At 38.2% G+C, this 63,192-nt stretch overlaps 1 protein-coding gene and 1 pseudogene across 1 annotated transcript; both read right to left on the reverse strand.

Annotated features, from left to right (window-relative positions):
- Positions 1 to 763: 763 nt before the first annotated feature.
- On the reverse strand, positions 764 to 31,169 carry FCRL3 (Fc receptor like 3). Its single transcript, XM_007171821.2, has 14 exons — positions 31,094 to 31,169; positions 21,061 to 21,081; positions 19,745 to 19,987; positions 18,930 to 19,184; positions 18,409 to 18,693; positions 17,313 to 17,600; positions 16,726 to 17,001; positions 10,196 to 10,474; positions 9,349 to 9,468; positions 3,852 to 3,879; positions 2,855 to 2,967; positions 2,573 to 2,641; positions 1,050 to 1,081; positions 764 to 953 (listed from the first exon to the last, which is right to left on the reverse strand). The coding sequence occupies exons 1-14, from the start codon at positions 31,122 to 31,124 to the stop codon at positions 810 to 812; spliced, it is 2,184 nt and encodes a 727-aa protein (XP_007171883.2). The 5' UTR covers positions 31,125 to 31,169; the 3' UTR covers positions 764 to 809.
- A 3,492-nt stretch (positions 31,170 to 34,661) lies between these two features.
- Positions 34,662 to 37,598, reverse strand: LOC114236430 (Fc receptor-like protein 2; annotated as a pseudogene).
- Positions 37,599 to 63,192: the final 25,594 nt, after the last annotated feature.

Here is a 63,192-nt window from a genome sequence, read left to right on the forward strand (position 1 = left end):
AATATAGAGAGGGCTCTGGTGTCTCCTCTTCTTCTTAGAAAGACACCAGTCCAATTCAATTAGGGGCCACCCTTATGACCTCATTTAACCGTAATTATCTCCTTAAAGGTCCTATCTCCAAGTATAGTCAGATTGAATTTTAAGAGAATACAATTCAGTCCATTATACTATCTAATCAGACAGTTTGGAAGCTCTCTCCCATTAAATAGAATGTGTTATTTGAAAAAATCTTAATACTGATATATATTTCATGAAGAAATAGTATATATGTGGATAGAACATAGCTTTTTGTTGTTTCCAATTTGGTAGCTGGAACAAAGCATGTACAACAGAACATCAGCAATGCCACAATCAACCACACAAAAATGGAAACAAGATGTTTAAAACAAACTGTTTATGTAGAGATAGTACGTTAAAAGATTTTTTAAAAATTTTTTTTTACGTTAAAAGATTTTGATCCCACTTAGATCAACCGGTCACAATTGCATCCTTGTGATCCTGGCTAGACCGTTTCTCCCTTCTCATCAACAACCCTGGGAGCTGAAGACCCAACTGCCCTGCCTTCACATGTGTCTCTACTGTGAAAAGAATGCAGAATTTACTCAAATGCTGCTCACTATGTTCCTAGAGAACACACAGACTCAGGCACAGAGAAAGTTGGCAGAACTTCCACCCAGCCTGATGTCCCCAATAGCCCAGCCTCTTGGGATGCTGAGCCCTGGATGGAAAGAGGTAGCATGGCTGGAGATAACAGAGATAATGACATAGGCTGCTTCTCAGGGTCTCTGTGAGCCACTATGGGTACAGAGCTAGTGGTCTATGGCTGACAATGCACGTGGGACATTCTCATAGTTTTCTGCAGCGTCTTCAAGGTCCCTGTCTTGATTGATGGCCAGCCCTGCAGAATCATCTAGATGTGCCTTCTTCAACTCTGAATAGATGACGGCAGGCTCCTAGTGGAAAAAAAACAAAACAAAACACAAATAGTAAGTACCTAAATGTAGGTGAGGAAGAGCAGAGGGGAAAGCAAGCCAGAAAATATGACCCACCTTATCCTCCCAGTGTTTCTTTGGTGAATTTGCTGTTGGATGGGAAGAGGAAAGAAAAGTATTAAACTGTGGGTAATACATTGTAACTTACAACCTACTCACAGTGCATTCCAAGCCAATCTTTCCTCTGCTGACTCATTTCCTAACTCTCTCCTCTGCTGAATTCTTCCAAGCCCTCACAGACCAAGAATCTCATCCTCACACAAACAATAAAGCCTTTCCTCTGCCCATAAAATGCCCAGAATGACTTTCCTGAAAATATCTTTCTTTTTCCACTGCTCATCACAACCGCAGCTGAGCAACTCTGTTATTTCCACCTCCCTACCACTATTTAGGGCCTCTATGGCTACATTGATCATCTGGGAGAAGGAAGTAAATATGATTCACTTCACTTTGCACAGAGAAATTGGAGGAGGCAGCTCCAATAGGGACTTGGTATTCTAAGGCCAAACAGAAAATGCCCAGTAAGGCAAAGATATGCAGTGCTAACATTGAGAAAATTCAGTGTGTGTATTTCTCCTATTCTTCCAAGGGATTCTTTGGATCTCTTTCATTTAGTTATTCAGCCAACAAGCATTCAGTGAACAATGACCTTCTATTAAGCATTGGTAAGCTATAAAGAGGCAAAAATGACATAAACTCAGTCCATACAATTAAGAATCTTATCATTTTTAAGGAGAGGAATAGAGAAATAGACATGGAAACAAATGCAACAAGTATTATGAGCACCAAGATAAAAATACATATTAAACTATGCTGTTGCCACAAAGGGTAATCAGTTCCTCTCAGGTCAGGAGATAGGGAGGGCTGGTAGGAATTATTGAGTTTCACGATGGTAACTGAATTATTTCTTGAAATGTGAGCAAGGGTCACAGACAAACTAGAGGCAAGAACATTACAAGACAAATAAGAAGCACGAGCACCAAAGCACAAAACAACCCAGTTTGATCAAGGAAATGCTAAGAGTTCAATATGGCTAAAGTAAGGACATAAGGCAGAGCTTAGAGGAGGGACAAAATCACAGGGGGAGGCAAGGGTCATGCTTTAAAATGGAGAATCACTGAGGGCAGTTAACCTAGACAATGATGTGATCAACTCTGCATCTCAGAGGGATCACGCTGGAAACAGGTAGTTAGAAGGTTGGAAGGAGAATGAGATTAGAAATAAAGAGACCAGTTAAGAGAATTACAATCGTCTATACATTAGATAATTAGAGGCTTAATTTAGCAATTATGTTCATTCATTCATTAAAAAAATTTGAGGGGGCCTATCGTTTTCTAAGCATAACACTATATGCTACTGATATATTAGCAAAGAAATAAGGTGTCTGTCCTTAAAGAGTTTATGGGGTAATGGTGGCAGTGTAGACAGGTAAGAGGGAATGGATGTGATTATAGGATTGGTAATATAAGAGGAGCAGTTAATGCCTCTCATGTTGGATTCATATTGAGATGACTCTTTGATCAAAAATCCCTTGCTGGATTTGATAAAACACTGCCACCTTACCTCTACTTGTGTCTCACCTGAATTTTCTTTTTTATCTTGGATGCTCCAGATCTGGGAGTAAACCAGGTTGTTCTCACCAAGATCCACTGCAAAAGAATAGATCACAGTTGGCTGTAGTCAAGAGCTCACACTATAAACTCTTCTTCCCAGTCACCAAGTTTATAACCACCTTCTAACCTTGACATAGTGCCAGAAATGACATTTTTATATTGAATATGACTGAGCCATGGACTGTTGCTCAATCTCTCTTCCCTCCCTGGTTCATCCCTGGAGCCCTCTGTTCCTTAGGAAGTTCTCACCATTGCTGTACACTGGCTGCAGTTCCATTGGGTCTGGTGGTTCAGAGTAACTGGGCTCTTGGGGGTCTGTGTTGGAGGTTCTAGAAGGTTCCCTAAACTCCCTGGGACTGTAACTGTGACAGAAGGGGAGAGAGATAAAAACGAGAAAAATATTTGTGGATTATATAGAATCTCAGGAAAATCAATATCCAGGAAGAGCTCAGCATGGTTCATGTGAAAATATCATGGCTGCTGCTCTAAGAGTCTTCATGGCTCTTTTGAGAAAACGTCAGAAGTATGGCACAAGACAGAGCCAGGGCAGCATTACAGAGAAGGCCAGCTGAGGCAAGGTCAGAGGACAAAGGCTACATAGTTCAAGGTCCCTTTGATAGAGTAAACACTTGTGTTTGCCTATTTTTTATTACTTTCAAAAGTTTAAATGTTTCAACATCGATACACAGAGGCTTCTGCATTCCACAGAAGTTGACCTTTGTCTTTTTTTTTAGGTTCCTTTCCGTTTTCTACCTCATATTACAATGATCTACCTTTCCTGTAAAATACTATGAAGGCTCTTCAGGAAAAGTATTTTTTTCCAATTTCATTTCCTTCTGCAGTTAATATTGTGAGTTGAACATTGCCAGCATTCAATAATCGTTTCCTGAATGAGTGTATGAGTGGGGAAGTGAGCGATAAGGGAGTGAATAAATGTAACCTTATGAAAGATGATATCATTAAGAAATCAGTGGTCAATTCTCTACTGGCGCACACTTAAGGAAAGAGATAAATTAACCATGGATAGTAAATAACATTAATTCTGTGTATAAGTAGGTATAAGTGAGTATTATTCACAACTATGATTGAAACTGGCCTTCTTAATCACATTTTTTTATTTCATAAGAATTTGTAATTTTTAACAGGAAATGAGTAAAATATTTTTTTAATGTACACAACTCCATGTTTTATCTTGTGAGCATAAATAAAATGAAAATGCTGACAGCACAAGAAGCAGAGACCTCACCTAGGTGTTCCAGTGGTGGAAAGTCCTCCTGAAAAACGAAAAAAGGAACATTGATGATAAGTGATCTCTGTGGACAATGTGCTCTATGTTAGAATATCCTTTCCCAGAAATCAAATTCAGCCTAGATTTCAGCTATGGCAAATCTTTGAGAACATCCGGCTCCACCCCTTATGTCATGTTATAGATAAGGAAGGTGGGGTCTGGAGAGACATTTGCACAGAATCACACTTATTCTCAATCATTCAATCAGTAATAGCAGCATGAACTCTAAGTAGTTGTGACCACATAGCAGAAGAGAGACAACTTAATATTTAACTCTAGATCAAGTGCTTCCCGTACTCCCACTTCTCTCTTCTCACTGCAGCCCTATGAGGTAGAGACAAGGAAACTGAGGCCTAGAGGGGGGTTAAAATTAATACTTGTTATACAAGTATGACTCAATAGGACTACTAGAATAAGCTCAGACCTTTCTTTATCTGTGACCTTGCAAATCCATTTCAACAACATTGGGTGCATATTGTTTTCTCCATGCTCCTTCTTTCTTTCGCTTTCACCTGGCTAATGCCAATTCATCTTTTCTCCTCCAGAGCTTTCCCTGATGCCAACAGGCTGGATTAAGTGACCTATATCCTTGCACATAGAACCCTGCAATGTTAAAATTACTATATTGTATTTTAATTATCTATTTCTGTGTTTGCCTCTAACTCTCTCCTTAGTGAAAAGGTGTGTTTACTTGAGCGTGCAAAACTTGTCTTAATTATTTTTCTATTTCCAGTGCCTAGAAGGTTGAAAATATTTAGTAAAGATTTGTTAAACAACTGAACAAATTAAACTATGTACTATGAGGACTAAAAGAAAAACAAGTTGACAATTTTTTAATAGGTGACTACATGTAAACCTAATTTGGAAGCCTACTCCATCGGCCTTGAAAATATGCCAGCTTTCCATCAACACAAAAATATTGAAATCTTTCTGGCCTGCCCAGTACAGCCTCCTCCCAGTTTCCCATCTCTGCCCTTTGCCTACTTATCTGTGGCTCTATATCTGTCTCACTGGTCTTAGAGAACACAAGTTTTTTCCCAAAGTAAACATATTCAGCCTTACCTCTCATGGAAAATGACTGATTAATGCCTACACACCCCGTCTTTGGGAACCAGGTGTCCTGAGTTAAACTATAGGTGTGTAAGAGTGATCCTGGCCTGTATCTCTCTCCTCAGGGCCATTGTAACCATATCAATCAACAACTAATATTCTTACTTGTAAGCAGGTTAACTAAGTCCCAGGATGCATCTAAGAGTCAGATTATCTCTTCATCTGCATAAAGGAAAACAGACCCAAAAAGTGGCTATTTATAATATAAGCTAGTATTCACTAAAGATATATGGGCCAGGCACTGTGCTAAGCAGTTTACATAGATTGTCTCATAGCACCTAAAAGGTATATACTATTATTATGACCATTATACAGCTAAGGAGACTGGAGTTTGGAGAGTTACATTACTGGAATTTAATTCCAAGAAGTTATAGAGTCAATAAATAAATCATTCCCTTAGGTAACTTGGAGGAAACACTCAGGCTTAAGGAGCAGAGTCCTTCACTTTTAGATGAATTTGAAAGGGCTGAGATCTTCCCTGAGAAGACTGGTCAATAATGAGAAGGAAGACTTTGCTATGAGGGAAGTACAGTAGACAAGATTTTGAGATGTGAAAGGCAGAGGCCCTCTGATTGACACTGTCAGAATTCCTTAGTTGAGTTTGCTATTTAAAAACACATTTCCCTTAGATCTAGAGGACAGAATCTCCTGGGTTTCTGCCCTCATGGATCACACAAAATAATGATTGGTAATCTTTCCTTCCCTTGTGTTATTTGGTGTTGTACTGACTGAGTAACCTGTTTTTTGAATATTATCAACTACAATACTGAGGTTCTAATGTCTGCACTTCTAGTATGTTACTGATTAATAAACGACATCCAGATAGGCAATGAGATAGAAAAGTAATTTTTAAAGTAGGAGGTACAACCAGCCTTTTACAAGTCACCAAGATGTAATGGAGAGAATTTGGACTCAAGGGCTAGGGAGACCCCAGTTAAGCCCTAACTCTGACTCTTAGTAGATACACATGAATTTGGAAAGGTTGCTAACTTCCCCAAACCTTCATTTCTTCATCTTTAATGATATTGGTTGAATTGAATTGAAATGTACATACTGAAAAACTGAGAGAATTAGACACTATAAAATTGCATATAGGGGCTTCCCTGGTGGCGCAGTGGTTGGGAATCTGCCTGCCAATGCAGGGGTCACGGGTTCGAGCCCTGGTCTGGGAAGATCCCACATGCCGCAGAGCAACTGGGCCCGTGAGCCACAACTACTGAGCCTGCGTGTCTGGAGCCAGTGCTCCACAAGAGAGGCCACGATAGTGAGAGGCCCGCGCACCACGATGAAGAGTGGCCCCCGCTTACTGCAACTAGAGAAAGCCCTAGCACAGAAACCAAGACCCAACACAACCAAAAATAAATAAATAAATATTTTTAAAAAATTTGCATATAATAGACTCTAAATGAATGACAGATTTTATGATGAGTACTATCAGGGTTAGTGCTACACACATAATTGTATATGTAATATTATTTAAGAAACTATTAAGTAGCTTTAAATATCAGTGGTAAAATGATGATGCCATTTTTTTGTACAAAGAAGAGGAAGGATAGATGTTCATTGATTGACCTGAAATTGGAAGTCAGAAGACAGTGCTTAACCACTATCATTAAGGAAAGTATGTAAGGTCTTCATTAAATTGAGACCCAGTTATTTGTTTCTTTGCTTGATTTCAATATGAGCCCTGAAAAAGGAAAACAGAAGCATTTGGTCTGACAGAAAAAGAGAGTTCATGTTACACCACAGAGAAAGACAGAAAGTAAAGGATTAGTAATTCCAGATATAAAGTCTTGAAACCTTATAAGCACCCAAAGCACTGAATAAAATAGTCCATGCATTCAAAGATTTCTGATCCATGAAAAAACATTCAGAGAGAAAAATAAAAGAAATCACATAAGACAAAGACAAGGATGATGGCAGATTTCTTGTTAGAAATCATGCACACAGGAAGACAGTACAGCAACATCTTTAAAATATTGAAAGAAAAAAAAATTTTCAACCCAGAATTCTATGCCAGTAAAAATATATTTCACAAATGAATGCAAAACAGAGACTTTTACAGACATACAGAAGCTGAAATAATTCATCACCAGCAGACCCATACTACAAGAAATGCTAAAAGAAATCTTTTAGGTGGAAAGGAAATGATACCAGATCATTGGATATGGTACATATGGATATACAAAAAGGAATGAAGAACATTGGAAGTAGTAACTTTATGAGTAAATGTATAATATTTTAAAATTATATGTAAGCTTCTTTAAAAGATAATTGTTTACAAAATTAATAACTATGTAACAGGCAGGGGAGAAATGGAGTACACAATGGTAAGATTCTTATGCTATACATGAAGTGATATAATGTCACTTGTAAGTAGACTGTGATAAGTTAGATATGTATACCATACACTCTAAAACAACCACTAAAATAACAAAGCAATGAGTTATATAGATAATAAACCAAAAAAGGAAATAAAATGGAATCATAAAAAATACTCAAGTTGTCCAAAAGAGGGTAGAAAGAAAAGGAAACAGAAAACAAAGAACAGATGAGACAAATAGAAAACAAATAGCAAAATAATAGATTTAGGGACCTAACCCTATCAATAATCACATTAATGTAAATGGTCTAAATTTTTAAAATTAAAGGGTAGAGACTGCCATATTAGATAAAAAAATCCAAGTTAACTATATGCTATCTATAAAAATACACTTTAAATATAGATACACAAATAAGTTAAAAGTAAAAGGGTAGAAAAAAGAAATATCATGCTAACATTATTTATATTAATATATTAATATCAAAGAATATTTCAGAGTAAATGATGCTACAGGAATAAAAAGGTCATAAGGATAATGTGGTAATTTCTTCAAAAACACATAACAATGATAAATATTTGTGCACCTAATAATAGAGTTTCAAAATACATGAAGCACGTGTGATAGAATTGCAAGAAGAAATGGAAACATCTACAAATATAGTTGAAGATTTCAATACCCTTCTCTCAATAACTGATAGATCAAGTAAAAAGAAAATCAGTAAGGATACAGAAGACTTCAGCAACACTATCAATCAAGTTCACAAACAAACCCATACTACAAGAAATGTTAAAAAGAAGTCCTTCAAGCAGAGAGAGAATGATACCACATGGATGTATGTATATACAAAAAGGAATGAAGAATTCTGGAAGTGATAACTAAGTGGGTATTGCCTAGACATCAAGCCAGAAAAAGAAATGACAAGAAAATAAAACTACCAAATCAATATCCCTTATGAACATAGGTGCAAACGTTCTTAAACATTTTAGCAAATCAAATTCAAAAAGTATAAGCAAGTGAGGTTGACCCCAGAAATGCAAAGCCAGTTCAACATTCAAAATCCAAAATCTGTATCACTAGACTAGAAAATAAAATCATATGATCATCTCAATCAATGTAGAAAAAGCATTTGTCATTTTTTTCTGTAAAAACTGCCAGCAAATTACAATAAGTAGGGAGTTCTTCAGCCTAATAAACAGCAGCTACAAGAAATCCACAGCTAATATTATCATATGCAGTGGTGAAAGTCCAAATACTTTTCCCCCTTTAAGTTCAAGAACAAGACAAGTATGTCTATTCTCAACACTTCTATTCAACATTTTACAGGAGGTTCTAGCCAGTCCATTAAGGCAAGAAAAAGAAAAAAAGGAATCCAGATTGGAAAGGAAGGAGTAAAATTATCTTTATTCACAGATGACTTGATCATCTATGTAGAAAAATCTGATGGAATCTACAAAACTAATACTAGAACTAATAAGTGTGTTTAGTAAGGTTGCAGGATATGAGATCAATGTACAAAAATCAACGGAATTTCTGTATACTAGCAACAAACAATCAGAAATTGAAATTTTAATTTCATTCTCAGAATATCTATTAGTTTTATCTACTAATAAATATCACTGTCTTTATATGCTTTTCAAATATATCTCAGAGTTTATGGTTTGTACTTATACCTATTGTCTATTTTTGTTGTTGTTACAAGTGGAGGACTTTGTTTTTCCTTCTTTTTGTTTTCAGTAAGCTTTGAACTGGGGTTGGAACAGTAAATACTTAACTTTCTAATTTTTAAATGGAAGCAAAACTCTGTTCTCTGATTTAAATCTCAAATTAAACACATGGAGTAGTAACATCATTAAGAAATTTGTTCTACCTTTTTGTCACTGCCACAGAGTGGCAGTGATTAGAACTGAGGGCTTAGTACTTGGAAAGGAATAATTGACCTTTATAGGATGTACTACACAAGTCCAAGTTATTATAGCAATGGCAAAAGTCACAACATCAAAGAGTAAGATATAGTCACTCACCTGAATTCCTTTGGGTCCTGAAGTAACACACCAGAGCAGCAGTAGCAGCAAGGCCAAGGATGCTTAGCAGCCCTGCAGTGACCCCCTCCGTGATAAGCGTTATTTTGTTACTGGAAGGCCCTAAGTGAAGAGACCTATACCTGAGTTCAGGGCCAAATATTTTTTTATCTAGACAAAAAACATGTAGGTGGGGGCTAGCGATATATTAGGACAGGTTTTTGCTAGGTTCTGATTTCTCAATTTGAATCATTTACAGTATAATTTGTAATTTTCAAAATAATAGCACATGAGAGTGATTGCCAGAATCTAACGTTAAAATTTATTCCTTTTCCCTCCCCCACCCCCACCCCCATGAAATCAGTACCAGTCTCCAGAAGCCACAAGCCTTGGTTTCATGTTAATAACTCTTTGAGGGCTTCCCTGGTGGCGCAGTGGTTGAGAATCTGCCTGCTGGTGCAGGGGACACGGGTTCGAGCCCTGGTCTGGGAAGATCCCACATGCCACGGAGCAGCTGGGCCCGTGAGCCACAACTACTGAGCCTGCGCGTCTGGAGCCTGTGCCCCGCAACGGGAGGGGCCGCGATAGTGAAAGGCCCGCGCACCGCGATGAAGAGCGGTCCCCGCACCGCGATAAAGAGTGGCCCCCGCTTGCCGCAACTAGAGAAAGCCCTCGCACGAACCGAAGACCCAACACAGCCAAAAATAAATAAATAAATAAAGTAGCTATAAAAAAAAAAAAAAAAAAAAAAAAAAATAACTCTTTGACACTGGGAGAATTTCTACAGTCTATTGGAGAAATATTTTATTGATTATAAATGTAACCTATAGCCCAGGTACCACCAACCCACCTGTGATGGTGAGTGTCACCATCTCACTGCGCTGGACCCCCAGGCCATTGTCAGCCCCACAAAAGAAGTTCCCAGAATGCTCTGCCATCAGACTGAGGTTGAAGGATGCTCCTCCTCCAAAGGGGGCTGAGATGCTCCCCAGGGTGACATTCTTGTGATAAAACCAGTACAGGATAGGGGGAGAGCCTCTTTGGGCCTCACAGCGAAGCTCTAACACATCTCCCACCATAGCCTGGGCCCCAGCAGGGTGGAAGGTGAAGACAGGATGAGACACTGGAACTGAGGGAAGCAACATAGTTCATGAGCAGTTTTAATTAAGTATGTGTACAAGATAAGTTAATAAAGGAAATATTTAGTTTAGTTTAGTAGTAGGCACATAGACCTGGGATTCAGGAAAACCTGAGTTTAAATCCCATCTCTGCCCTTTATTAGCCCTGTGATCTTGATGTTTTAAAAACTTTTTACTAGCTCCAAGTCTCAGTTTATTCCTTTGTAAAATGGAGCTAAAAATAATTATATCACAAGCTATGGTAATAAGAATCATGTATGTAAAATGCTCGATAAATGTTAGCTACTATTACTGATAGAAATAGTAACTAAAAGCAAGGTTTGTTTCTCCATGTCATTGATTGACTCCTGAGACTTAGCTGTAAACCTAGACTTCCACACCTATCTGAAGTAGGACCTCATTACCTTTTACCCAGTTACCTTGCTTTATTTTTCTGCATAGCATTAGCACTAACATCTATCAATCTGTGCATCTATGTATCTCACTCTTATTTATCTATCTATCATCTATAATTGTTGTATATCTGATTCCTCCAATAGAATGTAAGTTTCATAAGAATGAGGACTTATCTGTTTGTTCAATTTTATATTTCCGGCTGCTGGAACTTTGCCTTGCCATGTAATAGTTCATCAATAATTCATGAATGGGGCTTCCCTGGTGGCGCAGTGGTTGAGAATCTGCCTGCTAATGCAGGGGACGCGGGTTCGAGCCCTGGTCTGGGAAGATCCCACATGCCGCGGAGCAACTGGGCCCGTGAGCCACAATTACTGAGCCTGCGCGTCTGGAGCCTGTGCTCCGCAACAAGAGAGGCCGCGATAGTGAGAGACCCGCGCACCGTGATGAAGAGTGGCCCCCGCTTGCCACAACTAGAGAAAGCCCTCGCACAGAAACGAAGACCCAACACAGACATAAAAAAAAAAAAAAAAAAGAATGACGAGAAGAATAGCAGCTGCCATTAAAAAAAAAAAAAAAATTCATGAATGAGTGGATGACCAAATTGATCCAGATTGGCCCCAAAATATCCAGATACAGCAATAACAACATGATTTCCATTTTACTTTGTGATTATAGAAATAGAACAGCCAGGAAAAACAGAAAATCATTATGTTTTAAATTAATATATGGAATTATTAATCAATAATTAATTAATGTGAAACGTGAACTGTGAGATTGCTGATTCTGCTAAGTTGTGAGGGAACCTGGATGAGCCGATCTGTGTGCAGTGCTTTAGATATAAGCTGTGTGCTTCATTGGCAAGAGAAGTTTGGTAAGGATCTTAAGCTTTGCTTTGCATCTGATATTGGCTAAAGGGGAGGGAGCACGGAGACAATCCGTTGAATGGGAATAATTCAACTCAAAAATGCGCCATCTGCTGGCTGCAAGACGGATGGCACCAGCTGCCTCACCTGGGTAGAAATACCAAGTCTTGTTTTTGGAAATGTAGGATTCCTGTTAAATTTAAACAGCTTGAGTTTTGCCCTTCTGTACATCCTTTGCAATATATAGTGACCTGCGCCAAATGCTAAGGGTCTCAGGGGTAAGGCTTTATACATTCTTTGCACATCTCAGTGTGCCTTTCCACACATGTCACCATCTCATATATTTTTATCCAATTTTTATTGCTGTAAAATACACATAACTTAACATTTTCCATCATAAACTTTTCAAGTGTACAGTTAAGTGGTATTAAATACTTTCATAACATTGTGAAACCAACACCACCATCCATCTCCATAACTTTTTACCTTGTAAAACTGAAACTCTATACCCGTTAAACAATAACTCCCTATACTCCATTTCCCCATCCCCTGACAAGCAGCAGGCTACTTTCTGTTTCTATGATTTTGACTAACCTAAACATCTTATATAAGTGGGATCATACAGTATTTGTCTTTTTTTGACTGGTTTGTTTCACTTAGCATAATGACCTCAAGATTCATCCAGGTTGTAGCATGTAGCAGAATTTTCTTTCTTTTTAAGTCTGAGTAATATTTCATATTATGTGCATACCACACTTTGCTTATCCATTTATCTGTTGATAATGGATATTGGGTTATCAACAGATAAATGGATTGGGTTGTTTCCACGTTTTAGCTATTATGAATAATGTTGCTCTGTACACACATGTACAAATATCTTTTTGAGAATATATTTTCAGTGTTGGGGGATGTACATCCAGAAGTGGAATTTCTGTATCATATGGTAGTTCTATTTTTAATTTTCCGTGGAGCCTCCATAGTGTTCTCAATAATGATTTCATCATTTTACATTCCTACCAACATTACACAAGGATTCCAATTTCTCCACATCTTAGCCAACACTTGTTATTTTCCATTATTTTTATAGTACCCATCCTAATGAGTATGAGGTGCTATTTGATTGTAGTTTTGGTTTGCATTTCCCTAATAATGAGTGATGTTGAGCATTTTTTTCATGTATCTAATAGCCATTTATATATCTTCTTTGGAGAAATGTCTATTGAAGTCCTTTACTCATTTTTTTTAATGAGTGCCCCATGATGCCAGCCCCTGCCCCTCAACCCACAGCAGCAGAGTCCACAAACCTTATGACACCAGAAAGGGTAGAGGTGCCAGCCTGACCCTGGTTCCCACCCTACCCCCTTGCTTTCCCTGCATTGGTGGAGCCTATGACTCAAGGGATCCCAGACAGGAGAGAACAGCCCACCATCCTAGGGCACCAGGTGGTGATAACAGCAACACTTCAGGAGCAAAGCAACAGTAACCCCGGAGGCACAGGAAGTGATAATAGATCCACACTTCTTATAGAGACAGGGGAGGATGGAAAGTGACTACTCTCAAACATAGCCAGAGACAGCTTAGGTAAGAGAAACCAAAAACTTATTCCATATCACCACCTACTGGAAAACAAAAGAAAGGCCTCTGATTTCTAACTGTCACTACATCAAGTGCACCAGCAGAGAAACCACACATCAAGTACCATGAAGAATCACAGTAACACTGTACCACAAAAAGAAACTGGCAATTCTCCACAAACCAAACTTACAGTCATGAAATATTGTGATCTAACTGAGAAAGAATTCAAAATAGTTGTCATGCAGAAACTCAACAAGCTACAAGAAAACTCAGAAAGTCAGATTAATGAGCTCAGAAATAAAATTAATGAACAGAAGAAATACTTTACCAGAGATATTAAAACTCTAAAAAAGAGCCAAACAGGAATTCTGGAATTGAAGAACTGAATAAATGTTGAGAAGGATGCCTTGGAAAGCACTAGAAATAGATCAGACTATATGAAAGAGAGAATTAGCAATCTCAAGATAGAAATCTAGACATGATACAAGTATAAGAGGAGAGATAAATAAGATAATTTAAAAATGAGGGAATTCTCCAAGAGCTATCTGACTCTTTTAGGAAAGACAACATTAGTATAAGGGGTGTCCCAGGAGAAAACAGGGAGAGGGGAACAGAGAGTATATTTAAATAAATAATAGCTGAGAACTTCCCAAACCTAGGAAAGAAACTGGATATACAAATCCGTGAAGCTAAGAGAACACTTAATTACTTCAATGCAAAAAGACCTTTTACAAGACATATTATGTTAAAATTGTCAAAAGTCAATCACAAAGAAAGAATTTTAAGGCAGCCTGGGGAAAAAAGGATGGTAACCTACAAAAGAATCCCCATGAGCCTATCATCAGGTTTCTCAACAGAAACTCTACAGGACAAGAGGGTATGGAATGACATTCTCAAAATACTGAAAGATAAAAAGTGTCACCCAAGAATACTTTTTCCAGCAAAGTTATTATTCGGATATGAAGGAGAAACAAAGACCTTTCCATATGAATGAAAGCTGAGGGAATACATCAACACTGGTTCTGCTTACAAGAAATGTTGAAAGAAGCTCTTCTACAAAAAACAAAAAGGCAAAAGTACACAAAACTTTGAGGAAAGTGATAAATAGACAGAATCAGAAAATTGCAGCTCTTTATCAGAATAGGTTTTAAACACTTTATTATAGTATAAAGGTAAAAGGGGGGGAAGCAGAAAAATAACTATAGCTACTTCAATTTGGTAAAAAACTCACAATACAAAAAGAGATAATTTGAGACAATAAAAACATAAAAGGGGAAGAGGAAAAGGATGGAACCCATATAGGTAAATGAAGATAAGATTCTATCAGCAGAAAACGGACTATTTTATCCAGGAGTGGTCTTATGCAAACCTCAGTGTAACCACAAAATATAAATCTAGAACAGAGACACAAAACATGAAAAAAGGGAAACTGAGAAAAATATCATAGAAAACCACAAAACCAAAATGGCAGGCAGAAACTTAAGGGGGGGGGGGGAAATGGAGATATAGAGCAACCTGAAAATGAAAGGTAAAATGGCAATACTAAATTCTCCTTTATCAATAATCACCTTAAATGTAAATGGGTTGAATTCACCAATCAAAAGACAAAGAGTGGCTAGATGGAGTAAAAAATAAGACCTAACTCTATGCTGCCTCCAAGAAACTCACATTACCTTTAAAGACAAACATAGGCTCACAGTGAAAGGATGGAAGATGATACTCCATGCATATGGCAGCCAAAAAAAAAAAAAGTGGGTATAGCCATGCTCATATCAGAAAAAAATAGACCTCAAGCCAAAAAAGATAACAAAGGACAAAAATGGACATTAATTATGATAAAGGGGACAATTCATTAAGAAGATGTAACGGTGATAAATATATATGCACATAACATAGGAGCACCAAAATATACAAAGCAATTATTAGCAGACCTAAAGGGAGAAGTTGACAGCAACACAATAATAGTAGGGAACTGTAACACCCCACTATTAATGGATAGATCATACAGAAAGAAAGTCAACAAGGAAACAGCAGCCTTAAAAGAAACATTAGACCAGATGGACTTGATAAATTTATACAGAACATTCTATCCAAATGCAGTACAATACACATACTTCTTAAGTGCTCATGAAACTTTCTTAAGAATAGACCATATGTTGGAACACAAAACAAGTCTCAGTGAATTTAAGAAGATTGAAATCATTTCAACCATCTTCCCTGATCACAATGGTATGAAACTAGAGATCAACCACAAGAAGAAAGCTGGAAAATTACAAATATGTGGAGACTAAACAACAAGCTGCTAAACAACTATTGGGTCAAACAAGAAATCAAAGGTGAATTGAAAAAATACCTGAAGACAAATGAAAATGAAAATATGACACACCAAAATTTAACTTTGCACATAAAGGAACTAGAAAAAGAAGAACAAATGAAGCCAAAAGTCAGTAGGAAGAAGGAAATGATAAAGATTCAAAGAGAAATGAAATATACACTAAAAAGAAAATAGAAAATATTGATAAAAACTAAGACCTGGTTCTTTTAAAAGATAGACAAAGTTACCAAACCTTTAGCTAGCTTCACTAAGAAAAATGAGAGAAAGCTCTGATAAAATCAGAAACGAAAGAGGAGCTATAACAATGAATGCCCAGAAATACAAAGGATTATACAAGAATATTGTGAACAGTTATATGCCAACAAATTGAGCAACCTAGAATAAATGGACAAATTCTTAGAATCACACAACCTTCCGAGACTGAATCATAAAAAAATAAAATCTGAATGACCAATCACTAGGAAAGAGACTGAAATAGAAATCAAAAACCTCCCAAGAATAAAAGTACAGGACCAGTTGACTTCACAGGTGAATTCTACCAAACAGTCAAAGGTGCTGTAAATCCTACCTTTCTCAAAATATTCAAAAAACCTGAAGAGAAGGGAATACTTCCTAACTTATTTTACAAGGCCAACATCACCCTGATACCAAAACCAAAGACAACACAAAAGAAGAAAATTACAGGCCAATGTCTCAGATAACATAGATGCAAAAATCCTCAACAGAATATTAACAAACCAAATACAACAGTACTTTAAAAGGATCATACACCATTATCACGTGGGATTTACTCCATGTATGCAAGAGTAGTTCAACATTTGCAAATCAATCAACATGATACATCACATCAATAAAATAAAAAATAAAAATCATATGATCATCTTGATAAATGCAGAAAAACCATTAGGAATGGCCTAAGTTCCTGAATGTATAGTCAGAAGAAAGAATCCCAGGACTCTCAGGTAGAGGAAGAAAAAGTGGGGAATCTGCTGGAATGTCACACCAGCAAATAGCCCAAAAGAGAAGACAAAGTCTGTTCTGGGCTGTAATTGCTGCAGGCATCGCTACTCACCTGTGACACTGAGAGTCACTCTGTCACTGAGCTGGACCCCCAGGCCATTGTCAGCCTCACAGGAGTAGTTTCCAGAATGTTCTGCAGTCAGAGAGAGGTTGAAGAACGCTCTTCCAGATGGAACTGAGCTGCTCCCCAGGCTGACATCCTCATGATAAAATCGGTACAGGATCGGGGGAGAGCCTCTCCGGGACTCACAGTGAAGCTCCATCACGTCCCCCACCACAGCCTGGGCCCCGGAAGCCCTGAGGGTGAGGACAGGGCGAGACACTGGAACTGAGAGAGATAGTAGACTGTCAGAGGGGGTCTCTGATGCTGTGACAGACTCATAACCCCACTCAAGAAACTTAAATATAGATATATCTCTTGAACCATGAAGAGTAATACTGGATAATTTTGTTTTCATCACTACAGTCCTCTCCACAAGTAAGATATCTTCAACTTTTGTCATCTTTGCCATTCCTTGGTTGGCTTCTAAATCTTCACAACTCTGTTCCTTTGCCTTCTTCCAAAGAGCCTCATGGCTGATAGAAAACCTAAACCCTGGCTTGTGAACCGAGGTTGAATAGAAGGAATCGGGAACTTACTTCTCAGTGTGACTCTAATCAGTTTACTGAGGATAGGACCGTGAATGTTGTCAGCTGCACAGTAGTATCTCCCAGCATCACGCTCCTTCACAGTGAGTATCTGCAGCTCTGCCGACAAGGAACGTTGGGTCTTTGTTCCCAAAATTCTCACTGTGCCCTCTCTGTGCCAGGAGAATGTGACAGTCCCTGTACCCTTGGCTACTGAGCAGATAAGGAGCAGATTTTCTCCTTCAATCAGCTGCCCCTCGGGGGGCTGGATCTCTAGATTTACATCAGACACAGGGACTCCTGGGAGGACACAAGATGACATATGAGGGTTCTCATGGCAGAAACTTCAGGGTCAAGGAGAAGGCCAGTTCTACCACAAACAAGCCAATAGCAGCAGGTACAATAAGCAGGGGTCCAAAGTGGGCAATAGGGAATTAATTGTGTATGTTATTATAAGGGCAGCAACACCCCTCCCACCACATACAACAGTTCCCATCCTTGGGGAATGTGGGGACTAGTCTTCTGACCTTCTTAAACCTAATGCTGACTGCAGTCACATTTTATTTACATTTATATCTAAGGAATCTTTGGTGCACCAATGGATCACAAAATAAGAGTGAACCCTGAGAATATTACTTCTGTCCTGAAATTCAAACCCCTTTCCTATCCTTCAAGACTCTTCTCCAGTCTCACCTCAATCTTCCCACATTCTTTTCTGATTATTCCAGTTCATGTTTATCTTCCAGTTTTATTCTAGAGTATGTTTAGGTCAACAAACGGAAGCAGCATAGGGACCTCTAAAGACTGCATGTGGTCTCTGTGCTTCTAGTTATCTGTTGACTCTTGAGAGAACATATCCTCTATGGCTCTGTAACCCCCCACAGGGTTGGGGACCCAGTAACTGATCAATAACTGTTATTAACTGAGTTAGATGGAAGAGAATGTTCTAGGGACATTAGGCCAGTGTTGAACCTGAAGAGAGAAGGATATCAGGACAGCTGAAATCTCCTCTCTGTTATGTTCACTGTCCTAGGGAGCAGGAAATGTCATTGCTCTGCTCTCCTCTCCCCGCCTCTGACTCTGGAAGTGCAGCCCCACAGACACTCACTCTGCACACGTATCTGGGATCTCAAGCTTCTTTTCCTGACAAGGTGAGTCACTGTCTCTGCCTGGCACCAGTAAGACCCTGAGTCTTCACTCCATATGGTAGGTAAATTGAGCTCTGGGGAGCTGCTCCAGCCTGATCCCAAGGCCTGGTCTTCTCTGAAGAAGCAGAATTGAAGCTGAATGTATGACCGCTGTGGAGGGAGCCAAGTCTCACATTTCAGGGTCACCGTTCTCCCCTCTATGGGCTGGGAGGGTCTGGCTGTCAGCACAGGATGGGGAAACAGCTCTAGAGAGAAGAACAAACACAGTTCCCAGGGTAGTGGGGCTCAGGGCTCCTGGAAAGATGCAAGTGTGCTTTCAGCACCGGCTATCAGAACACAGAGACCCAAGCAGGTTGAACCACTTCCCATCTCCCTCCCATGACTGGAGGCTTTTCATGAAATCCCCACTGATGAGCCCCTCCCTAAATCCTCACACAGTTTCCCTGCCAAGTCCTATTACCCACAGGAGGGCAGCCATTACCTTGAACTTGAATTGTTAGAGGTTTTGAAGTTTCTTTCTTTGTAATTCCCCAAAAATTTTTCTTAGAAGCAGTACAATAATATTTGTCATTGTCCCTGGAGACTGAATTTAGTGTGAACGTTGATTTAGAACTCTTACTAATTTTTTTTTCATTTTTGTATAAAACTGTTTCACTTGTTTCTTCTCTCCCTTGGCATCTCAGAGTAACATCATCTCCTTCAAAGACAGGGTGTGGAGCCTGGATGATCAGTCTGTCTGCAAAGAGTGGAGGAAGGCAATCAGTTTATTTCCTGATGTTCCTTTTTTTTTTTTTTTCACACACACACACACACTGTATTTTATTTTTACAAGAGATAGACTGACACCAATGATGCTTCTTTCTTCAAACTCTCATTTCTGCCCATGAAGAAAGAGCTGCAATCCTATACATACCTGCAAATGTCCTCCATCAACATTTCCACATGATCCCAAAACCCAGTTCTCCCTTGTCCTAGGATAATGAACTAATTTCCAGAAAATATCCTTAAGAAATCCCCATACATATTGTTAAAAGAGAAGTTTTATACCATATCTTTCTTCAGACCCAAGTCCCTTTTTCCTGGTGACTTCTGACTTACCAATACTTCTCTGGATGGAGAGGATGGACAAGGCAGCATCCTGTTGCTGCCCTATCTCCTTATTTTCCCCACTGGGGTCAATACATCAAATATCCTCATGCCTGTTTACAGCCCTGCCTAGGCTCTCTGCATTAGCCTAGCCCTTAGACATGCTGCCCAGTGGTTTAATTTCAGAGACTCCCTCCTTTCTTTCCTCACCAGATAAAAAATCCACATGTACGGGGTCGCTGGGAGAAGATCTTCGAGTCTTGCATTTGTAATATCCAGTCTTGTGTATTTGGATCTCTTCAAATTTATTATCCAACAAATGATCATTATAATACCAAGATATGTCTCCTTGGGCTGGAGAAAGGGAATCCCTGCATGTGAGAGTCACTCTGTCGGTTTTGAAGTTTGTGGACCATGGAGGATTGAGGAGAAGAAAAGCTTTTGGAGTTACTCCTGAATAGGAAATGGAAAGATGAAGGCAGGTAAAGGTGAATGAGAGGTGGGTGGAGCATAAGGAAGGGCCCAGCTGCAACTAGGAGTTTTTCTGGGCTAATTCCTATTAGGACCAGGGTTGGAAATGGAGCAGACACAACTTGGGAAACTGCCTGGGACAGAATCTGTTCTTTGTCATTTTTTGCCTTGTAGCAGTGGGCGGGTAGGTGTCATGCGGGATAGGTCTCAGGTTCCTGGTATGGACTCAGAAAAGTTCAGGAGACATGATTCGTAGTTGGGCAAACACCTTGAGGGCCTCTGAAGGTGGGCTGATTCTGAAATGCTCTTGTGCTATACATTCCTGTCAAGGTAAAAGTCAGCGTGGGATGTATATACCTCAGAAGCAGTTTCTAGATTCTGAAAAACCAGTACCTACTTGGTTATGAATATTTAATGAACAAGATTTGTTTCACTTACAATTCTTTTAAACTTTGCTTAATTTGAGAGTCTATGGGGAAGGCAACATTTTTCTACTCTCCGCCTAAGGTGACCATAATCAGTCATTGATACAGGATACAAAAAATTTGAACAAAGAGGCATGGACTGCTTGCATAATCATATTTGCATATATAATTGCAACTAACCAATGGGACCAGAAATTGAAACAGTGCAGTGACATGAGCTTCTTTTGGAGATGTATAAAGATTTGGCTATAGCATTTTCTGCAATGAATAGGAGATATTCCTATGTTCTTTGATAGTGCCACCAGCTAGGACATAAAGAGGGAGGGGTCTTAGGGAATAGAGGAGATCAGATCTGAGTTTCTCTCAATATCAGCCTCCTGCCTCTGCCTTTCCTTCTGCAAATATTTCCTTCCCCTCTACACGGTGGCATTCGGTAATAGGGAAAGAACTGAAGACTGGAGAAGTCAGAGGAGGGTCTGCTCACCCACTAATGCAACAGGTGTGACCTCAGGGTAGCAATACCACTGATGTTGGCACTTCACCACAGGCCTCATTTATGGATACAGGCAGTGCTGGCTGGGAGGACCAATGCCCAGAGACCAGGAGGAACAGAGAAAAGGGAAAACTGACCTGCTTGATCTCTTCCAGGAGCTGTGAGGGAGCCAAGATTTAAAGGTTAGCACAGAGCAATGTTTTTCAAACCTTTTCACTTACACAATCTGAGAAATGTTTCAACAACCCAGCCACAACCACTTCTTCGGTTTTTCCTTCCCATTTCTTTGCCCCCATCCTATGATACCCATAGTCCCCAAACAAAGAAACAAAGAAGAATAGCCTATAATTTATTGTATAAACATGAATGACTTGTATCCACAATCCTGACTCTTCTCTTTGCTATTTAATACTTAACAGCTTCATAGTTCCTTCCCCCCTCTCTTCCCTAGCCTGAGCTCAGCCATGCAGAGACAGAAAAGGGCTTGGAGAAACGGTTTCTCCTCCCCTCGTTACTTGGGTACGGTTCCTCTTACTTTTTCAATCTCTGGTTAAATACTGGCTTAAAGTCTCAGGAAAGGGGGTCATATTTCTCAGTAGATCTTCCCTTACTCACTTGAATTTTGAAAATAATTGTTTATGTGAGGGATTTAGAAGGGGTTTGGTGGAAAGAAACATCCAAGCTTCTTATGAGATGAAAAAGAAATGGTTGAAGAATCAAGGGTTTGCTCTGTTGGCTTTTGTTTTCCTGGGACCCAGCTCTGCTCATTCTTCATCTCTTGTGTAAAGAAAAAAAGTGTTGCCTGCCATTCCAGTTCTACAATGATCAAGCTACTAGCCATTGTAGTTGCCCATAGACAGTGTACTCTGAGGAATTCAGGATGAAGAAAGACAGGAAACATTCTGTGCTTTGGATATATTGGCCCTTAGATAGTTAAGATGCATATCTACGGGAAAGTTTCAAATGACCCCAGATTCTTGCATCATCCCATACAGAGAAAAACACTAAAATCGTTGAGATTTCTCCTCTTTGTGATTAGCGGTAATCTTTTGATGCTTGACTACATGTTTTTCCAGCAAAAAGTTTGTATATATCTTGGCTCCTCCCTTACCTCTTCAGAGCAGTTCCTCAGATCTACCTGAGAGGCTGTCTTCTGGGCTATAGTCTTCAGTAATTTCCCCAAATAAAACTTAACTCAGATTTCACATTGTGCAGTTTTCTTTCAGTCAATAGCTTTGGTGACCACAAAGGGACCCAGAACAGACTGCACTCCTTTGCCTGAGGATCAGGAGCTTTGGTACCAGCAAGGGCCTCTTGTGCCCATTTGCCTCTTCCACGAGTTTAGACAAATTTGGGTGAGTCTCTCCTGGTTCTTGGATCTCCCAATTATTATTATTATTTTTTTGGTTTAAGGCCCATGTTCATCATGTCCTTTATTATATCATCCATGCATATTAAGACTACAAATGACTTTCAGCTACTTAAACATATAATCATGATATAATATCCATGGCTTTATAGAGTCCCAGCATAATGTTTCATATATTCTTTTTTTTTTTAACACCTTTATTAGAGTATAATTGCTTTACAATGGTGTGTTAGTTTCTGCTTTATAACAAAGTGAATCAGTTATACATATACATATGTCCCCATATCTCTTCCCTCTTGCATCTCCCTCCCTCCCACCCCACTAGGTGGTCACAAAGCACCGAGCTGATCTCCCTGTGCTATGCGGCTGCTTCCCACTAGCTATCTACTTTACGTTTGGTAGTGTATATATGTCCATGCCACTCTCTCACTTTGTCCCAGCTTACCCTTCCCACTCCCCTTATCCTCAAGTCCCTTCTCTAGTAGGTCTGCGTCTTTATTCCCGTCCTGCCCCTAGGTTCTTCTGACCATTTTTTTTCTTTTTTCTTTTAGATTCCATATATATGTGTTAGCATACGGTATTTGTTTTTCTCTTTCTGACTTACTTCACTCTGTATGACAGTCTCTAGGTCCATCCACCTCACTACAAATAACTCAGTTTTGTTCCTTTTTATGGCTGAGTAGTATTCCATTGTATATATGTGCCACATCTTCTTTATCCATTCATCTGTTGATGGACACTTAGGTTGCTTCCATGTCCTGGCTATTGTAAATAGAGCTGCAATGAACATTTTTGGTAATGACTCTTTTTGAATTATGGTTTTCTCAGGGTATATGCCCAGTAGTGGGATTGCTGGGTTGCATGGTAGTTCTATTTTCAGTTTTTTAAGGAACCTTAATACTATTCTCCATAGTGGCTGTATCAATTTACATTCCCACCAACAGTGCAAGAGGGTTCCCTTTTCTCCACACCCTCTCCAGCATTTATTGTTTGTAGGATCTCCCAATTATTGGTTGATGATCCTGAGTTAGTTCTATTTTGTGGTGTATAACAGGGATTTGTCTCCCCTCCCCCTGAGGCAGGAGATAGATGGGCCCCAGGTTAGACATTTACAACTGGCCTCCCATTTACATTTCATGTGGCAGGAAAACGTGGGCTTCCGGCTGGACGCTTACGGCTAGACTCCCATTTGTATTTCCTGGGACAGGAGATAGATGGGTTCCAGGTTAAACATTGAAAATGTCTCCTGTTTGCTCTCCGAAATGGAAGCAATGACAGAGACAGTGTAAGTAGCCAGGTTTTGTCTCCTGTGGACACCTTCAAAGGCTGAGGGGTGATCTGACAAGCCCAACCACACGCCGCCCGGGCTGGGAGTCTCCACTCTGTGTCCAGTTCAGTTCATGTGTACATGCGTGCAAGTGTGTGTGTGTGTGCACGTGTATGCATGCAGGGTGTGTACAGCTGAATAACAGGAGAGGATCTGCTGGGTTCCAGTGTCCTGTGTTCCCCTCCCTGGCTGCCCTAGCTCGGGGCCACCTTAAGATAACAGTCATGGCTAGAACAGAGAGGGGCTAAACCTTGTTTGAGTAAAGGGTCAAGAGGTCACATATTTCCCCTTCTTGGGGCAAGGGAGACATTGCACATGGACAGAAAGTCTACTTGAGGGTCAAAAAGGAGGGCTCACCACCCCATAATATGTGATGCTAAGGCCACCCCATAGGCCTTTGGGCTGAAATCCATCTTGGAAAAAAGTTGCACACACATGTTGGGGAGGGTCCTAGGGCAGGTCAGGTGTGGAAAAAGAAGCCAGATAATTGGCCAAAGGTAAACAAAGACCTGGAAGAACTGCCCTTTATAAATTATTTAACCGCCTCTTTTCTGCTCTCCTCCTCCTTAGGGAGGATGCCCACACCCTTTCTCTCCGGGTGTGCATCCCTGCCTTGCTTCTATCATAACTAAACAAACTGTTTCTCTGTGTGCTCTCCCACTTGTTGTTGTGCTATGTCTCTAATAATAAACTTTGTACCTGATTTTACAGTTTTTACCTCCGTGAGAAATGCATTTTTCACTGGGGGCAAGAGCCAGGGGGTCTGGTGGCTATGATTCCTGGTTTTCATCCAGGCTACCCAGGTTCAATTCCTGGGCAGGGAATTAAGATCTCACTTCATGCCACCACTCACTTCTGCCTCTCCAAAATCACCTCCACCCCAGTTTGAAGATACTGGGGGAGCCTGGTTAAAAGATACAAGGATTTACTCAGTTGAAAGACACTGAGCCTCTGGACTGGGTAAAATGAAGGGCATCAGAAAGCCAGTCTCCGACTAACACTCCAGCCATGTTTATGTACATATGGAATTTATACTTACAAATATTAAATACTTATTTAATTGGGAATTAAAGGAAATCTTGCCCTAAAATGGCCAAGATAGGGTTCTTTTGACATTCTAAAAATGATTAGAAGAAAGCCAGCTTGATAAAACATCTTTTCAAAATTTTGACCTTAAAGGAACAAAAGCCCTTCTAGGAGGAACTTGCATTTCTCTCTCTGTGCTTTTGAGATGTAAATGTTATATCTGATCTTCTTAGGCATTTTATTCCGTGTTTCGAGAGCTTGGTCTCTGCCATCCAGAAGGTACACATGTGGTGTACATTTGGCAGCCAGTTGAATAGACTGGGATTCCAAGCAGTCTTTTTGTCTGGCTGTGCCAACTCTCAGGAAAATTTGTTATAAGAAGTCCCAGCCCATAAGGGGCCTTGTCATCTCAACCTTTGTTGTCTCTACCTGCACAAAAAAGACCTTTAGTTTCTTAGACTATTATGGGGAGTAAACTTTCTGTATTTTGAGAAGGCTGCATTCTTTGCACTCTCTCGTGGGGATGCCTCTTGCGTCTTATTGGTTTGAGTCGCTATTAAGATACTATTCATCAATGGCCAGACACTGGATTCTTTAAATTGGAGAAACTTCTAAATTGCTAAATTTTTAGAGAGCTCTCATTTTAAACAGCTGTTTTATTGGTGCCTATGAAAATACCAAATTAAAAGGTAGATGCAAAATATATATATATACATACATATGTAAAACAGGTAACCTTAGAACTCCCTTAGTTTAAAACTAACAAATAAAAACTGTTTTAGGACGCCTTATTTGTGGTCTCAGCTTCCCTTCAATGGTTCTTGCAGGTGCTAATAAAAACAGTAGCTTAATTAATGTTAATTAGGTTGATTAACAGGGGAATAAGAAGAAACTGAGGGGAAAGTCAAGAGACATCTTCCCAACAGGGTGAAAATTTTAAAGGGACTTATCCCAACAGAATGGAAATCTTTAGATGATTATTAGGAAATGGGATAAATAAAATGGATTTTGATGGGATTAAAACAAAAGTTTTGATACACTACCTGGGGTTGGATAGACCAAAGGGACCCCCCAATTAGTCCCCCCAGCATTAAAGTGCACTCTATTAACCCCTGTTTTGAAACAAAATTTAAAGGCTGGAAGAAAATTACACTGAGATACCTGACTAGCATTTGCTTGGGACAACAGTGAGATCAATTAATGAAGTTAAGATTGACAAAAGGGCCTGTGTCCCTTGGCTTGAGCCCTCACTGGGGACCCCAAAGTTTTTTATGCACAAATGGATAAAATGGCCAGGGGATAAAAAGGAAAGTTTCTGGAGTCCTTGTAAGACCAAGACTTGTTGATGGGGTCCTAATGGAGGCTTAAGTTAAAGGTATAAGAGTTATAAATTTGAAATAAAATCTTATAAAAACTGGTGTATTTGAATGGGCTTTATATAAGATGGTTACATCTCTTTTGTCTAATTGTACTGTGGGATAGACGTTACATCTCTATGAGGAATGTTTCCCCTGACTGGTATTATAAGACAGGGCATATAAATCTGCCCCTTAGGCAGTATTAATTAAACATACTAAAAAAAACCAATAGGGACTTCCCAGGTGGCACAGTGGTTAAAAATCCGCCTTCCAATGCAGGGGACTTGGGTTCGATACCTGGTCAGGGAACTAGATCCCACATGCATGCTGCAACTAAGCGTTTGCATGCCACAACTAAGGAGCTGGCGAGCTGCAACTAAGACTCGGTGCAACCAAAATAAATAATTAATTAATTAAATTAAAAGATGATTTAAAAAAAAAAAAAAGAAACTAATAGAGTTACCTGCACCCACACAGTATAAAGTAAAAACTGGGCCCCAACATTCAGGGACTAATAAAAGCAATAATAAATACTTTTTGCCCCTAGGGTAAATTGCTCTGTTTAATTTGTGCACGCACAAAGAGGGTCTTTGTAGAATACCTTGTGCATAAATTTCTGAAGGCATTGTAAATTGAATCCCAAAGTTCTAGAACATAGAACTCTTGATTTCCAGTTTAGTGGAAAATCTTCTTGCTGATATTAAAAAAGCAAATGAAAGAAAATGTAATTGGGCAAATCAATCTTTTAATATCATTTAGGCAGCAGACCAGTTCTTTGGGGAATTAAAAGCAACTGTCTTTGTCTTGCCAATCTACAAATCAGAAATGTAAATACAGCCCACAGTGACCTGAGACTGAGCCTAATTAGCTCAATCAGGTTGAATCTGAAGCTGAAGAGGGAAAAAAGGAAAAAAGAGGCCTTTTATCAATAAAACTCAAACTGTTGGTGCTCTGGCCTTCTGAGATGACCCACATTCTATCTGTGTAGTGTGTTTCTCCCAGGGCCGTCTCGCCTTTTGAGACGAATCGCATTCTGTCTATGGAAAGTGTATCTCTCTAAATAAACTCAGCCATAAAAAGGAATGAAACTGGGTCATTTATAGAGACGTGGATGGACCTAGAGAGTGTCATACAGAGTGAAGTAAGTCAGAAAGAGAAAAACAAATATCGTATATTAATGCATATATGTGGGATCTAGAAAAATTGTATAGATTATCGTATTTGCAAAGCAGAAATAGAGACGTAGAGAACAAATGTATGGATACCAAGGGGGAAAGGGGTGGGGATGGGAGGAATTGGGAGATTGGGTTTGACACATATACACTATTGACGCTATGTATAAAATAGACAACTAATGAGAACATACTGTATAGCACAGGGACTCTACTTAATGCACTGTGGTGACCTAAATGGGATGGAAATCCAAAAAAAGAGGGGATATATGTATACGTATAGCTGATTCACTTTGTTGTACAATAGAAACTAACACAACATTGTAAAGCAACTATGCTCCAATAAAAATTAATCAAAAAAATTAAAAATAAATAAATAAATCCACTTCTTACCTATCTAAAAAAATAAATAAATAAAAACTAAACAAAACAAAAACAAACAAACAAACTCAAACTGCTTGAAAGGCTCCCTCACCCAAAATCGAATTAACGGCCTCCTTAAGGATTTATCAAGGACAGATACAAATCTCAAAGTCTTTTCTGCAAATAGTAAAAAGCCTTAATTATCTGAGCAAATAAATTTAACTTACACCAACTGTCATTTATAAATTAGTAAGTTTATATTGTAATACCTGATTCATGACTCAGATTTAAAATGAAGCTATGAGATCTCTAGTTATGTCTGTTTATACATCTGTGTGTACATTATACATATGATACATCTTTACTTTCAGATAGTATTATGAAAATTAAATTTATAGAAGAGCTCTATTTAATTGACTTAAAAGTAGGCATTTACAAATTAAATATTTTTAAATGTAGTAGAAACTAACCCAAATGAATTTCAAGTTCACATGATCTGGGAAATATTCAATATTAAATTAATATTCGGTATTAAAGTTCAAGTTTGTTGGTTTAATTAATACAGATATGTCTTACTTTTATTACACTTAGGTTTACTAAAAGTCAAATAAGGTCATATTATCTCTATTATAAAATTTATCAGTGAGAAAAATAGCTTGGGATGGTGGCTGACTTGGTCTCATGTCTCAAAGTTTTCATGGATAATCTAAACATAATTGTTGAGAACAAATGAATTAAATAGATACAAATGGGGTAAGAGCTTTTAGGTGAACTCTTGAAGAATAATTATGTTTTATGGTATATCTACTTAAAAATAGTTTCTCTAGATTTTTGGTAACTTGAAACTTTAGAATTTTGCTAAGTGAATTTAAATGATGGAAATTTATTAAATACCTAGACCATTTCCAAATAAAATAAGATACTGAAATATTAATTACTGAATATAGGCTTCATTTTGCAGAGAAACTAAAGATATTTAGGACTATTAATAAAAATGTTTGGTGCCACACTAAAAAATAGTCTATAAAAAAGCACGTATTTTTAGAAATCATAAATAATATTTGTAAGTTTGCCAATCTACAGAATGCTAATGTAAAAGACAGTGCATCGTTGCTTACTTCTTAGCTTTTACTAGAAATTATAGTACTTAAACATTAAGAATTCTGATTAATATATATAATTAAAACTACTAAAATTAATAAGGGCAACAAATTTGCATGAAAGGAAAAGGACATAAAGAATGGACATTTTGTTATGGGAAAAGAGAGTCATTTTGTTCTGGAGAGAAAAAAAGGAAGAAAAAGCACAGGACTAAATCTGAAAGTAAAAAATAAAGTTACAGAAGGTTTGTGGCAAAGTAACCCTGAGAAAAGAGTTTTGTGCATGGTCAGGACTGGCTAAAATTAAAATAAAATTTAATTGAGTAAATAAATTTAAATATTAAAAGTAAGTTGGTACAAAACTAGAATTTGGTTTTCTCTCCAAGTTCAGAGAACAAAGTTTTCTTGGAATATTGATCTGCTTTTGGTAACAGATTGTAAAGTTTCTTTACCTTTTAAGTAATTTGTTGTAGCTTTCTGTATTTGCTTTTAAAATCTTTTATTGTCACGTTGGTTGAGTGAATAAGTATTGTTTCACACTGACCTATGATCCTATTTGATCAAGTGTTTTAAAAACCTTTTGATGTCTTTGACAAACTTCCCAAGTCAAATTCCAAATGAATTCTTTTCACTTCTAGCTAACTTTGTGATGCTTCAAAGGGCCACTGAAACATCCCAAAGAGAGATATTAAACTAATTAGGTTTGTTGAGTATGTTAAATTACATGGGAAATATTGTCAAATAAGTTGTGATAAACTTTCTTAGGCTATATTATATGGGTATATATCATTAATATAGAGCTTCTAAAAATTATATGAAATTCCTAAAAATCCGGTATGTCCTGGTATAGTGTTATTAGTCATAATTCTAATTATTATCTTAAAATGTTGTATGTCACAGAATGTTGTATATTCTTTGTCAGTTCTATTGCAATCAGATATTTAACCATGCCATTTAAAATCTTTTGTCTTTTATAGACAGTCATTGTTTTACTATGATGCTTTTACAAAATCAAGATCTTCAAGAAGATTCACAAAAAGGACTTTTTGACAAATAAGGTTTCTGATAACTTCTAGATCATACCATTGAACTGGGTAAGAAATTACGAAACTCTAATGGAAAACCTGATGACTTCATCCAGATCAGCAGGAATCAATTACATGGGACTGAATGAACTAATAAACACAATTTGTATTTTATAACTTTTTTCTGAAATATTACTGACTTTTAATCTTTATTTTCCAGAAAACCTTTCCTCTTACACTATGACCTACAAAAAATTGATAAAGTATACCTTTGTAAACAAAGATGAAATATTTATCTTTTTCTCTCTACCTGATCCCTCCAGAATTTGGTTTTTCCAGCTGGCTCCCCTCTGGACTTTATGGCTTATTGCAATCCAGATTACAACTAGTTATACTAATCATTATTTTAATCTGTTCTCTCTTTGTTGTTTTCAAACTATGCTTTGTGTCTCTCTCTGCTCCACTCTGAGCTATATTACTTATATTCTGTCTATTTTGTAATATTGTTGTCTCTTAAATTACCTGATGTGTAACCAGGCCTCCAACAAAATTAATGATGACTAAAAGTCTTGAGGCAATGATCACATGTATAACTCTATACAGAATAATTGTAATAGTGCAACTCTAGGTATGGGAAGAAGTAACAAGGGAAAAACATTTCCTGGATCATAATAGACTAGTAAGACAGGTGATCCAGAGAACTTTAGGTTATTAACAGGGCCTAATCCAGATATAGCACATGAATGACCTATCACTGAGATCTTCGACTTACTTAGGAATAAGTGTTCTTAGCGCCACGGGACAAATAGGTCATGAAATGCCTCCCAAACCTTAGTCAAATTTATGACCAACAAAGGGCACTGTAAAGAAAAAAATGTTGCCTGCCATTCCAGTTCTATAAGGATCAAGCCATTAGCCACTGCAGTTGCCCCCCAACAGTGAGCTCCAAGGGGAATTCAGGATGGAGAAAAACAAGAAACATTCTGTGCCTTGGGTATACTGGTCCTTAGATAGTTAAGATGTATATCTAAGGGAAATTTTTAAATGACCCCAGATTCTTGCATCTTCCCATACAGAGAAAAGCACTAAAATCATTAAGTTGAGATTTCTCTTCTTTGTGATTAGCAGTAATCTTTTGATGCTTGACTACATGTTTTTCTAGCAAAAAGTTTGTATATATCCTGGCTCCTCCCTTACCTCTTCGGAGCAGTTCCTCAGAGCTATCTGAGAGGCTGTCTTCTGGGCGATAGTCCTCAGTACGTTTCTTAATAAAACTTAATTCTCAACTTATACGTGGTGCATTTTTCTTTCATTTGACACTTGCTATCTGTCTCTGAACCCCAAGAGGAAGCACAGACAGAAGCTCCTTGGTCTTCCCTGGCTGACATTAGGAACTGAGGTCCCTGTCCCAGTTCAACCCATCTACTCACCCAGGATCACCAGCAGCAGCCACAGAAACATGGGGACCTGGCCTGGCTGAGGGCAGGGAAAGTCTGTCTCACCACAAGCCGGGCTTACTTCTCATCCACGAAAGAGGACAGAAGGGAGGTACTCAGATGAGATCTGCAAGAGTTAGAAAAGGGGAAGTAAAAGAATCATATCTTGCCTCAAGTTCTGAAAAATTAACACAACTATCTTCCTAAATGTTGTTTGTATTTCAACCCCGGCAGTCTTAGATGTTGACAGTTATCTTCCAGCAGCTCGACTCTCTCTGGAGAAATGTCTCCAAGGCTGTGCTGGGTTCTCTGAAATGCCACGCTATAGATTTGCTAGTATTCAAATAACTTTTTTTTTCATTTTTCAAATGGAAAAACCCTTCCATTACCTTGAATTCATACAACATGTGGTTCTGCATAAGGTTCCTAATATAGGCATACCTTGTGACTGTGGTGTCCTGCTATGTTTTATGGTGTAAGTCACAAAAAGTCAAAGTGTCAAAGCAGACATGAAAGCCTTTTGACCTTACATACACTGGCACAAAGTTGTTGAGGAGGAAAAATTTTTTAAAATTCACCGACTACAAAAGGAGCTGCCCCTAAATTCCTCCCAGATCGGTGCAAATTAGGAAATAAAAGAGCAAGCATTAGGTAGGAAACTGTTTTGTGCCCCATCTCAGCCTATAACCAGTGCTATGCCTGGGCAGGCCCTTGTGACTCTTATTATGATTGCAAGACACCCTCAGCAATAACCATGAAGAAACTTTGGGAAAAAAAAGAGTTTATTACTCACAGGTCTTGGAAAGCACATGACACACCTGGGGCTACACTGTGAGGTCACGTGCTGGGGTTCTGCTTTTATTGGGGTGGAGGGTGGGGCTTAGTGTTTTGAGGGCTCACTCTTTATTGGTGAATTTAAAATATAAAATCCAGAAGTTAAAGCACAGGAAGAGAAAAAAACAAGAGGCCCAAATGGCCAGTCATCAAAATCAACCAATATCTCTAAAACAAAGGAGCCTGGGGGGCAAAGGAGGGCGGTGGGGTGGGCTTTGGTGCTGCCTTTTATCTAGTGGCTGGCGATGTGTTTATTCAAAGTAGCTCTTTAAAGTGGATGCCTCAGCAATCAAAGCTTAAGTCAGGCACTTGCATTATGAAAGAAAGAATAACTGTTAGGGCCCATACTACAGAACCTCTCTTTTTAAAGCCAGAGCTCTTATCAGAGAGGCCTTCCCTGGCCTTGCAATCAAAGAGGTCTCACCTGATTATTTTCTGTTTCAAGCCCCTGTATGCTTTTTTTCATAGCATTTATCATTATTTGTAATTATTTCCTCTATTTTCTTGTTTGTTTTTACGTCTTCTCCTCAGCTATCATTCAAAGGCCCATGTTTATCTTACCCATTGTTGTATCCCTTGTACCTCTACAAATTCTCTCTTGCAGGGAGGCATTAAATAAGTATTTTTTGAGAAACTATGAAAAACTCTGGACCAGGGTTTCTTGACATTTATTTCATTAGCACTTCCCTAAGGGGCCTTTTCAGATTTTTTTTTCTAGCCGCCCCCCTCCTCTATGAAACATTAATAGCACAGATACGCTGTATGTATATATATACATAAAAAGTAAGATTTTTTTTTTCACCTCCACAAGGACCAATTTTTGCTGCTTTGAGGGTGATATCACCTCTGTTGGGAATGCATGCTCGAGACATAAGAGACAGACCATTCTCAGCAATCTAACTACCAGGATAGAAAGTTATGACCATTCAAAGACATCTTTGTATTAGAAACAGAAACCTCTGATCAAGTTTCCCTTCTTTGTGGAGGCTATCCTGAGGCTATAATGGAAAGAAGTCCTCTTCTTTAACCAGATGGCATTCTATTCTTCCCCTCGCCCCCCGCATGACAGTTACCAAATTTTGTGTTTCCTTATGCATTTATGTGATTGAATGATGTTCCTTTCTCTCCTTAGACTGTAGTATCACAGGGCTGAAAAGAGTCTGGTGTGTTCTCCATCATGTTTTCTTTCTTTTCTTCCTTCCTCCTGTCCCTTATTTCCTCCTACACTCCTTCCTCCCTTCTTTTCTTTTATTATTGTAGAAAGAACACTTAACATGATATCTATCTTCTTAACAAATTTTTCATTATACAATACATTGTCGTTGACTATAGATACAATGTTATACAGCAGCGCTCTAAAACGTAACTTAATCTTGCTTAACTGAAACTTTACCCCAGTTGACTAGTAACCCCTCATTTCCTCCTCCTGGCACCCACAGTTCCACTCTGATTCTATGAATTTGACTATTTTAGATAGCTCATGTAAGTGGAATAATGCAATGTTTGTTTTTCTGTGACTGTCCTACGTCACAACATAATTGTCCTCATGGTTCATCCATGTTGTCACATGTTGCAGAACTTCCTTCCTTTTTTAAGGCTGAGTAGTTTTTCATTGTATGTACATATAACAGGGAAGAGCCAATCCTGACTCCATGTTGGATCTGTTTCTTTACTTTAACCTTTGCTTCCTGTTGCTTTTGTTCACTAAAAGGACACTGTGTGTACCTAATGGCCTGCCTCCAGGAACCCTGCCCCTCTGCCTGAATGTTAAACCAAAGTGCCTTTGTTCAGGGAAGCATCCTGACCCTGTCCACCTGTGAATAGCTGCAAGAAAGAAGAAATTAGCATGTCCCCTCTCCGAGGCTGGCCATTCCAGGAGATATTTGCAAGACTTATGGCCTTTTTATTTTACTTCCTTACCTCCTCCCACCCTCTGTTCTATAAAAGAAACTGACATCCAGACCCCGATAAGATGGTTCTTTTTAGACACTAGTCTGCCATTTTCTCCACCTGCCAGGTTTCCAAATAAAGTCATTATTCTTTGCCTCAACACCTTGTCTCCTGATTTATTGGCCTGTTGTGCAGCAAGCTTGGACTCACTAACATACATACCATGTTTTCTTTATCTATACATCTATTGATGGACAGTTGGGTTTTTTTCCACATCATGGTTATTGCGCATAGTGATTTAATGAACATAGCAGTGCTAATATCTCTTCAAGATCCTGATTTCAATTATTTTGGGTGAATACACAGAACTGGGATTGGTGGATCAAACAATAGTTCTATCTTTAATTTTTGTTAGAAACTTTATACTGTTTAATATAGATGCTCTATCTTATAGATTAATAAATGATGCCTTACTAAAATTGGTGAAACTTATAAGAGGAAAATAAAGTGAGGAGGTGCAACAAAGTCAGGTTTAAGCCTCTGCAGTCAGGAAAATGTGGATTCTGGTCTTAGCTCTACCCTCTACTGACTGTGTGAACATGGCAAGCTACTTCCCCAAGATTGTTCACCATGGGCAATATCACACACTTAAAACATACTTTTTTTTTAATAATTACAGATAATATGTGTGAGTTTGCCATACATAATAGACCCAAAAATTAGTCATTGGTAACATTTTTTGGCTAGTAGAATATTAGTAGGGATCAGTATGATATATCATTTGGAGGTATTCTCTAAGTTTTTGGTCTTAAAAATAATGTATTACAAAGAGATATAGTTACGCTGAAAAGGCTAAAAACATAACACCTTTATGAAAGTGTTGGTTATAAAAGGTGGATGCTTTTATGCTTCCAGTAATGATGGAAGAAGAAACTGAACTAACCTTTCTTCTGAGGATCACTAGAAATGCTGGGCGAAATTCTTTTAAAAGTCTCTTTCAAGGTACTGAAGAGATAATAAGACAGTGAAGAATTCTGAGACACGATTAGAGAAGAAAGGAGCTCAAGGAGAAAAACCTGGCTTCTGAAAACACTTGTTTAAAAGGGCACTTGCCAAGTCCAGAAAGGGCAGCAGGGAGGCTTGTGCTTTAACACAGTCCTGTGGGGTTGGGAGACATGGACTGGTATTCATGTTGGTGTGTGTGGAAATGTTTAAAATATGATTGTAAAATAAAAAAGAATAAAATACTGCCATTTTCAGCGACATGGATGAATCTAGAGAATACTTAGCTTAGTGAAACAAGTCAGGCAGAGAAAGACAAATACTAAATGATATCAGTTACATGTAAGTAATCTAAAAAATAATACAAATGAATAAATATACAAAACAGAAACAGACTCACAGACATAGAAATCAAACTTATGGTTACCAAAGAGGAGACAGAGAGAGGTAGGGAGGGATAACTTAGAAGTATGGGATTAACATATACAAACTATGATACATAAAATAGATAAACAACAAGAGTTTACTGTATAACACAGGGAATTATATTCAGTATCTTGTAATAACTTATAATGGAATATGATCTGCAAAAAAAAACCCAGAAGCAGAACCAAATCACTGTGCTGTACACCTGAAACTAATGCAATATCATAAATCAACTATGCTTCAATAAAAAATATATATATGGCTGTAAAATTTTTGACAGCTCCTCAATTTAGAGGTGGAGTCTATACTCCCTCCCCTTGTATCTGGACAAGTTTGTTAGGCACTAAGACCCAATAAAACTGTGGTGGAAGTGATACTGTAATTTTTGAATTAGTTGATGAGATATTGTAGATTCACTGTCACATTTTTTTTTGAAGCTTAAGCCAACATATAAAAAGTCTGACTACCCTAAGGCCACCATGTTATGAGGAAGTCCAGACCACATTGAAGGGTCACACATACACACTCTAATTGACTGTCCAGGTTGAGGTCCCAACCTATAGCCAGCATCAACCACCAGACATGCAGGTGAAGATGGCCCCTTATGATCCATATAATAGATCCAAGAATTCAAAAAGGAGTCACTGTTCTTGTCATGAGTAGGGTGACTGAGAAGAAATGGATAAATAAAAGAGAAAATATTATACTAAGTTGTTTTCATTTATTTAAATACAACTCTTAATTACATTTTACTCCATTGCATATAAACTAATTTTGTCTATTGAAAATTATTAAATTACATTTAATAATTGGACTTTTTATTTAAAAGTCAAGCATGGAGGAATGTGTTAATGGTTTTAGTCTCAAGTGACTACACACAGGGAAAAATGACGTATTGTAAAATTAGTAATATGGCAACGTTGCCCGCTGCGTGGAACCTTAGGAAATTATGAAGCATGAAAATAAATGATCAGAGTTTTGAAGGTTTTCTTTTTTCTCTCTTGTTTTTTTTTTTTCAAATCCAATCTATATCAGTAATGGGCCCTGGAATCCTTGCCAATACTATGCAGAAACAGTAAACATAAATTCATGTAACTTTAAGCATAGTGTGTACTTTTCAGGTTAGTGTGGAGAGAAGAAAAGCAGTCAGGCATGGAGGGAGCTCACCTTCTCCAACTCCCCCTATACAGCAGACATCACCTAGACCTCCACCTATTTTCTGAAACCCAAGTACGGTACCAATATAAAGCCATTGACTATAATACTACTCCTGTATCCAGGGACCATCAACCCACCTGAGATGGAGAGTGGCACCAGTTCAGAGAACTGGGCCCCCAGGCCATTGTCAGCCTCACAGGAGTAGCTTCCAGAATGCCCTGCGGTTAGAGAGAGGTTGAAGGATGCTCCTTCTCCAGAGGGCGCTGAGCTGCTACCCAGGTTGATGTCCTCATGATAAAACCGGTACAGGATTGGCAGGGGTGGGGGGGGGAGATGTAGGAGCAGCTCCAAGCCTCACAGCAAAGCTCTACCATATCCCCCATGACAGCCTGGGCCCTGGGACCCCGGAAGGTGAGGACAGGACAAGATATTGGAACTAACAGACCCAAAGGGGACTATCATAGAGGATTTGTGATGCTGCATTAGACTCATGAATTCCCATACCAGAATCTCAGCAAAGGGCCTGGCTCTTGGTCACTGTGTATTCCTTCCATTCCTGTAATCCCATTAGAGCAATCAGAGGTTGTTTTTTCAAAGTGTCTTTAGAAATCTGGGGAAATATCAATTCTGGGTCATTGTCTAGAGACATGATCATTTGTCGTTCTCATCTTATTTACTTCTAATGCCAACCCAACCCCCTTTGTGTTTTCTGCTATGAAAAAAAAAAAGATATCAGCAGTTTAACTTGTGAAGGTAACCCATCCTCAAATTGTTGGTGGTTCTCCACAGCACTGATCACTGGGATCTCCTGGAATTTCCTCATGACTCCTGGCTCTTGGTTTGGAGATTTCTGTCTGAGATGAATAGGAGTGAAATTTACTTCTCACAGAGATATTCACCACCTTGCTCTGGATGGGATTGTGGCCATTGTCAGCTCTATAGTAATATTGGCCAGCATTGTGCTCCTTCACAGCTGGGATCTCCAGGTCTGCTGACAGGGAATGCTGGGCTTCTGTCCCAGACTGGTTCCTGTGGCCTCTCTGTGCTAGGAAAATGTGATGTTTCCCGTGCCCTCAGCCACTGAGCAGAGTAGGGTGAGATCCCCTCCTTCAGTCTCTTGTCCCCCAGGGGCCTGGGTATCTAAGCTTACGTTAGAGCCCTGGACTTCTAGCTGAATAGAAGATGACATATGAGAACCCTGACTATGAAAGACTCTGGGAACAGAAGGTAGACTTATTTCAGCCTCTAATACAAGGAGTGGGAATATGGGTATTGCTTATGTAACATATTACAAGTATACAATGGTAAGGAATCCATGGTAATTATCCTTGAAGAATGTGGATACAGATACTTGCAGGTCCTAACCCAGATCTTGGCTAATTTCATGGGTAGCAATCATTAAAGAATCATGATGAATCATCCACTACATGAGAGAAGAAATTTTTTTTTTGGATAAGTCACTGTGCAGACACATATCTTTTGCATAGAATGAAGAAGTTCACTGGTAGCATCAGTCTACCTTGAAAAAGACACTGTTCCTAATAATGTCAATAAAAATTCCTCCATTATTCCCAATTTCAAGGATCAACACAAATTGTCACCCCCTCCTCTGACCACTCCAGTTCACTTTGATTTCTGCTCTTCTGACTCTTCATTTTAGCCCCATATGTGTTGCAATCCAGCATGTGGAGACATTTGGAGAGCAGGAACCTTGTCTTTTAAAGTTCCCAACCCTCTGCTAAATGCCAGCGCACACAGTGATCAATGAAGATCTGATTGATGATATTACTTTAATAAGAAGAGAAAGATTATAAGGAGCTTAGTCTGTTTGTTATTCTTATGAAATGCCAAGAGCAATTTGGAGAGTTTCTCTAGTCCAACTCCTACTTTCCACAAGGACAGAAGTTGCACAAAGAAACAAAAGACTAGCCGTCCATGCTGAAGCTACAGTGTTCATGTTTTCCCCCATGCTCAGCCCCACTGATACTTATTCTGCCCGTGAATTTAAGATTGGAGGCTCCAATTTCTGAGACTGTGAGTCACTGTCTCTGCCTGGCACCAGTAAGACCCTGAGTCTTCACTCCACATGGTGGGGATCTAAAGCTCTGGGGAGCTGCTCTAGCCTAACTTCAGGGTCCTGCTATCTCTGAAGAAGCAAACTGGAGCTGGGCATCTGAGCTCTGTGGAGAGGGGTGGGTCTTTCAAGAGAGATCAAGGTCACTGGGCCCTCCTCAATGGGCCCAGAAGAGCTGACTGTCAGTCCAGGACATGGAAACAGCTCTGGAGAGAAGGATCACAACAGTTTTCAGAGCAGTAAGATTTACAGTTCCTGCTGAAAAGTACCTGGTGAGAAACAATCCAGCAAACAGGACATTCAGAACCAGACATGCCACATACCATGTCTCCCTTGCATGGTCAAACCACAAGCACTCCAGTTCATGTTTGGTGTATGGGTAGCTTTCCCCTGTGAGGTACCTACCTGCTCTGCTACCACTGTCTCCTATCCACCCCAGCTCCCACAGGAGTGACAGTTTTACTTAAGACTTCAATCTTTACTACTCTTTACTATTTCTGTTTTTAGAATTTTCTTCCAGTAACAGTACAGTAATACTTGCCACTGTCACTCAAAACTGCATTTTGGATAGGAAAGCTTGAGACTTCATCTGTAAAAACAATAACTCTTTTCTATCTTTGTAATAAATCACTGTCTTTATTTTCCAAGCCTTTTCTCTCTGGCATATCAGAACTACACTGTTTCATTCAAAGACAGACGAGGGAGCCAGAACAGTGAGCCAGTCTGAAAGAGAGGGGAGGGGGGAACTGGATTTTTCATTTCTGCAGAGAATCCAATGTCTGACCTTCTCCCTTACTCTTAGGCAATGAGATGTATCAGGTGTAACCTCTTCATCTTTAGAGAAGATAGAAGTTTCAACCCATTCCTTAGTCACTCTGAGATGCATCTTATTTTTCCTGAGGAGATATCTTATTCAGCTTGGGCTGCTCTAACAAAATGCCATAAACTAGGGAGCTTATCAACAACACAAATTTATTTCTCACACTTCTGGAGGATGAAAGTCCAAGATCAGGGTGCCAGCATGGTCCAGTTCTGGTGAGGACCCCTTTCCAGGTTGCAGACTGCTGACTTGTATTCTCATACAGCAGGAAGAGACCCAACTAGCTCTCCAGCCTCTTCTTATAAGGGCACTAATCTCATTCATGAAGAGTCCACCCTCATGATCTAATTACCTCACAAAGCTTCCACCTACAAATACTATCACATTGGGAATATGAATGGGTAACAGGCTAAAACATTCAGTCCATTACAGGGAATGTCAAGGTAAACATAACTTTTTACATGGATAAAGGGTGTTCTGCTAAAGCTCCTACTCCTTAGCTCGCTCCATTGGTGACTTCACATAGGGAACCCTTGTCCTCAGTGGACATTTTGCTTTCCCACCCCCTATGCTTTCATCCAGTCTTTAAAGGCACCACATTGTATTGTAAAGTCATGTTCTGTTCCTTCTTCTGAGCTTGCTAGATGAAACCACCAAGTGGCCTGGATAATGGGAATAAGCTGGTTACTGGAATAAGATCTAGTATCTTTTTTATTTTCTTCTTTTAACATCTTTATTGGAGTACAATTGCTTTACAATGGTGTGTTATTTTCTGCTGTATAACAAAGTGAATCAGCTATACATATACATATATCCCCATATCTCTCCCCTCTTGCATCTCCCTCCCACCCTCCTTGTCCCACCCCTCTAAATGGACTCAAATCACTGAGCTAATCTCCCTGTGTTATGCACTGCTTCCCACTAACTATCTATTTTACATTTGGTAGTGTATATTTGTCCATGCCACTCTCTCACTTCCTCCCAGCTTATCCTTCCCCCACCCTGTGTCCTCAAGTCCATTCTCTACATCTGCATCTTTATTCCTGTCCTGCCCCTAGGTTCTTCAGAACTTTTATTTTTTTTTTAGATTCTATGTATATGTGTTAGCATACGGTATTTGTTTTTCTCTTTCTGACTTACTTCACTCTGTATGACAGTCTCTAGGTCCATCCACCTCACTACAAATAACTCAGTTTCGTTTCCTTTTTTGGCTAAGTAATATTCTATTATACATATGTGCCACATCTTCTTTATCCATTCATCTGTCGATGGACACTTAGGTTGCTTCCATGTCCTGGCTATTGTAAATAGAGCTGCAGTGAACATTACTTTATTTGAATTATGGTTTGCTCAGGGTATATGCCCAGTAGTGGGTTTGCTGCGTTGTATGGTAGTTCTTTTTTTAGCTTTTTAAGGAACCTCCATACTGTTCTCCATAGTGGCTGTATCAATTTACATTCCCACCAACAGGATAGAGGGTTCCGTTTTCCACACACCCTCTCCAGTATTCATTGTTTGTAGATTTTTTGATGATGGCCATTCTGAGGTAATACTTCATTGTGGTTTTCATTTGCATTTCTCTAATGACTAGTGATGATGAGCATACTTTCATTTGTTTAATGGCAATCTGTATATCTTCTTTGGAGAAATGTCTATTTATGTCTTCTGCCCATGTTTGGATTGGGTTGTTTGTTTTTTTGATATTGAGCAGCATGAGCTGCTTGTATATTTTGGAGATTAGTCCTTTATCAGTTGCTTCATTTGCAAATATTTTCTCCCATAGTGAGGGTTGTCTTTTCATCTTGTTTATGGTTTGCTTTGCTGTGCAAAAGCTTTTAAGTTTCATTAGATCCCTTTTGTTTATTTTTGTTTTTATTTCCATTTCTCTAGGAGGTGGGTCAAAAAGGATCTTGCTGTGATTTATGTTGAAGAGTGTTCTTCCTATGTTTTCCTCTAAGAGTTTTACAGTGTCTGGGCTTATATTTAGGTCTTTAATCCATTTTGAGTTTATTTTTATGTATGGTGTTGGGAAGTGTTCTAATTTCATTCTTTTACATGTAGCTGTCCAGTTTTCCCAGCACCACATATTGAAGAGGCTGTCTTTTCTCCATTGTATATTCTTGCCTCTTTTATCAAAGATAAGGTGACCATATGTGCGTGGGTTTATCTCTGGGCTTTCTATCCTGTTCCATTGATCTCTATTTCTGTTTTTGTGCCAGTACCAAACTGTCTTCATTACTGTAGCTTTGTAGTATAGTCTGAAGTCTGGAAGCCTGATTCCTCCAGCTCTGTTTTTCTTTCTCAAGATTGCTTTGGCTATTTGGGGTCTTCTGTGTTTCCATACAAATTGTGAAAATTTTTGTTCTAGGTCTGTGAAAAATGCCATTGGTAGTTTGATAGAGATTGCACTGAATCTGTAGATTGTCTTGGGTAGTATAGTCATTTTCACAATGTTGATTCTTCCAATCCAAGAACATGATATATCTCTCCATCTGTTTGTATCACCTTTAATTTCTTTCATCAGTGTCTTACAGTTTTCTTCATACAGGTCTTTTGTGTCCTTAGGTAGGTTTATTCCCAGGTATTTATTCTTTTTGTTGCAATTGTAAATGGGAGTGTTTCCTTAATTTCTTTTTCAGATTTTTCATCATTAGTGTATAGGAATGCAAGAGATTTCTGTGCATTAATTTTGTATCCTGCTACTTTATCAAATTCATTGATTAGCTCTAGTAGTTTTCTGATAGCATCTTTAGGATTCTCTATGTATAGTATCATGTCATCTACAAACAGTGACAGTTTTACTTCTTCTTTTCTGATTTGGATTCCTTTTATTTCTTTTTCTTCTCTGATTGCTGTGGCTAAAACTTCCAAAATTATGCTGAATAATAGTAGTGAGAGTGGGCAACCTTGCCTTGTTCCTGATCATAGTGGAAAGGGTTTCAGTTTTTCACCATTGAGAACAATGTTGGCTGTGGGTTTGTCATATATGGCCTTTATTATGTTGAGGTAATTTCCCTCTATGCCTACTTTCTGGAGGGTTTTTGTCATAAATTGGTGTTGAATTTTGTCAAAAACTTTTTCTGCATCTATTGAGATGATCGTATGGTTTTTCTCCTTCAATTAGTTAATATGGTTTATCACATTGATTGATTTGCATATACTGAAGAATCCTTGCATTCCTGGGATAAACCCCACTTGATCATGGTGTATGATCTTTTAATGTGCTGTTGGATTTTGTTTGCTAGTATTTTGCTGAGGATTTTTGTTCATCAGTGATATTGGCCTGTAGTTTTCTTTTTTTGTGACATCTTTGTCTGGTTTTGGTATCAGGGTGATGGTGGCCTCCTCCCTCTGCTATATTTTGGAAGTGTTTGCGAAGGATAGGTGTTAGCTCTTCTCTAAATGTTTGGTAGAATTCACTTGTGAAGCCATGTGGTCCTCGGCTGTTGTTTGTTGGAAGATTTTTAATCACAGTTTCAATTTCCGTGCTTTTCATTGGTCTATTTATATTTTCTATTTCTTCCTGGTTCAGTCTCAGAAGGTTGTGCTTTTCTAAGTATTTGTCCGTTTCTTCCAGGTTGTCCATTTTATTGGCATATAGTTGCTTGTAGTAATCTCCCATGATCCTTTGTGCTTCTGCAGTGTCAGTTGTTACTTCTCCTTTTTCGTTTCTGATTTTATTGATTTGTCTTCCTTTTTTTCTTGATGAGTCTGGCTAATGCTTTATCAATTATGTTTATCTTACCAAAGAAGCAGCTTTTAGTTTTATTGATCTTTACTTTTGTTTCCTTCATTTCTTTTTCATTTATTTCTGATCTGATCTTTATGATTTTTTTCCTTCTGCTAACTTTGGGGTATTTTTGTTCTTCTTTCTATAATTGCTTTAGGTGTAAGGTTAGGTTGTATATTTGAGATGTTTCTTGTTTCTTAAGGTAGGATTGTATTGCTATAAAGTTCCCGTTTAGAACTGCTTTTGCTGCATCCCATAGGTTTTGGGTTGTCGTGTTTTCATTGTCATTTGTTTCTAGGTATTTTTTGATTTCCTCTTTGATTTCTTCAGTGATCTCTTGGTTATTAAGTAGTGTATTGTTTGGCCTCCATGTGTTTGTATTTTTTACAGATTTTTTCCCCTGTAATTGATATCTAGTCTCATAGCATTGTGGTTGGAAAAGATACTTGATATGATTTCAATTTTCTTAAATTTCCCAAGGCTTGACTTGTGACCCAGGATATGATCTGTCCTGGAGAGTGTTCCATGAGCACTTGAGAAGAAAGTGTATTCTGTTGTTTTTGGATGTAATGTCCTATAAATATCAATTAAGTCCATCTTGTTTAATGTATCATTTAAAGCTTGTGTTTCCTTATTTATTTTCATTTTGGATGATCTGTCCATTGGTGAAAGTGGGGTGTTAATGTCCCCTACTATGATTGTGTTACTGTCGATTTCCCCTTTTATGGCTGTTAGCATTTGCCTTATGTATTGAGGTGCTCTTATGTTGGGTGCATAAATATTTACAATTGTTATATATTCTTGTTGGATTGGTCCCTTACTCATTATGTAGTGCCCTTCTTTGTCTCTTGTAATAGTCTTTATTTGAAAGTCTATTTTGTCTGATATGAGAATTGCTACTCCATCTTTCTTTTGATTTCCATTTGCATGGAATATCTTTTTCCATCCCCTCACTTTCGGTCTGTATGTGTCCCTAGGTCTGAAGTGGGTCTTTTGTACGCAGCATATATATGGGTCTTGTTTTTTTTATCCATTCAGCCAGTCTATGTCTTTTCATGGGAGCATTTAATCCATGTACATATAAGGTAATTATTGATATGTATGTTCTTATTACCATTTTCTTAATTGTTTTCAGTTTGTTACTGTAGGCCTTTTCCTTCTCTTGTGTTTCCTGTCTAGAGAAGCTCCTTTACCATTTGTTGTAAAGCTGGTTTGGTGTTGCTGAATTCTCTTAGCTTTTGCTTGTCTGTAAAGGTTTTAATTTCTCCATCAAATCTGAATGAGATACTTGCTGGGTAGAGTAATCTTGGTTTTAGGTTTTTCCCTTTCATCACTTTAATATGTTCTGCCACTCCCTTCTGGCCTGCAGAGTTTCTGCTGAAAGATCAGCTGTTAACCTTTTGGGGGTTCCCTTGTAAGTTATTTGTTGCTTTTCCCTTGCTGCTTTTAATATTTTTTCTTTGTATTTAATTTTTGATAGTTTGATTAATATGTGTCTTGGCGTGTTTCTCCTTGGATTTATCCTGTATGGGACTTTCTGCGCTTCCTTGGCTTGATTAACTATTTCCTTTCCCATATTAGGGAAGTTTTCAACTATAATCTCTTCAAATATTTTCTCAGTCCCTTTCTTTTTCTCTTCTTCTTTGGGACCCCTATAATTCGAATGTTGGTGAGTTTAATGTTGTCCCAGGGGTCTCTGAGACTGCCCTCAGTTCTCTTCATTCTTTTTTCTTTATTCTTCTCTGCAGTAGTTATTTCCACTATTTTATCTTCCAGGTCACTTATCCGTTCTTCTGCCTCAATTATTCTGCTATTGATTCCTTCTAGAGAATTTTTAATTTCATTTATTGTGTTGTTCATCATAGTTTGTTTGCTCTTTAGTTCTTCTAAGTCCTTGTTAAAAGTTTCTTGTATTTTCTCCATTCTATTTCCAAGATTTTGGATCATCTTTACTACCATTAATCTGAATTCTTTTTTAGGTAGATTGGCTATTTCTTCTTCATTTGTTTGTTCTGTTAAGCTTTTACCTTGCTCCTTCATCTGCTGTGTGTTTCTCTGTCTTCTCATTTTGCTTAACTTACTGTGTTTGGGGTCTCCTTTTCACAGGCTGAAGGTTCGTAGTTCCTGTTGTTTTTGGTGTCTGCCCCCAGTGGGTAAGGTTGGTTCAGTGGGTTGTGCAGGTTTCCTGGTGGATGGGAGCAGTGCCTGTGTTTTGGTGGATTAGGCTGGATCTTGCCTTTCTGGTGAGCAGGACCACATCTGGTGGTGTGGTTTTGGGTGTCTGTAAACTTATTATGATTTTGGGTAGCCTCTCTGCTAATGGGTGGTGTTGTGTTCCTGTCTTGCTAGTTGTTTAGCATAGGGTGTCCAGCACTGTGGTTTGCTGGTCGTTGAGTGGAGCTGGTTCTTTATATTGAGATGGAGATCTCTGTGGGAGCTTTCACCATTTGATATTATGTGTGGCCAGGAGGTCCCTGGTGGACCAGTGTCCTGAACTTGGCTCTCCCACTCAGATGTTCAGGCCTGACACCTGGCCAGAGCACCAAGACCCTGTCAGCCACATGGCTCAGAAGAAAAGGTAGAAGAAAATAAATAAATAAATAAAATAAAGTAAAATAAAATTTAAAAAAAGTTATTAAAATAAAAAAATAGAAAAATAATATTAAAAATAAAAAAAATAAAACAGTAATTAAAAAAAAAGGAAAGAAGAGAACACCAAAAACAAAAAACAAATCCACCAATGATAACAAGCACTAAAAACTATACTAAAAATAAAAAAAATTTAAAAACGGACAAACAAAATCCTAGGACAAATGGCAAAAGCAAAGCTATGCAGACAAAATCACACAAAGAAGCATACACACACACTCATAAAAAGAGAAAAAGGAAAAATATATATATGTATAAAATGAAAGGAAGAGAGCAATGAAATTAATAAACAAATCTACCAATGATAATAAGTTCTAAGTACTAAACTAAGATAAACATAAAACCAGAAACAAATTAGATGCAGAAAGCAAACCCCAAGTCTACTGTTGCTTCCAATGTCAACTGCCTCAATTTTGGGATGATACGTTGTCTTTTAAAATATTCCAGGGCTTCCCTGGTGGTGCAGTGGTTGAGAATCTGCCTGCTAATGCAGGGAACACGGGTTCGAGCCCTGGTCTGGGAAGATCCCACATGCCGCGGAGCAACTAGGCCCGTGAGCCACAACTACTGAGCCTGCGCGTCTGGAGCCTGTGCTCCGCAACAAGAGAGGCCGCGATAGTGAGAGGCCCGCGCACCGCGATGAAGAGTGGCCCCCGCTTGCCGCAACTGGAGAAAGCCCTCGCACAGAAACGAAGACCCAACACAGCCAAAAATAAATTAAAAAAAAAAAAAAAAAAAAAGCTATAAAAAAAAATAAAATAAAATAAAATAAAAAAATAAAATAAAATATTCCAGAGATGCAGGGTACATCAAGTTGATTGCGGAGATTTAAGCCACTGCTCCTGAGGCTGCTGGGAGAAATTTCCCTTTCTCTTCTTTGTTTGCACAGCTCCTGGGGTTCAGCTTTGGATCTGGTTCCTCCTCTGCATGTAGGTCACCCTCTGGCATCTGTTCCTTGCCCAGACAGGACGGGGTTAAAGTAGCAGCTGATTAGGGGGTTCTGGCTCTCTCAGGCGGGGGGGAGAGGGGTACAGAATGCTGGGCGAGCCTGCGGTGAAAGAGATTGGCGTGACATTGCAACAGCCTGAGGCACAGTGTGTGTTCTCCCGGGGAAGTGTCCCTGGCAGTGGCGGGCTGCACAGGCTCCTGGGAGGGGAGGTATGGATAGTGACCTGTGCTTGCACACAGGCTTGTTGGTGGCTGCAGCAGCAGCCTTAGCATTTCATGGCCATCTCTGGTGTCCACGCTGTTAGCCGCAGCTTGTGCCCATCTCTGAATCTCGTTTAGGCGGTGCTCTGAATCCCCTCTCCTCACGTACCCTGAAACAATGGTCTCTTGCCTCTTAGGCCAGTCCAGACTTTTTCCTGGACTCCCTCCCAGCTAGCTGTGGTGCACTAGCCCCCTTCAGGCTGTGTTCACGCAGCCAACCCCAGTCCTCTCCGTGGGATCTGACCTCCGAAGCCTGAGTCTCAGCTCCCAGTGCCAACCCACCCCAGCAGGTAAGCAGACAAGTCTCTCAGGCTGGTGAGTGCTAGTCGGCACCAATCCCCTGTGTGGGAATCTCTCCGCTTTGCCCTCTGCACCCCTGTTGCTGCACTCTCCTCCTTGGCTCTGAAGCTTCCCACCCACCCACCCTCTGTCTCCACCAGTTAAGGGGGTTCCTAGTATATGGAAACTTTTCCTCCTTCACAGCTCCCTCCCAGAAGTGCAGGTCCCATCCCTATTCTTTTGTCTTTGTTTTTCCTTTTTTCTCTTGCCCTACCCAGATACTTGGAGAGTTTCTTGCCCTTTGGAAAGTCTGAGATCTTCCGCCAGCCTTCAGTAGGTGTTCTGTAGGAGTTGTTCCACATGTAGTTGTATTTCTGATGTATCTGTGGGCAGGAAGGTGATCTCCATGTCATACTCCTCTGCCATCTTGAAGGTCCTCCCAAGATCCAGTATCTTTAATTTTCAGAACTTTCTACTTAAATGCTTTCAAAATTTTTTGTCCATTTATTCAATGTACAATTAGGTGGAAATGAGTTTAAATCCAGGGTTCAGTTCTTAGGTGACTGATTATAGTGAAAAAAAAAATCATTGCCAAGGACAAATATCCTCCCCTGGGGCTGCTCTTCTTAGATTGGTCACAGATTCTCTAGTTTCTGCTCTGTCTCTTCACTTATTTATGGTACCAGACTATGTTCTGTCTGTGACATCTGCATTATATTTTAGGATTATAGTTGAGGGTTTTGACCTCAAGGTGAGGAACTAAGTTATATCTCAAATGAAAATATTCTTTCTATCAATCACTGTTCAATTATACCATGATTACCAGAATTTGGATATGTAGTATCAGGAAGCAGAGGTCAGTCATATAAGAGAAGCGATAACTCCAAAAATATCACTGCAAAGCCAGAGCCAAAAGCCACAGGAAGCTTGTGGAATTTGGAATTATAATTTTTGAGAAAAATGTGTGGTTTGCTACTGACTGTTACAGGTGGAAAACCAGACTTACCTGTTGAACATTGAGGGACAACCTATTGTTGTTGTTGTTGTTTAATGAAATTAGAAGAGCAGAAAATGTGGGTTACAGAAACAATTAGCTTAGTTCAAGAATTTTGCCCTCCTTCACAGATAGAGACTAGATTCCACAGGGACTTGGCCCTGGGGCCTACAGTCAAGCTGATTTTTACACCATTAGTAGTCTTCATCTAGAAGTTGGAAAAAATTCCCAAGGAGAATGCTTTCCAAGATAGGAAGGAAATATTATAAGTCATGGTTAGAGGTGCGTTTGAAAAGGCACATGATGGACAACCTCACAGGCTCAGGGCTGTAGTTGACTAATTGAACATTTGAGTCAGTCACTAGGGATTATTCATGGGACAGAATGAATGCAAGAGATGGGTCTTGCTCCTGAGAAAACTCCAGGCCAAAACTCCTGTAGGTGTTCCTATGCATTCCTGTTCCATTAATATCTCACAATTCAAGGTGAGACAGGGGTCTGTTTATCCCAGTACAGTTCCTTAGAGCCCACAGAGCCCCTTCCACTTGGTGGTTATCGTTAGATAAGCAAGAGAACAATTCTCCAACTCCTCAGATTTAGTCTTGGCTCATATGGATTTTCTATGTATAGAATAAAATATTGTTTTCATTTACTTCTTTTGTTGAGCACAGCTTTAAATCAAGAAGAGTGAGATGAAATTAGTTTTATTCATACAACATTAGAAAAGTATCACACATATAAAAAAGTCCAGAATTAAATAATGGTCTAGAATAAAGACTAGCAGACAGTGGCTTGTGAGTTTGTCAGCTGCCTGTTTTGGTAAATAAAGTGTTATTGGGACAAAGTTGTGCCCATTCATTTACACATAGTCTATGGTGGCTTTCCTACTACAATGACAGAGTTACATAGTTACAACAGAGACCTGAAAGGCCTAAACTATTTATTCTCTGGCCTTTTACAGAGAAAGTTTGCTGACTCCTGATCTAGAGCCAGAGAAACAATGATAGACAAATGGTCATTCTGCCCATAGGGAAGTTCTTAGCTATTTTCCTCAGAGGTTACTATTTTCAGAGCTTGTGAGGATGTTCAGTGAGACAATGTTGAAGAGTTATGGTCCTGTGGCCAGAAAAACAATTCTCTCCAAATCAGCCTTTTGTCCAGACTGCACATCCTCTTTCAGATGTCACTTTCCTCCCTCCACCTGGGGTCTTAACAAGGAGGTAAACACTGGAGCCTTGCGAAGGCTGGGCAGGGCTTGGTCACCCAGTCAAGCAGGAAGTGTCGGGAGCAGAAACTGTGTGACGCTGGAGCAGGTTGGCCCGGGGAGCAGTAACATGTAGACATCTCTCCAGTCTTTCTACATCTATCTCTACAGGACCTTGTGGTAGCTGGGTGGCTGATATACCACAGATCAAAACCAACAAACACAAAGTGTGACTCACCTGCCTGTTCACTGAGCAGAGCTGTGAGGGGATCAAAAATCCAAGGTCAACACGGAGAATTTGCAGCACAATTTAGAAATTTATATTACTCTGCTAAATTGCTCAAAACATTCCAGCTTTCCCTCATTTTCTATTCCCCTACCCCATTATCACCAACAATTCAATCTCCCTCAAACATACAACCAATCCACATTCATTTTATTTTTTTAAATTAATTTTTGTTGGCGTATAGTTGCTTTAACCCTCATTCATTTTACAAATATGAGGCAAATTGCAAACCTTCTCTTCCCCAAAGGGATTGCCAGAAGCAAGTCCCATGGATGTTGGATGTTTAGTGATTCTCTCCATTTCATTTTGCTTCCCCTCTCCCCCTACCAACTGCCTTCTCACCCATGCTTTTCAAGGAGTAGACACTGTGCTACATGATAACATGGTCTCAAGTCACAAAGAGTTCATCAGGAAACATACCCAGTGAGAGTGTATGAGAGTTGAACCCACCCTGAACTAATGTTTTCTCTAGTCATATTTTATGTGAGAGTCCTTTTACTCAATTAACAAATATTTATTTAGTGTGGTGGCCCCCAAGCTGTAAGCTTATTCAGCTTTCTGCTTTCCGGAGAACTGCTTGTCTCTTTCTTGGTACGCACCCCTGACGCTGCGGTATTGAGCGTAAAAAAGGAAAATGGCTTGCGGCCAGTTTCGCTCCAGGTGCCTGCTCTGCATCTAAGAGCCCCTGGTTGTTCCCCAGAAGAAGGACGTGCTGCCCTGAGGGGGAAGTCTGTATCTCCAAAGAATGGCCCATAAGGCATGCTGACGCATAGATAGTGGTGCATAGATAGTGGTGCATAGATAGTGGTGCATAGATAGTGGTGCATAGATAGTGGCGCATAGATAGTGGCACAGAATTATGCGGAAATACAAGGTTTACTGATGTATTGTCTGATATTCGTTCCGAACTAAACCTATATATACATTCATGCTTTGAATAAACTTGCCTTGCAACCATCAGTTGTCTTGGCCCTTCTGACCCCATACTGGTGCTTTTCAGTTCCTTACCCCTCACCGCCAGGAACTTCTAGCTTTCTGCAGCCGGTCTGTGGCAATTTAGTGCCTACTGAATATAGAGAAAGGAATTTTGTTTCTCAGAAGCAGACTTCCTCTCCCTCATAGCCCATGATTAAGCAAAAGGACATTAGCAAAGGGTCTCAATGTATCTTTTAAGCCAAAATCTTGTAGATAACTATCTAAATACTTTTCATGGAGGAGTATTAAGCATTGAAATTATGAAAATTTTATTTATGAGAACATATTACTCTCTGAGATCTAAGAGAATCAAAACAGATTCATTCATTCATTCAATTCATGATCAACAAATGGTAAAGTGGCCTGCCTTAAACATTAAGAATTAGGATGTATGGCAATATGATTTTCCTGGGGCAACTGTTTTGTATTTGACTATGAAATCTAAGCAAGAAGCAGAGAACTGAGCATTTCTACTGGTCCCTGGGCTCTGATAAATCCTTAGACCTTTCAAGAGTTAGAGATCTCATCTTGCTTCCACCTCAGTTCTAACTCATTGAAGATGATTAGTAACGACCATAAGAGCGTGAAGGCCTAGTTCAGCTATTTGAGAAGATGTTCCCTCAGCCACCTGTTGAGTCCCGTGTTCAGGAAATGAAAACTACTTTTTAAAGTAAGTTTTGCACAATTAGCAAGAAAAGGAAGTAGAAGAGCTCTTCAATGTCTCACCACTATCTTCTTTTCTATAGGTGCTAGAGAATTAAAGACGATCCTCTCAATGCCAGAGAAATTCCACATCTTGACACTGATGATAGCTAACACTTATATATGGCTGTTAATAAGTTGAATAAATTCAAAATGCTTTATGCCCACAAAGTCATTAATACCCTCAGTAAGCTTGTGAAGTCAGCACTATCCCCTTTACGCAATTGAGGAAACTGAGGCACCAGAAAAAGCAAGTAAGTTGATCAAGACCAATATGGTCAATTTCTAGTAGTAACAACTGGGAGTCAAACCTAGGCAGTCCAGTTCCATAGTCTGACTCTTAAACACTTTGATGTCTTGCTATGATATATCGTCTCTCAATATTTCTTAAGATAACAGGGCCGTTGTTGCAATGGCTCAGGTTTCTTAGGTGAAATTTTCCTTAGTCAATTTCTAACTTCATAGAATGGGATTTTTACTAAGATTCAAAGCACTTGCTCTATATCATTACATTATCCCCTTCCCTATTTCTAATCGTGCTTTTTATACCACGGGCTTGTCTTAATACGTCTACACCCTGCAAAGCATGCATCACGTCACAGCCTATTGTCACTCTCATTCTGATAGTATGTAGTCCTCAGAAATGTTATACAGAACAATCTGCTCAGATCAGGCTGTCCAGACAGATGTAAGTTGCCTTTTTGGACCTTATGCAGCATGAAACTTTAAATCACAAAATCACAGGTGTTTGTAACCTGGAGACTGATAGTGAAATAATAACCATAGACTCAATGTTATCTGTTCAGGTGAATACTTAACAATATTATTCACTATACACCTAGTTTTACTTTGGGAAATGCTGATGTATGTATGTGATGTGATGAACCATTATAATCATGTAATAAGAAAAGGCTAAAAACACCCAGCAAAGGCAGTTTGAAATTAAATTATATATGGATTACCAAGCTGCCATTAAAATGCTTCTGTAGAATAATATTTAATAGCAATAAAAGATGCTCATGATATATTGCTAAGGGGAAAGTGGCTACTAAATGCAATTTATCTGCTGCACACCACTCTCTTGCTCTCCAGTAAAAAAAATGTCTGAGACAATAAACACCAAGTTTTTACTGTAATTATATCTGCATAATGTAATTAAAGGTGATTTTTATTTTCCTCATTTTGCTTATTAGTGTTTTCTAGTATTCCTACAATAAACATATGCTATTTATATATTTTTAAAAGATTCACTTAAAAAATGGTCTGGGTTTTTTGGCCTTTCTAACCTTAAAGTATATCAAGCAATGCTACTTTAACTTTCTGCATAAATGGCTTATTTGTGTTTAGAAGAGGGGCCAGAGCTGATCTTCAAGTTCTTGCCTACTGGAAAGGTTCCTAGGTGGCCTGTAAATTCCTCCTCATCCTGGCCAGCCAGGAAGTCATAGGATTCTGATGGATGGAAGCTAATTAGGGAAGAGAGTAGAGAGAGAAGCAAGCAAAAGATGGTGGAGGAGTTCATGGTAGGTATAAGTTTTTCATAAACATGTGAGGAGATTTTTCAAACTATTCACAACCTTTCATTGATTCCAATATGTCTTCTATGGAAATGTATCCTGTTTGGTTGGAAGTTAATATTTCCTAAGGTGTTACCAAATGGTGTGGGGCGGAATTCATGGTTTGTGTGAAAGTGAGTGTTGCAGGTGGAAAAGAGAAATAATGAGTCGTTAGAGACAAGTGTTGTCATAGTGAGGTTGATGGGCCACAATGGTGACAACAAGTCCTCTGAAATGATTGACATACTCCATCTGGGTGCTGCTCTGTATTTGACAGATGGTAGGCATTTACATATGGATAGACATAGACTGGAAGCATACCTAAACTTGGAAGCAAACTAGGGACCACATGCAGAGATTAGGAAGCTAAATGGTTCAGTGGAGGGAAAGGTAACTTAATGTTTAAGACTGTAATGGCAAAAGTGAAATTGTGTGTGCATATGTTTAACCAAAGTGAGAGATAAAACTATCCCTCTGCAAAGATATTTAGCTACCAGTCAGATGGAGCCACGGGTACCGCAGGGAAGCAGAGTTACACATAGATATAAAAGCCTCTTGGCACAGCCATGTAGACTCTTGACTTAGAGATTCCACATGTAGCAGCAGGCAGAAGGATACTATCTCAGATGCAGAGCAAAAGCAGTCTCTGCAAATTCTGTTCAATGTCTTGAATGGGACACAGAGCATAGTGCCAAGATGGGGAATGCCAGGATTGAAACAGAGAAGAAGAGAATCTTCATGAAATACAATTCAGAAGAAAATAAATAACATCTCCCATTTGAGGAAGTTGACTACTAGGACAGTTAGGGTAGAAAAATGAGGCTGGTAAACTTCAGAGATCTCTGGATATATCTGGTTGAACTTGGGGCTCCAAGGTCACTACGGCAGAATAAGTGTCATAATGTATATAAATATGCTGCATATATGGTCGTAGAAGTAGTCATTGTCATGGTCATCATCATTGTGTGGTAGTAGTTGTAGTAGTAATTTTAATAGTTACTGTAATTATGTTGAACAACATATGTCTTTCTTGAGTGGGGCTTGACCTAGGAATTTTATGTCCAGGGTAACAAACATATACTTTTGGAGGTGATAATGTTTGTTGGAGACCTTCTGGAGCAGAATTGGCTAGTGGAAATATTGATTTTGTCTTAATAGACAACACCTCGATGTTATTTAGGCAGAACCAGACCCTTCTGCCCAGCAGATTCTCTACAATGCAATTAATTAATTTCTAGAAGTCTACTGGGGCCCTGCATAGGCCAAACAGCATGACATGAAATTCAGACTGAGTAAGAATGCCTGGAAGCTGTGCTCTATTACCTCCCTGGCAGATATAAAGATGGAGATGCTCCAGAGACCCAGTTTCTAAAAGAAGTATCCCCATATTTGCTCAATTAGAGAAGGGCAGGAGGAAGTTTTAGTTTCAGATAGTGATTGTTTTTAGAGACTGGAATTTTACCAAACTCAATTTTTTCTTCTTCATGAGGAGTACCAGTTTCTTCAGTATTAGTAGAAGTTTCTATAAACCCCTTCTAAAGAAGGCATTGCTATTCCTGGGGTGGGGAGTAGAGGTAAACCTAGTCTTGGAGTCTGAGGGGAGACAGAGGCACAGGAAGACTTAGTGAGTCTCCTGGCAGATATCTGAGCAGCATCTGCAACAAGGAGCCATCCTCCCTCCATGTGTGAAAATACCGCCCAGTAAGTGACCTAGACTCCCTGGGGACGGCAGGTGCAGAGGGGCCCCCACGAATCAGACAATTCAATATGAAGCTTTCTATTTTCTGTTTTAATTGTATGTTTGTGGGGTTTCCAGAAATGTGGATGGGATATGACTTTCCATGCAGGAAGGACAATTACCAAAAAGAACTGTGGACCATGGGTCATTGACTATACCAACCCTTAATAGCATCACCCAGAACAGCTTCCTGTGCATATCTTCCTGGCAGTTGAACATCAGCTGTTGGTGACAGAAAATAAACGAGTACTACCAAATCATACCCTGGCTTTCAATCTCAATTTCCCTTCAGAGGTTTTTGCTCACTCTTCTAACATGCTCTCCTAGCAACTCTTTCCCAGTTCACAAAGGTATAATTCCCAGTCAGAAAAAGCATTCATACATTCATTCAGGGATGGATAAATTTTACATAATTTTTAAAATGCATAGCCAAACAGGTAAGAAGGGAAATTCCCCTATTACAGATAAAAAAGGAAGTGAAAACAGAGTGTTAAACATGTAGATTACATTATTGTTCTCCTAGGAGGAGTGGGAGAGAAAATACTACATTAAATAATTTTTATGAGCTTCGCACTTAAAGTCTATGTGGAATCAGTAGACAAAATGTTGGACCTACGAAAGGCAGAAGCTTGAAACTAAAGCATCACAAGACTTTCTTTTTAATAAATGAATGGTTTGGTGAGGAAAAAAAATTACCCACAAGCACAGATAGATGTCAAATAAGCTTGTGTTTGTATCAAGCTTGGGGAAAATAGAAAGTTTCCTCTGAAACAATAAAAGCCCAGGACTGTGCCATGCTCCTGTGCGTGCCCTGGGAAATCCCAAATAAAGAATTATTATAAAAATTGGTCCTGGACCAGTGAGCACCCAGGGCTTAGAAGAATTAAATACAAAATGGCTTTTGAGAGACACAGTCAGAAACCCAGGTCACGTGGAATTCCTACACTGCACAAAAAGCTTCTTAATCTAAAATCACAAAACCCATCAACTTATGAAGAACAAGATTCAAAATATACAATAAATACAGGCTTTAAATACCTAAAACTTCAGAAGAACTATCTAAGAATTACAGTATATTAAATGTATTTAAACTATTTTAAGGTTGTTAAAATAATAAAGTACAGTTGACTCTTGAATAACACAGGTGTTAGGGGCTCCAACTCTCCATGAAATTGAAAATCCATATATAACTTTACAGTTGGTCCTCCATATCTGTAGTTCTGCATCTGCAGATTCAACCAATTATGAATCATGTAGTAGTACATGTATTGAAATAAAAAGATATATAAGTGGACCCACGCAGTTTAAACCCATGTTGTTCAAGAATCAATTGTATTAAGCCCATAACAGTAAAATACTATAAATAATAAAAAGACAAATCTGAAAAGTTATAATAATAATATTTTTGAAAACTTAATATGTGCCAAGTATACTTTTAAGCATTTTAAACAAATGATTTTACATAATTAGCAAAACAACATCATATATTAGATATAATTGCTATCCCAGTTTTAAGCATGAAAAACACACAGAGGTTAATTAACTTGACCCAAACTGCAGGACTAGTAAATGGTGAGGCCAAAATGTAAATCCAGACAACTCTTCAGAAACCATGCTTTAAAAATTTTGCTACTAATATCTCTGAGAAGAAAAAAAAAAAAATGTAGTCATTGAAATAAGAAAGAAATAGGTTAAACTGATATAGCTGAAGAAACAATTAGTAAACTAAAAGATAGAGATTAAGAAATTGCCCAGAATGCAACAGGGCCAATAAAGAAATGAAGAATTGGAAGACTAATTAAGAGTCATGAGAATAAAGTCAGAAGGTCTAGAAAACTTCTAATATGAATTTCTGAAGGATAGAATTAAAACAATGATGAGGCAATATAATAACAGAGATAATAATTAAGTATTTTCTAAATTTGAAGAAAGCCATGAATCCTCAGGTTTAAGAAACATTTATCTCAAGCAAAATAAATTCATATTTAGACACAGCAGAGTGAAACTACATAAGACCAAAGATAGAGAGACTTAAAAGTAACCAGTGAGAAAAGACAGATTAACTACAAAGAAACAACAATTAAACGGAGAGAAATTTTCTCAAAGGCAACAATAGAAAGAGGAAGACCATGGAATAAAGTATTAAAACTATTGAGAGCAAATCTAAACTATCAGTCTTAAATTCTGCTTTTGCACCTTCTGGACAAATGAACTCACAGATTGTAGCAAAAAGAACTAGAAGGTAAAAGTTCATAAAGAAAGAAATTGGACCACAGTGACATTATCATCATAGCAGAATAAGAATTTTCTTCTGTCCTTCCTCCAAGACCACCAGTTTAGACAATCACCAAAGAACAAGAAAGTCTTGTGGAAATCCAGGAGTCCAGCAGAGAATTTCTGACACACTCTCAGAGCAAAAAACTCAGATATTGGATAGATTGAAGGGGAATATTGAGGTGTGCTGTGTGACTGAGTGGTGGGGAGCAACTGGGAAAGTGGCAGATAGGGCTCTCAGAGGGGACCAGAGGGACATGAGCGCTACTAACTGCATCACAGAATCCATCAGGATGTCTGCCTGTGAACCACAGGGGATGCCTCACCTGCAGATACCTCCAACTGGCCCACAGGCACCAATAGCACTCCACAGGCCTCACTCACACATTCCCCCACTGCAGGAATGGTTCTTTATGTATGTTCCCAATAGCTGCAAGAATCAGGCTTTGAAGATGGCCAGTGAGCACACACAGAAAGCTGAACCAGCTCTGTGGACTTGGGAGAAATGACACAACTTAAGCATTCAGGACCACCCTAGAGAAAGCAAAAAGGAGTCTGGCAGCACCTGGCCTGGCAGATCAAGAGAAGGCATACAAGCTTAAGAATTCTCTTACAAGAGAGAACACAAAATGTGGATCAGGTGTACCCTTAGAAAAGTTCTAAGAAAGCCTTAGAATTCCTAGCAGGGCTGACAGAAAGTATTTTTCTCCCAAAGTCAGCCAGTAAAGACTGGAGAAAGAGACTGCTTCCTCAAATGTGAAGACAGCAATGCAAGACCCCAAGAGATATAAAAAATAAAGGAAATATAATACTACAAAAGGAATACAATCATTTTTTCAATAACCAGCTCCAAAGAAATATGGATCTGTGATTTATGCAATAAAAAATTCAAAATAACTATTCTAAGGAAGTTCAGTGAACTATAAGACAACACAGAAAGACAATTCAATGAATTCAGGAAAATAATATATGAGCAAAATGCAAAATTTAACGTAGAGATAGAAATCTTTAAAAAGAACCAAACAGAAATCCTGGAGCTGAAGAATACAATAAATGAAATAAATGTAACAGAGAGCATCAATAATTGACTAGATCAAGCAGAAGAATCTGTGAAGTATAAAAGACATATGCTTTGAAATTATCTGATTAGAGGAGAATAAAGAAGAAAAGAATGAAAAAGAGTGAAGAAATGCTATGTGAACTATGAACTACCATTAAGAGAAATAATCTATTCATTATTGGAATCCCCAAAGAAGAAAGGGAGAATGGGGCAAAAAGCTCATTTAAAGTAATAATGGCTGAGAACATCCCAAATCTGGGGAGAGATTTGGACATCCAGTTCATAAAGCTAATAGGCCACCCAAAACTTCAACCCCAAACAATCTTTTCCAAAACACATGATAATAAAATTGTCTAAAAGCAAAGGCAAAGAAAGAATTATTTAAATAGCAAAAAACAAAAACAAAATCTCATACATAGGAACACCCATAATATTATCAAACCTTGCAGGCTAGAAGAAAGTGGGATGATATATTCAAAATACTGAACAACAACAACAAAAAACAACTAAGAAAACTACTGGGAAAAGTTGTCCTTCAGATACAAAGGTGAGATAAAGACTTTACCAACAAACAAAAGCTGAAGGAGCTCATCACCCACTAGACCTGCCTTATAAGAAATGCTGAAAGAAGTTCTTTAAGTTGAAGTGAAAGGATGCTAATTAAGAACATAAAAGCATATGAAGACATAGAACACATTGGTAAGGGTAAATATATAGTCAAATTCAGAATACTGTAATACTATGATATGGTGATGTGTTAATAACTTAACTCTAGTATAAAGTTTAAAGGACAAAAGCATAAAAATAAATATAATGATAATAATTTGTTAATAGCTACACAATACAAAAAGTGGTAAATTGTGACATCATAAACATAATGTGGAAGGAGTAAAAGGATAGAAGTTTTATATGCAATTGACATTAACTTGTTATCAGCATAAAATGGACTGTAATATCTATAAGATATTTTATGTAAGCCTCATAGCAACAACAAAGCAAAAACCTACAGTAGATACACAGAAGATAAAAAGAAAATCTAAGCATACCACTATGAATAATCATCAATTCAGAAAGGAAAACAATGAGAGGAAGAAAAGAATAGGAAGCTAAAAAAAGGCAGAAAATAATGAATAAGATGGCATTAGTAAGTTCTTACATATCAATAATTATTTAAATGTAAATTAATTCAATTCTTCAATCAAAAGGCTGAGTGGATAATAAAACAAGGCTCAACTATATATGCTCACAATAGAAGCATGTCACCTATAAGGACACACATGGGATCAAAATGAAGGAATGAAAAAAAAAATTCTGAGTAAATGAAACCAAAAGAGAGAAGCTATATTTATATCAGACAAAACAGACTTTAAGTCAAAAGCTATAACATGAGACAAGAAGGTCGTTATATAATCTAAAAGGGGTCAATTTATCAAGAAGATATAACAATTGTAAATATCTATGTACCTAACATTGGAATGCCAAAATATATAAAGCAAATACCAACAGAACTAAAGGAGAAATAAGCACCAACACAATAATAGTTGGGGGTTTAACTATCCCATTTCTACAGTGGATAGATCATCCAGAGAATTAATAGGGAAACAGCGAATTGGAACAACACTACAGACCTAATAGACCTAATATACATATATAGAACATTCCACCTAACAGCAACAGAATACACACAGTTATCAAGTACACATAGAACATTTCCTAAGCTAGATAATATGTTAGGCCAAAATACAAGTCTCAACAAATTTAAGGAGAAATAAATTATATCAAGTATTTTTTTCCCTACCACAATGGTATGAAACTAGAAATCAATAATAGGAGGAAAGCTGGAAATTTTACAAATAAATGGAAATTAAACAACACACTTCTGAACAACAAATGGATCAAAGAAGAAAGCAAAAGGGAAGTCAAAAAATATCTTTAGACAAAATAAAATAAAAACATAACACACCATTACTTGGGAATGCAGCAAAAACAGTCTAATGAGGAAAGTTTATGGATATAAAAGCCTACATTTAAAAAAACATAAAAGAAAGACCTCATATGAACAACCTAGCATTGTACCTCAACGAACTGGAAAAACAAGAAAAAAACTAAGCTCAAAGTTAGCAGAAGTAAGGAAATAATAAAGATTAAGCAAAAATAAATGAGATAGAGAATAGGAAAACAATAGAAGAGAATAAGAAAACTAGAGCTGGTTCTTTGAAAAGATAAACAAAATTGACAAATCTGTAGTTAGATTAAACAAGAAAAAGAGGACTCAAATAAATAAAATTGTAAGTGAAAAAAGGAGACATTACAATTAATACCACAGAAATACAAGGGATCATAGGAAACTACTATAAACAATTATATTCTGACAAATTGGACAACACAGAAAAAAATGAATAAATTCCTAGAAACATTCAACCTATGAAGACTGAATCATGAAGGAACAGAAAATCTGGAGAGATCAGTAATAAATAGGACATTGAATCAGTAATCAAAAACTTCCCCAAAAAGAAAAGCCCATGACTGTATAGTTTCACAGGTTAATTCTAGAAAGCATTTAAAGAATTAAAGCCAATTCTTCTCAAGCTGTTCAAAAAATGGAAGAGAAGTAAACATGTACAAAAACATTTTATGAGGCCATAATTACCCAGATATCAAAGCAAAACAAGGACACTACAAGAAAAGAAAAGAAAAAAAAAAAAAACCTACAGGCCAATATCCCTGATGAATATAGATTCAAAAAAAAAAAATCCACAAAATACTAGCAAATTGAATTCAACCACACATTAAAAGGATCAAATATCATGATCAAGTGAAATTCATTCCTGGGATACAAAGATGGTGCAACATATGCAAATCAACAACTGTAATATATCAATTTAATAGACTAAAAATTAAAACTATAAGATCATCTCAATAGATGCAGAAAAGGCATTTGACAAAACCTTTCATGATAAAAAGAACTTTCAAAATTGAATATAGAAGGAATGTACCTCCATATAATAAAGGCCATGTATGACAAATCCACAGCTAATATCATACTCAAAGGTGAAAAGCTGAAAACTTTTCTTCTAACATCAGGAACAAGCAAGAGTGGTCATTCTCACCACTCCTATTCAACATAATACTGGAAGCCCTAGCCAAAGCAATTACACAAGAAAAAGAAATAAAAGGTATCCAAATCAGAAAGGAAGAAATAAAATTTTGTATGTGGATGATATGATTTATATATAGAAAACCCTGAAGACTCCACCAAAAATCTTCTGGAAGTAATAAAATACAGTTAAATTTCAAGATAAAAATAAACACACAAAAAATCAGTTGCATTTCTACACATTAACAACAAATTATCTGAAAAGAAATAAAGAAAACAATCCCATGTATTATAGCATCAAAAACAATAAAATACTTAGGAATAAATTTAACCAAGGGGGTGAAAGGTCTATATATTTAAAACTATAAGACCTTGATGTAAGACATAGAAGAAGACACAAATAAACGGAAAGATATCTCTTGTTCATGGATTGAAAGAATTAATATTGTTAAAGTGTCCATACTACCCAAAGCCATCTATACATTTAATGCAATCCTTATCAATATCCCAATGACATTTTTTCACAGAAATATAACAAAGAATTCTAAAATTTGTTTGGTGCTACAAGAGTCCCCAAATAACCAAAGCAATATTGAGAAAGAAGAACAAAGCTGGAGACATCACACTTCCTGATTTCAAACTATATTGCAAAGCTATCATAATAAAAACAGTATGGTATTGGTATAAAAACAGACACATAGACAAATGAAACAGAATTGAGAGCCCATAAATAAACTCATGCATATATGGTCAATTAATAATTGACAAGAGAGCCAAGAATATTCAGTGGAGAAGGGATAGTTTCTTCAATAAATGATGTTGGGAAAACTGGATATTCATATTAAAATAATGAAGCTGGACTCCTATCTTACACTACTCACAAAAACAAGACAAAAACAAACACATAGATATAAAAAACAGATTAGCAGTTACCAGAGGAAAAGAGGGTGGAGGGAGAGCAAAGTGGGTAAAGGGAGCCAACTATATGGTAATGGACTGAAACTAAACTTTTGGTGTTAAGCACACTGTAGTGTAAATGGAAGTCAAATTATAATATACACATAAAGTTTATATAACATTATAAACCAATGTTACCTCAATTAAAGAAAGAGAAAAATAGAAGAAACACAAATGAGGAAAAAAATGAATAAAAAGAACTTGATAACTGGAAATAAAGAAAAACATGGTTAAAATGGTAAATTTTATGTTATTTATATTTTAGCAAAATAAAAAAAGAAAATATATTATGATTTATCATATAACAGGACACTACACAGCTTTTAAAATAGTACAATAATCTACATACAGACTTCAAAATATTTCATGATATTTTATTAAATAGGTATACTTCTAAATATCTATATATTCACACGTATGTAGAAGTGTTTCTACAGAAAAATAGAAGAATATCTGCAGAGCTAATATTTTAACAATGCTAAGCTTTTAACAATGGGTACCACTTGTGGTAACTTGTAGCGAAGACTTTAACTTTTACATTATATACTTTTAAAATGTTTTAATTTATGTGCTAGCTTATGATTGCTTTAAAATTAAAATACAGACTTCAAACCATATTATCACATTTTCAAAAAGTTTGTGAATTAAGGAAGAAAACATATTCCTAAAGCTTTTAGAGGTTGCAACAAATACAGAACTTTGGATGTAGTGAAACCTACTGAGATTATGTCTCCTTATAAATATGGGGGCATCTAGATTGGCACCTAGATTGGCCTGACATACAAAATATGTCATTACAATTTAGTGTAACCGCAATGGTATTTTATGTAACTTTGCTTTAATTTTAGTTTGGTAACAGTGACCCCCAAATTCACTGAGTCACATATTTTATGTGGAAACAGGATGATTAATGTAAGGGGCAGGGCTGGAGCTCTGTACTCTCTAAGCAGAGAAAGCACTTGGACAAAAAATTATGGACACAGCTTTCTGTATGGAGCAGTCCCACAAAATCACTAACCTTGGGTTCATGCTTTCTAAGCTTCATTGTCCCTCTACCCCATGACCTCAAGTTCTTTTATTCCTGTCCTGTTTTCTCTTATAAAAAGAACTCAGAGCAGAGTTTGACCTGTACCTGAAAGAACCAATAGGAATCCGGCTCTAGTAACAAAGTTCTTCCCACTG

The sequence above is a fragment of the Balaenoptera acutorostrata genome, chromosome 1 (assembly GCF_949987535.1).
Source record: "Balaenoptera acutorostrata chromosome 1, mBalAcu1.1, whole genome shotgun sequence".
In the NCBI taxonomy this organism is placed as follows: Eukaryota; Metazoa; Chordata; class Mammalia; order Artiodactyla; family Balaenopteridae; genus Balaenoptera; species Balaenoptera acutorostrata.

Bases quoted from the DNA above. Each gene is read 5' to 3' on its own strand.
- FCRL3 (XM_007171821.2), bottom strand. From the start codon at position 31,124: ATGTTTCTGTGGCTGCTGCTGGTGATCCTGG. The intron at 17,002-17,312 runs GTAAGTTCCCGA...TATCTCTCTCAG, and splicing joins GATTAGAGTCACACTGAGAA to TTCCAGTGTCTCGCCCTGTC. The intron at 954-1,049 runs GTGGGTCATATT...TTTTTCCACTAG, and splicing joins AGAAACACTGGGAGGATAAG to GAGCCTGCCGTCATCTATTC.